This window comes from Chaetodon trifascialis, chromosome 1 (assembly GCF_039877785.1).
Source record: "Chaetodon trifascialis isolate fChaTrf1 chromosome 1, fChaTrf1.hap1, whole genome shotgun sequence".
Classification (NCBI taxonomy): Eukaryota; Metazoa; Chordata; class Actinopteri; order Chaetodontiformes; family Chaetodontidae; genus Chaetodon; species Chaetodon trifascialis.
Genome location: NC_092056.1, coordinates 30,920,455 through 30,981,402, shown reverse-complemented (window position 1 = coordinate 30,981,402; position 60,948 = coordinate 30,920,455). Strand labels below are relative to the sequence as shown.

The 60,948-nt window shown below is 40.6% G+C and overlaps 2 protein-coding genes across 3 annotated transcripts in view; both read right to left on the bottom strand.

Annotated features, from left to right (window-relative positions):
- Nucleotides 1-1,468: 1,468 nt before the first annotated feature.
- On the bottom strand, nucleotides 1,469-29,614 carry abhd17c (abhydrolase domain containing 17C, depalmitoylase). The gene is made up of 3 exons (XM_070968894.1): nucleotides 28,744-29,614; nucleotides 14,371-14,550; nucleotides 1,469-4,476 (listed from the first exon to the last, which is right to left on the bottom strand). Exons 1-3 carry the CDS (start codon nucleotides 29,226-29,228, stop codon nucleotides 4,257-4,259), a joined length of 885 nt encoding a protein of 294 aa, XP_070824995.1. The 5' UTR covers nucleotides 29,229-29,614; the 3' UTR covers nucleotides 1,469-4,256.
- Nucleotides 29,615-53,717: 24,103 nt separating this feature from the next.
- The window catches only part of arnt2 (aryl-hydrocarbon receptor nuclear translocator 2), a 66,336-nt gene continuing 59,105 nt past the window's right edge, over nucleotides 53,718-60,948 (bottom strand). For both annotated transcript variants that reach the window (XM_070970056.1, XM_070970064.1), the window contains 2 exons: nucleotides 56,621-56,766; nucleotides 53,718-56,406 (listed from right to left, as the gene is read on the bottom strand). In XM_070970056.1, the coding sequence (XP_070826157.1) occupies nucleotides 56,308-56,406; nucleotides 56,621-56,766 (245 nt within the window). In that variant the 3' untranslated portion in view covers nucleotides 53,718-56,307. The remainder of the gene's footprint in view (nucleotides 56,407-56,620; nucleotides 56,767-60,948) is intronic.

Below are 60,948 nucleotides of genomic sequence, written 5' to 3'. Positions count from 1 at the left end.
TCTCTTTATTATTATTCATTACGCTGCTGTTGATTTGCAGTCGAATAAAACTCATAATAATGCTCATGATAAGTTATTTCTAAAGTGAGTTCTTTGTAATAGCAGAGGAGATAAATAAATGTAATACGTAATAAAGGTCCAGTGTGTTGATTTAGGAGGATCAACTGGCAGAAATGGAATATAATATTCATGTTTTCATTAGCGTATAATCCCCTGAAACTAAGAATCATTGTGTTTTCGGTAGCTTGGAATGAGCTCTTCCTGTCTACATGGGGAGCGAGTCCTCTTTCACAGAGCCCAACAAGTTTCTACAGTAGTCCTGAACTGACAGTGCCTTTTGTGTTTTTACAATACCTGAAGGCCACCGTAGCATCTGGATCACACTCGGAAAGGGAGGGGGGAGCAGTTGGTTGCAGTGTTCAACCTTATCACGAGATGCCACCAAATCCTACACACTGGTTGGAATGTGCATTTGTCATTAGTCCATGATGATGACATCATCAAAACTGTCAATGACTGACCAGTCAGTCTGTATAAGCTCACGTTTACAGCTCTTGGTTTGTTGGTGAAAAGTCAGAGTTAACGTGAATCACATCAGAAATAAAAGGCAAACATGGGTCATTTTTTTCTTTGGTCTTGGCTGTGAAAGCAACCGAAGAAATCAACAGTGAGCTGGGAGGTTTCACAGTTATTGCTACAACTTGGTGGTTAGGTTTTATTTGTCTAAGGGTTTGTTTTCCCTATTAAAAACAGCTCAGCACATATTAGTGACCTTCATGGTTTATTCAACAACTCTCGAATTCACACTAACATACCTTAAAGTTCCAATTAAACGTAACAAAGACTTCAAGGTCAACAAAATGTGCAGTCATTTTGCTTCTGTTCTTAAACACCTGACAGAATGATGGCTCCCATCTCAGAGCACAACCACTCAATGATCTCACAGAATTTTTATGGAAAACATAAGGTAGCTTGGTATGGAGTACGAGGGGTCGGTCAGGGCTGTGTATCAAAGCTTTTTTCAGGTAGGGGGCGACGGCCATACACACCAAAATACGTTGGTATTGTACCGTGTTAAGTTTTCACAGCATTGTAAGCTGGCATCAAATGTCCGGACAGATTCTGGTTCTTCTCTACTTCTACGTGTCAGACAGTGTCTGATTTGGACCATTTTAGTTTGCATAAGTTCTTGTACAGCTGCTTGTGTTTCGACAATATTAACATCTGGGATCTTTTGCCTTTTCTTGTTTTTCTCTAAGTGAGCTGAATACTGCCTGGTATTGGTCCTGAAACGATCGTCAGCTGATTTAAACAAAATTCAAACAACATACACCACTGGTGGTATGTGGCCATCCCGATAGTCAGAAACCTCAACTAGGGTGACCTGACTGTAGCAGGAGTGATGTAAATGTTGTAACACAGGCCTTTCACCTCTCAAACAGAGAAAACATGAGTCCAGACACATACTTCCATGCATCCTTTATTACATTATAAGCATTAAAACATCCATTGTGCTGCTTTCTTGCAACAACCACCACATGTATATGACAATCTGTTTTACGGCATGTTTAAGGCTTTTTTCATCTGTTTTACACACTATTACCAAAACTGGATTCTACAAGCTTCATCTTCCTTTCATTTGCATATTGTGATTCCAGTGTTAAAATCAATGAGACTAGGTTGCCCTGTGTAAGGGCTAATATGTATAGAGAAGATACTGAAGTATACTATCACAGAGGATTATCGTACAAACCAGCTTCAGAGACAGTGTAAATCTATCAACATTTAGACTGGAAAACCTCGTAAAAATGTCAGTATCAAAACAATAATCAGGACTAAAGCAGGATCTTCATTTCCTTTAAAAAGAGGAGCTAGAGGAAATATACTAGTGATGATCCAGGGCTTGTTATCCAAAAACATTGGCCCAACATTAGATATAAGAAAACACTAATACCCAACTGACAAACCACTTCACAGCAATACACAGATCAATTAAATGATCATCACAAGTTGCTATGCAAATATCCTTCAATCTAATAGTGTTATACTTTCCCCCTCAATGTGATAAACTTCGATTTTTAGTGTTGAACTTCATCGTTTAGTGTTTTACTTGATTTTTTTTTTCTTCATTTGCTGTCGGATAAGAACTAATAATTCAAATACAGTTGATACAAGTTGAAATGTCCACAACTATAAGAGGTGATCTGCATGCGTTGCGTACTTCCACAACATTCCATTCCCCCTTCAGGGTTCTTTCAGATGTCTTTGGAGTTCGAGCTGGGACAGGAGCAGACTATCACAGAGCTCAGCAGACAACAGTGTTGGTAAAAGAGGACATCCCTGGCTCATTCCTCTGTGACTGCAAGCAGGAACACATGGCTGACAACAGGGGATGACAGCGGTCGAGGGGAATTTGGTTGTGGTACCTTGCTGTCATTTCAGTGCTCCCCAAACTGTCTGGCTTTCACAGTGATTGACTGATTGATTCCTCTGATGAATAGCAGCAGTTATCAGTCCCCCTGAAGACCACAAGAGCCCTGCTGTAGTCGACAGGACTGGGCGAAATGTCTAAGAACATAAGGCTTTATTTGTAGTGTGAAATGATAAACTAAGCACGCACAAACCCATCGACAGCATGTTCAACTGAACACCTTGAAATGGAGCAGAGTTCAAAGGTTCAGTGTCTTCTGTCTGCAGGTAAACCCAGCACCATGTTCCCTGGCTGGAGTTTACAGTACTTTGTCGAGTGTGCTTGTGTCAAATAGCTGTCAAGTCTTACAACATGATCTCCAGTAAACAAAAGCATAGGCCCAATACCTGCTGCTCTCTCTTCCACAGAGGTAAGCTTCTGTGTTCTCCAGTATCTGGGATACTCACTGTTGCATTGCTGAGTGACAAAGGTATGCACCTGCTGTGACACAATTTACAGATGCAATAAGTGACAACTTTGATGCATCTGCAAAATGATTATCGAGCAATATCAGTTTTCTGACAAAGAAAACCACCAGGTGCTGGGATGCCATGATGTGTGCAAATTCTGCAACACAAATAGATGAAATCAGTTTCCTGAATGACCTGTTGAGCCATTTCAGAAATCATTCAGGCCTCTGGTCAATTCAGCATTTAACTCTGCATATAGATGATGCACCTTTCACACTGTATTTCAGGAAAAACTTCAGGTTCGCGCTGCTCTTAACAGCCACCTTTGAGTGTGCATCATTTAAGCAGACAAGCAAACCAATTCTGAATGTTGGCATTTTATTGAACTATAATGAATTTACCAAAGTATTTGAGGACTTGAGCAATTTTCTCCCAGAACTGAATGTTTGCCACAGCAAGGCATATGGTAAACTAGAAAACTAGCTAGACTACTAAATGAAATTTGGTGTTATAGGTCCCTGTATGAGAGAGTAGCATGCATCAGGACAACTAAGATCACAGCTACAGAGTCCAGATGTGCAGGAGCGCACTCAGGGTAACAGTTTGTAAGCACACAACACTCACTGAACAAAAACTTCCACCTGCCATTAAGAAAAACATGGAATGGTGATAAAAGCAATCAACATATACATATCTAAAGACAGAAAAAATCATTACCTGAAAATATCTGCACACTAAAAGTGCAAGTGTTTAATCAACCCTGAATGGTAACTTAAAAATACAGCAAAAGTAAAAACAAAAAAAACTTCAGTTGCATCTTGAGGTGCAAAATTGATACTTCTTCATCTGGTATAAAAGAATACAAAAATCAAGCTTGAACATTGCAAAGACTCTCAGTGAAAAGAAAACAAAGGATCGTGGGAAAACTGGAGAAAAGGAGGAAATGTTACAGACTGGACTTCACAGTGGGAGACAGTGACACAGACAATGTGCAGGAGACAGAATGAGAAGAGGAAAGAGGCTGAGAGCTGGAGTGGGAAATGAATCCAAACTGAGCAGCAAGTGCAAACACCGTATAGTCCTGGGTTCATTGGCAAAAACTGTGTCCACATTTGAGGACAGGACATGTTAAGCCTAAGCTTCACGCCTGGCTGATAGCGGCCTCGCCCTCGGCTGCACCTCAACACTCTAAAACCACCTCCTCTTCCAGTCCACTACACATTCCCACCCTGGAATGGCTCCAAGGACAGGGCGAGAACAGTGTGATGAGCTTACTCCAGCCCTGCCTCTATGCTAAGAGAGAAAGTTGGGAGATGATAAGGAGGAGGCTTCTTGATTGTGTTGAGATGAACCCTGGTCTAAGCGATGAGCTCCCCTCAGGAGGTGGGGAGCTCGAAGGAGATGAACTGCTTGAGTCTCTCCAGGTACTGAGCGTACAGTTCAATGTCGTTGTGGCCGGCTCCCTCCACCCACAGGGGCTCCACAGCACGAGGGCAGCGCTCGTACATGGCCAAGCCGTGGGAGAAGTCGATCACCTCGTCCTCTGTTCCGTGGATCACCAGCACTGGAGACGTCACCTTGGACACCTTGTCAATACTATGGAGTGGAAAGAGACAGAAAGAGATTAACAATACAATTGTCGTCAACTACGTTACATTTTAACACAACATATACACCTGTTATCCTAACTACACTGTGTATTTCCAATATAACTAAATTCAACACCACACACCACACAGCCTCTGTTCGTCTTCATTTACAGATATCTATCAACAAATAAATTAATGGCAGGTTAGACAATCTGAGTAAACTCCATCTGCTGATGGAGACTGTGATATGGTCAGAAACTGGACTTTGGGCCTTCAGTTTGTTGTGTCAACTGTCAACATCTCAAAACTTCATTTGATGACACAATAAGAGCTGCAGCAGAAAACTCCCAACAACTGTGGGGTTGTTTCTTCTGTCATTGCTGCTGGTTGATGTAAAAGGCTGAGAAGAGCAGTGAGACAGAAGAATGTGTGGCTGCATTACTGTGGCGAGGACAGATGAATTAGTGAAAATGCCAACAGTGATGTCATCTCCAGGCATGTCAAACAGAAGTAAAAATCTTTATCCAATCATCTTATTTATCAAGCTGCTCTGTCATCATTCACTGTCATATGATGGCCTTTACAGAAGCATTCATGTCTGTCCTTGCTGGAGGTCGCCTACTTCCTATTCAGATGTTTTTCTAAAATTCAAAATGTGTAAAAAATTTGGTAAGTCGATGCATTGTGTATCATTCCAAAGACAGTAACATCGATGTGTACATAAATGATTGTGCAAAGCTCCAGTCCATGCCATGCATACAAATTTCTTATTAATCTTCCTCACCCATAACTAGGTGTAGCAGCTCAGCCTTCATGCTGCCCTGCTGTTCCGAAGAGAATAGGTGGAAGATTAATGCAGGGCAATCATTGTGAGCTAATTTAATTCCAGATGGAATAAAACTGTTATTGTTCCCTTCACAGCTGAGGTATACAGACTGAATAAGGGCGGTCTTACTAGCTATCCTGTGACAGGATTGAATTACCACTGTAACTCTAGCAAACAGTTGGTTTGCAGATTTAACTATCAAGGTTGGCTTGATAGCATTTTTATGAAATGAATCCAAAATCAAAACATCTTAGAAAAATCCAAATCCTGCAGAATCTCTTGGAGAATCATATTAAACATTTGCAAGTGCCTTACAGTTTTTGGTGTCAGTCCAACTAATGGTGACAACCTGTAACTACAGCAGCCTGTACATGAGCAGCAGTAAATATGAAATGTTGAATACATATGTATCTGACGCATTAGAATAACAGCTTTGGCCTTCTGACTTACAACACTTCAGCTGGTCTTGATTCAGAAAGTCACCTCACTAATCACCTAATATTGATAGGATATGTGTTTAAATGGTTTAACTGAAAAATACTGGGTCTTCAAACTGATTTGACTTCAGTCAAGATGAACCACCACTTTGTTGCTCTAATTGGACTGTAAAAACACACTTGCAATTGAACAGTGATGACATAGATTACTGTTTCTTTTTCTTCACAATCTTCAACCAAACACAGCATTCTGGCCAGTCATCAAGATATTTATGTCATTAAATATCACATTATTTAATATTCATGATGCCATATCATGTCATTCATGAAAATGCAGGTAGGAATCTTGACGTGATGAAAATCTGCCATATCATGATAACGATACCACGCCATGTTGACGTTATTACATCATGACTACATACAGCAGCAAAGTGTGGAGGAATGACTTCGAAAGTGTGGAAAAGGTTTGGTATAATTAAACGTAAAATTCAATTCAATTCAATTTAATTTATTTGTATAGCGCCAAATCACAGCAGAAGTTGTCTCAGGACACTTTCCATATAGAGCTGGTACAGACCAAGCTCTTTTATCTACAAAGAACCAACAATAACCAACAGTAAAAGGAGAAGAGCACCACATGAGGTGGTGTTACATCACATAACCACCATATCCTGTAAATTCCCATATTAAAGTAGGTATTCAAATAACAGCTGGGCAGCATGAATAGAGAAAGGCCAGTTGCTAGTACATACAGGCTAAAATCGAGGGTAATGGAAATACCTTCAGCCTATTACAACAGCTCACATGGTAAATTTAGTAGTATGTCCATTTTTTACAAGACTAATTCCATCAACAACAGTCATGTAACACTCTCAGCTACTGTCACCTGCACTAAACACTTCCCAAAGTTTTTCACATTAAAAAGCTGCCTATAAAAGGACGGCTACACAAGTGTTGTGTTTCATTCATGATACCCTACGATCACTCTGGACAAAGAAGCAAAGTGGAAGGCATTATATTAGAAACAATGTATGATGGTCAATTTTGTGGGGCAATTCTGCCTCTGGAGACCAGGCGTAAACATAGTACGAATGGGATTTATTACAAAGAAGACTGTCGTGAGTGAAAACAGCGACTGCAATGGCTGTTTGTTCAGCTGAAGACTGGGCTTAGCTAGGAGGTTTATGAGCTGATTTCACAACCACTACAAGCAAAACTGTCAGAAGGCAATTTTATTTCACCTTCTGTCAGTGAGCTTTGCATTTGCCCCCTTCTCAAGAGAAATAATTAGGCTCATGTGACATGCATTCCTTTCGACTACATCGTAAGTAACCTAAGTCCCTTTTAGCTATATGTTAACACCACTGTCTCATGAATCAGTCTCACACTCCAAAACAAAATCCAAAAGAAAACTGTTTAATTACATCGTGATTATGACAGTATAAGCCTGTCTAACATCATCTGAACATACACAAAATGGAACCCTCAGAGGCTTGTTAAGGTGGCATTTAGCTGAGGAGCTAAACTTAGGTTGTAATCATGGGCAATTAGGTAAAATGCTTAGTAGTTGAAAAGAATCTCACAAGTATCACTTGTGAGAAGTGTTAATCCAAACATATTTGTGTCAAAGGAGAAGACAAAGAAAGAAAGAAAGAAAGAAAGAAAGAAAGAAAGAAAGAAAGAAAGAAAGAAAGAAAGAACTCTGAAGAGCTGATGTGATATACAGAAAACAAAAAGTGGGCCAAACCCCAGCATCAGACTTGATTGGAGAACTCTTGGTATATGCTGACAGTGGTCTGTCCTGCTGGTTTCTACAGAGGTCCAGCTGGGAAGCTTTGACACCAGACATCTTATCTTCCTCCTCAGACACACAATTATAGTTCCAAACAAGGAAACTTTGAAAAAATAACTGCATTATGCAGAACAAAAGTGGCACCACCAACACCAGCTGAGGGCAATAAGTCAGGCCTGCAGTGTGGTCGTAATATGTCTTCAAACGGTTCAGAATATTGCAGCTTGACTCCGAACTAAAACTAAATCTGAACATATCACACAAATTTTAGCTTCCTTTCATTTGCTCCCTAACCATGGCTGATCAGACTTTAAGCTGGTTTTTCATGACTTACAGAATTACAAAAGTCCATTCATAACTCTGTGTTCTCCGTAAAGTATCTCCATCATGCCCCCTTCCACTGGAATAACCTTCCTGCGGACATCAGTCAGACTCAGTTGGGGACTTTAAATCCAAATTTAACTCATATTTTTTATTCTTCGACCATTGGCTGTCCTGAGACCTCTCTCTCTCTCTCCCCTGGCTGTCAGTGCTTCAGTCCACATGTTTGGATCTGGATCTTCATCCACCAGGAGATTCATACTCTCCTCTTCTTTCTTTCTCCCTCCCAAAGTGTTTGTTCTCTATTTTGTGAGTTTGTGCAGGGTGCCATTCATTCTGTTCATTAATTATTATTTCCTAGCTCTGCAGCCATAGTCCTATCAACAATGAACTGCTTAGGCCCCTCAGAAAACACGGCTTTCGATCATACACAGATACACACAAACAAGCATGTCCAACGTGGGTCTAATCTTATCACACTTCTCTAAAACCTACGCTTAATATTCCTCACCATGCTACACTGCAGACTACGAATCTGTAGAGACACAGCAAACTCATTAAATTTTAACATCATCTCACTGTTCATAATTTGGTCACACAAGCGGTAATCCCTTGTGCGATTAAATTATGAACCTACCGAGGTGGCACTTTGATAACATCACTATTAAGATGGCACTCCTTGGCTTTGACGTACCCTTAAGTCAGAACAACAGTGAGGATCAGAAGTGTTGAGTGTTTGCATACGATTGACTTCTCTGCAGTTGGTTTCCTACAGATTCCTTCCACAAGGTAACTTTCCACATAGATACAACATGAACACAAGCACTCACCACTGACGACTTGACTTTCCAGTTTGATTGCTTGACCTGCACTGACACATGGCTAGGATGAATAATTATGCTCGATAAGGCTTCAGTATTTCAACACTGAATTGCAGTAAAGTTATACAGCGTTTTATTAAGATATTACCAGATATTATCAGTTTGATGCTTGTGTGTTTCACCTGCCACATGTAATTTACTACCAATGCATTTATCAACCCAATAACATCTGTTTCTTAAAAACAGTGCTACCAGAGAAATATTACTAATTAGAGAAATGCTACATATACTGTTTTACTGTTCAACAGCTTTAAAACGGTAATTCATATTTTTGGAAATACATGTTTACGTGACAGAAAATGGATATCAATCATGTTTTCAGTTTGATTAATGTCTACCAAATTATGAGAGAATCATCACTGTAGGACAGCTGCATTTTTCCCCTATTACAAAAATGATCACACTGTAAGGACATTTGATTGTTGCTTCTCTTACAAACACATGTAGGTTCAAACCTTTGGAATACAAAGATGAGACATACCACTTGTATATTATTTCAGCATATACGTGTCTGTTGTTGAATTATTCGCTCGTATCAGCTTGACCAGCATGACATTTTCAGTCAATCAAAGAGACGTTGTGCACAGAGTTTCCAACTGGTGCAAGGCCACATGTCCAAAAAGATTTCAATGTCTCCAGTCACTTATTTTCTAATTATGGATACTATTCTTCCGTGTTTTTGTGTCCAAGTGACTAATGAAGACAACACTTTCAGTTTTCCCAGTATTTAGCAAAAGCTCTAAAGCTGGCAGCCACAAAACAGGCTGCAATGTAAAAAAAAAGCTCTCCAGCTGTAAAACACCTCAAATCATGGTGTTAAAACACAAACGCTTCCTAATTCACAGCACCATGAGCAACTGAACCATATAGATGTGTGCTAAATGCTGCTTTTCTCCAAAGAAAGTGGCATATGACACTGCTAAAACATGCTACATTAGGTTTCCTGACGTCTACAGTTTTATTATCAATAATTTTACTGATGTTTAACTGTTGTAACCGATTCCAATGATCAATCCACCAGAATATGCTACTTTGACAACACTTGATATGCAGTAACAGCGTGCTGTCTTTGCTGACTCCTATGCAGGAGCGATAAGACAGACCACCTGGAGCAAGATGAATTTAATTGAACAGCAGTTCCACTGAACCCTCTGCATACTAAAAGTCATTACTTTTTCATATGTGGGCTGTAAATTCAATAACTGCAAGTTACAAATTACTCTTTTAGTCATCAATGAAAAAAACAAACCATAAGCCTTTTGAACATGGTGCTGTCTATAAGAGCTATTTGACTTAACACTATCACAGAAGCCCATTTTCCTGTCACAATAAATCTTTCTCACACACTTATATGCAAGTCAGACATGCATATGAATAAAGTAACAATTCCAAAATAAGTAAAAAGCGGCACACTTGTGCCACTGTGCTGAGCCACAGCATGGTAGCATGGTGGCTTAGGAAGAATGTAAATAAATGACAAAATTGTTCAAAATCCATTAGACCCCTGTGCAACAAGAAAGGAGAAATTAATCATGCAAGCAAAAATAACCTCTTGCAAATTAAGAAAGAAAATTGAGAAACATGGGAATAACAGAACTAAGCTTTATGCTTTGCTATCAAATGATCCAAGCTGTTGTAACATCTATGTGAAGACGATCATGTGTTGGTCTGTATTCTTTGCACAGGTGCAATAATGATGACAGTGACTTGTCAGCTACAGGAGACTTCAGCTTCTGTTCAGTGATTCTGCATCAGTGCTACTGTCTTGTGGGCTATTTTGTGATGTTGACTGCTTGTCATTTGACTGAATGTATAGATCAGGGTTTCTCAACAGGGGCGGTATCGCTCCCCAGTGGGTGTTCAGAGAACATTGGGGGGCGCAACATAGCTGAGAGGGGGGCGTTTTGCTGCAAATGGGGGGCATTTCTACAACAGTAACATTCATTCACGACCACAGTATTCTTAATAGTCTTCCATGCCTTGTCTCACAATATCACACAGTGTTTACGAATTTACAGTAAGAGTAGGGCCGGAAACCTCCGGACGTGTCTGCAGCACGTGGGTTTTGCGGAACCTGACGGTTTTATTTTGGCACCCGTGTTAACAGGTTAGAGCTGCCACACTGCTCGCGTGAGCAGCGCAGCTCAGCAGCGTCTCATCTCGAGCTCAGGAGGCTCACCCATTTCTCCTGTGAGCTGCGTATTTAACAATTTAACAGGGTGGACAACAGAAGTAATCCTGACCAGTTATATGCCACAGAAAAGTGCATCACCCATTGATGCCGGCTGATTAATTGTCTATCGGCTTTCTCCTTCTCACCAACTGTTATATTGGCCTTTAAAAATCCACCATCGGTCAACTCGTAACAACTGTTATTTGACATTACCAGTTATTGATCTACAATCCTCTGAGCATTAGACAAGAACGGTCAATCAACCACGAAAAATATGCAGATACCACACTGACATTTATAAGAAGGCAAGCTAATGCAACTTTATCAAGTGCTGTGGAGGTAATGTTTACTTTCAGTCGGCTCTCTCTATGTGTTGCTATCACAACGAAAGAGTAGTTACAGAATTTGGATAAAACAGGTTTTAATTTTGAAAATAAAAAGTTACTTAAATTACAAAATCTGAAGGTATATCATTATAGACCAAGGTCTTGGCTGTTCAGCAATGTACTGGTGCAACCTCCTCATAATGTATTTTATTTATTGATTGATTTTTTTTTTCATAAAATAGGCGTTTTTTTTCAGTTAATACTTTGTCAACACTGTCAGACACAATAAAAAGCAAATTAATTTTTATTTATTTGTAAAATAAAAACATAATAAATTATATAATTAATTATAATTAAATAAATAATGATTTGTATTTAGAGTTTTTAAATCATAATCTGGGATTCTTAGTACACATATATGCTGTTAAATGTTGAATATTCACTTTTGTTCATTTTTTATACTGCTTCACATGTACTCCTTGAGTACATGTGAATGATTTAAAAGATCTAATGTCATAGAACATTTACTTTAAGCCTAAATAGAAAAGGTAATTTTTTTTATTTAACAAACATATTTTTTTTTATTAAAAGAGATTATCACTTTAATAACTCAACAGCACTGAAGAAACATGTTGTAAGTATATTCATTTAAAACAAATAAGACTCCCTCTGACGGTGGTGACTTTAGAACTGACGGTGGTGACAGTGGCCTCATTACAACATACGATTCCAAAATTTATACCACTCAAGTCAATGGGTTCTTGCTTAACAACTTCAGTTAACTATTTGGTCCAAAAAATAACAATCCTGAGCACTGTGATAACATTTTTCAAGGAATATAGGCCTAAGGTATAATTAAGCAATATCATTTTTAAAAGAACCCCATCCCCATATCATCACATGACTATGAAATTGGGGGGAATGTTGTGAATGTTGGATTTGGTTAAATGTTGTCATGCCATTTTCATTTGGCTTTAGTCATTGGAGATGCATAGCCTACAAGGAATATTGTATACTATGTGCTATACAGGCAGGGGCAGGGCTTGCAGACAGGCAAGCCAGGCAGTTGCTTGGAGCTCCCAGCCACTAGGGGGGCCCCAGCCACTTATTTACAACAACGATTATTGAAAGGCCTGGGCTTTCATTGACCTCTGTTGGTCCCTGGACCTCACTTTGACAACTACTAATCTATTTTTTCAGTATTCATCTCAAGTATCCCAGAAATTGTGCATTTATGTGCACAAAAACCAATTTTTTTGCAGTGTGCACGGGTTGGCTGGGGGCCCCAGGGATTTTTTGCTTGGAGCCCCAAGAGACCCTAGCAATGCCACTGTATATAGGTAGGTAGTAGGTGCACTATGTGCATCCCAAATGATGTAAGCCAAATGAACATGGCTTAATAGTGAATTGAGAGAGAGGGAAGGCACACCTCACTGGATGGATGATAATGGAAGAAATATACAGGGAATTAAATAAATAAAAATATAAAAGAGGTTAATGACACAGGTCATACTGGTATTTATTGTGATCAACAATTATATTCTAGGCTCCGTTGAGGACCATTTGGAGGTTTTTGTCACCACTGCCTGACTGTACGTCACCACCGTAAGACAGAAAACCTGATGGTGGTGACGTCTGACAGTGGTGACAAAAACCTACTCTTTCACATGATAGATAGCCATCTTGTTTCCCCTCTGTTGCTGGATACTTCAGACCTCAGACCATGAGTATACATTCATGTCATAATCTGTTCTAATATTTTTTTTTACAAAAGAAACAGTGTTGACATGGTTGTGACAGTAGCAGTGTCCAAAAATATGAACAAGTTTAAGAGAAAACAGCAAACTTACAGGAGCTTGAGGGATCTGGAAGCATGCAGTAGAGCTGAAGGTTTGAAAATATTATTCAATTCAATTCTTACTTTTTCTTTTTTTAATCAAGTTGAAATGATTATCTCCTATCCGAGGACAACTGATTTTGTAGGCAATGGGCCAGCATATAATCATTAAATTAATAAAAATTAAAAATAAGCCTATAAAAGAACCTTACATATGTGCAAGGGACCCCCTGATTATAACCTTACTTTTTTATGCATGAAAATGTTATTAATTTCCGACAGAATTAGCACTTAGTGGGACATGTTTTTGCCAAAGTTTCAAGAATTGGTGGATTAATATTGACAGTCAACAATCTTCCTCTATATGTTTGCTAAATAAATCATAACGATGTTTTAGCTGCTCCTATTAATCTAAAACCAGACAATGGACAGTATTCAATAGAGAGAGTGAATCCAGCTTCTGAATGATTAGCTGCTCTGCAGTGGACAGCACAGGCAGAGATGGCAATGCTAGCTGAGCATGAACAGCAGAATGACTGTTCTTCAAAATTAATACTCCAACATTGCTCCAGCATGTCAGTCTACAATAGATGCTACTAGCAACATTAGCCACACAACATGTTAAGTCCAGATTCAACAGGCTAACAAGCAAAACAAAAACAGTAAAGCAACATAAAAATGGCAAAACATAGAGGTTTTAAGTTTGAGGTCGGTATCAACCCTGCTTTGCATTGGCCCTTAAAGTGGAAGCCTTAAAGTAAATTGGCACACACATATAGCCGAAGGTCTTCCCTGTTGTTGCTTTGGGGACATTTCAATCAAGTTAATCCACTGAGCCTTCACTTCCTCAGATGCTTGGAGTAGATAAAGACTTTTGTGTTGGCTCTTGCAGTCAACAACAGAGAAATTGATGTGTGTTGCTGCATGTTATCACAGCCACAGTAAAGGCTATAATTTGTCACATGCTTAAGATTTTATCATCTATCAAACTAAAACGCCACCGAGGAAAAGCAGACTACAATGTCTATGACTGAAAAGTGATGAATGACTATAACTAACCAAAATCAAATCTCAAAAATTTGACTAAAATTGACGTGCATTTTTGTCAAAGGACTAACATACTTAAGACTAAAACGGGTGCCAAATTTAAGACATTCGGTCAGGTCTCATACTGAGAAAGGGATGCATTTCTGTCTGGTTGCAAACAGTAGCAAATTAATTATGAAATATGGTTGTTAGTTGCCCATGTAACCATTGCTGTGGTGTGTACATTAAAATGCTTTGTGTGTGTTTGTGTGTATAACTCACCTGGGGAAGGCATCAAAGCAGTAGGTCTTTCGTGTATCAGGGAAGGCCACTCTTAGCCCTGACATGAGTGGAGAGTGTAGGATGACAGCAGCACATTCATAACGAGCAGCCAGGTCAATGGTAGGCACAGTGCCGATGCTCTGACCGTAAAGGATGATGTTCTCAGGTGTTACACCATACCTGTACAATGCACACAGAGAGAGTCATGTTAAAGAGGTCATAGATCTCTAGTTTCTCTAGTTTCAGCTGACTCTGTGGGTAGTTTTTTTTATAGCCCCATTTAAGCCCAGCTTCAATTAAAGAGAGCAACTTGAATCAAGATGGTGTACAGCTGTATTTTTCTGTTTGAAACAGCTAAGGAAAAAATCTAAGAGCCGTAAAACAAAATAAATTATGTGAAGACAGGACAGGACGGGCCAGGGATAGCTGGCTAGCATGCTAACTTCAGTGGACATCTCTGCAGGACAGTGCATACACGTCTTTGACATACAATCAGAACTGTTACTTCTTCGCATTCTATTGATAATGTTCCTTTATTTCTTGAATGTTTTAAAACTAGAATTATGGCCATATTTTACACATTGCACCTTTAATCATCTTAATTAGGATCTCTGGGCCATTCAGAACTGAGCAGGAACACAGCTGTCAACAGGATATTTTAGATGCTATCCGCTATCTTCAGCTTAAAATTGTCAAACTGTAGTTTGTCAGTTCTCACAAATTATAATACCTGTTTTCAACATAATGGCCATTTCTGAGAATAATTTACCATGGTGATGTAGCTATTATCATCAAATGTGAGCTACAGTAAATTTCCTCTGGTTTTCTAAAGACGCACTTGATACAATGAATAAACAATTACAGTGATATACTATAACTACTACTGCATATGCTATTATTTTGTCAGTGACAGTCCTGGTGAAACAAACAGTTATAGCACTTTCTTACATACTTTCTTTCTTCATTGCCCAATTTTTCATCCATATGATTTTATACTTTGCTAAAAATTATTTTAGGGTAATCAACAACTGTCCTATGTGTAATACACTTTGCCTATTATCAGTTCTATCATTTGGATATTTTTTACCACTAAAGAGGTGTACAGTTTTCATTGTATTGTGATTCTGTGTACAACTGTTGCCAACTTTTAAAGGCTTATATTTCATCATTATATTGAGAATTTTTTCAATTCTTCTCTAACTGACCCATGCGCTTGACACTCATTTACTGGTGACTTTGGAAGGTGCACATCATCTAATACAGCAACCAGACCTTGGGAGAACCTAATAACAGAGCACAGCTAGCACAGAAAGTAGTGGGTGGGCTGCCCACTGAATTACGTAACAGAGCAAACAATACTACTGCGTACTTGTTTGGAATCTGATCTGAATGTTATATTATACTCAATTTGGGTTGAATCTTCACCTCACATAATTAATGCAATACTTTACTCAGTGAAGTGTTTTTATGATTATGATATTGGCACACAGTACGCATTGTTTAATTTATGTCTGTGATGTGGACAGCACTCACTGGCAGATATCGTATTTTTAATAAAAGGCCAATATCTGTCGATATTGATAGAGGCTATGTATGCCTGAGCACAGATGACATATCAAGAGCTCTATCACAGCATCTTTGGCTGTCTCCAGGTCTGTACTATAGCAAGCCGCAGAAATGTGGAAGGAAAGGGAAAGATTGGTGTGAAATGTTTAAGACAGCCATCACATAGACTCTCTCTCTAGACTTTTTTTTTTTTGGTCATTCATGTGATAGGATAAAACTGCACAATGGGGACACCGTGTGCAGTTTTGGTCAGTCTCGCTTCGACTGCTTTCATTGTGCCGCACACTTGCTACACAGAAAAGTGATGGGAAGTCAGCCTGACTATTTTTTGGGAAATTATATAAACTGTTGAACATGGAACACACACGATTAGACAATGAGACAAGCAACTCGTCCGAAGCAAGCCAAGGCCTTAGAGGCAAATTTTTCGTGATACCTCAAAGTAATGTGTTCGTCTCATCCAAGACAACAGAGAGGGAGAGTAGACAGAGGCCAGCTTGGTCAATAGGGTGAGCATGTACTCAAACTCGACCGATCCTTGGCAGACTTTAAAAAGCACTAACTGAGTGTATTGGGCTATAATGATTCATGTATTCATGCCTAATTGTCATGGTACAGAGGTCCCAGTCTGGTGCACCTAGCAGTATGCCGGCCACACAGTATGTAGATTGATGGATGTAATGCAGAATCAAAGTTCACAAGGGTTCCACCTGCAAAGATGCGCCAGAACAGAAGATCTATACAATCAGCAGTTTCAGGATGGACACCCAAGGGCGGTGTCACCAATTCAGTATGTGACCAAATGTGAACCAATGTGCCCTTCTGTTCCTGAGTTATGCCAGCACCATGCTGGCTAATGGTGAGAATGGCGGGAAAAGTGTTTCTGCAGAACATTTTGTCACAGTGAAGTTGACCTTTTGGATATAAAATGTCATCACTTCTTAATTTGGACCTTGATTAAGATTATTTTGTCAAAGACAACTGCACTATTTATGAATATAAAAGCTAATAAAACCATTACATGTTTAGTGTGCATTTATCAATCATATACATCCATTGCTCAGTAAAAACCACATGTTGACAAGGAAAGTTCTGTAGATTTCAACTGAACTGGTGTAGCAGTCCATGCTCTATTAGAAGACATGCCACTGACCATACTCATATTCTATCTGGATATTTGTAGATCTGTGGTGAGGGTTTAGCACCAACATACTGAATCAAATCGTGGAAGGAGACTACATCTGAATTCTTTTGAGAGCATGTCGAAAAATCTTATCGAGACCAAGGGGATGCCTGGTATCAGGTGTGCACTGGGTGGTGGACACTAGAGAACTGTTTGATATAAGACCGGATAGTGGGGGGGCTTTTACCAGCTACTCCTCTGAAATACTGCTGGGTGAAAGGCAGTGCTGACAGAAAACAGGCCTGTCAGGGAGAGATGGAGAACTGGGATGGCATGCTCCCTTGCCAGAACTTACAATGTGGGAAGGAAGCTATAAGCAAACCATCCCATCTCCTGACGGTGCTGGGAATGCAGAGAGAGAGGCCAAGCAGAAACATCCAGCAGCCCTCTGCCACAACACACATGCATGAGAGAATCGACCCTTGCTTACAGACAACCATGACAAAGGATTTGGACAAGAGGTTCTGGGCTGCATGCATCCTATGAAGTGATTCCATCATAAGAGCTCTTCAGATAACAGCTTGGGTGTGACTAATCTGTTGGCATAGACAAATTCTGCCACTGATAAGCAGCAACTGAACTAAGCAGTCTGATCACAGCTTATGACTCCAGACATGAATGGGCCAAGTACCTCCTTGCTTCCAAATGACTAACAAAACACTGGACTTTTATGCATCTTGCATTTACACATTTACAGCAAACTGTTAGGACTAGTGACTTACTACACAACTTTGTGGATGATTATAGCCATAACTGGGCATCAAAATCTGGCATCAATTAGATGGTGAGTCAGTGGCAGTTGTGGTATGAAAGACTTCATAGTCTTATGACACCACTACAATTATTACAAACATGTTATTTATATATGAGAATGTAGTAGTTAAGCCAGTAAGGGTGCACAATCGAAATCTTGATTCAGGCCTTTATCTCACATAACAACAACTGGTGATCGGGCAGTATCTGAGAATCTTATTATACAGTTGCAAGGGGGGAGAGGAGGGGCGTTCACTTTGGGGGACAGCTTTGTTAGAATGTCGTCTTGTGAAAAGCTGCTTTGTGGGTACCCAAACTCTGCTGAAAAGTGGGAACTTTATCTTAGCACATTTGTCCTTTCAACTGCATCCAGTTCAGCATGTTTTCAGAGCTGTAATGATGCTCAAGATTAGCCTTTTCCATCAGGTGCCATGATGCATTGACATGATATCAGACGCTACGTGTGCTGCATTCAGGGACCACTCCAAAGAATGTGTTAGTCTAGTATTTTATGTTATTTTCATTATCACTGAAAAAAAAAAAAAAAAAGGTATTGTTTTTATGTATTTAGAATACATAAAAGGTCCCCTAGGTCTGATCAAAGGATCCTTTAGGCCAGAGGTTCTTCTGAAAAGTTGAAGCCATTGTTATGCATGAATGGTTATGATTGAGTTAGCATTCACAAATTAAGAGACAAATTACTGTTGCAGACCATTTTTCTTGCATGAGGATTTAATGAAGGCACACCTGGAATTAATATTATACTATATATAAGTTGTAGGTGATAGTGTACTATTATGTGAAATTACAATAAATATACTATCATTATACAATTAATATAACTCGATAATATCATATATAACATGTTTTTTGAAGGAGGCTCAGGGCAAACACTATACAGATTAAGCTCATTTTGACCAGCTGAAGAGACTGAGCACCTTCAATTATTATTATTGGCCCTGAATGGACAGGGCTAAAACAATATTATGCAAAGCCAAGTGTCCGCTATTTATTCCAAAACAGAGAAAGTTGGTTGTGGTTAAGGTGCTCACAGGCTGATCCAGAGCCAGATTTAAACACTGTTCATGCAGATGTACAGCTGGCCTCGCTCACACATAAGGATTCTCTCTTGCCTCTCATAAGCCTGAGTGCAGCTGTTGTATTTGTGCTGAGCTGGTAATCTACATACTCAATTTGGCAGGTTTTTTTTCCCACATTATCACCATATACACAACAAAAGTGGTTCATTCCCAAAAATGGGGGAAAAAAAAAAATTTGTTATTTTTTCATTCAGTTTTTCTTACATAGTCAAGTGAAGTGATAACTATGGGCTTCTGTCTGCGTCCCATGCTATATACATCCAAAACAGAGTATACCTACATCAAACGTATAACTTGACAGGAGTAATCATCCTATGTGAAAAAATAAAAATATTGTAAACATTTTAAAACGACTTAAAAAATGTACCATAGAGAGGCCTGCACAGGTCAGGTTTCAGAAACCAAATGTCCTGCATCCACAATGCCCTGGAACCAAACCCTAACCCAAAACTCTGTTCCCAGCCTGAACTGTTGTTGGACTAATGATCTGACCAACAACCAAATCAAAATATTACACGTGTTTGAGAGAATGACACCTTTATTCGCAAATCTCCCAACTACACCTAATATTTGTTTGTTTTGTTTTGTGACGGATGATCCTGGACTTTTTCTGCAGTGAAGATGTTGATTTCCTATGTGGTGGCAAAACACATTTCACGAGCCGGGAGATTAAATGAGGCTAACTAAGCACTTTTACACATTTTACCAGCAGATTCAAAAACACCGCCTACTATTCAATAGAATATCTGATAGTAACAAAAAATATTCCGGCCAACACAGTCTTTTTAGAATGCCGTCTTGGTCATGCGACACCACATTTTTGCCTACATGTGCACATGTTCATATCCATAGATACTTTGAGAAAATATAATATCTATTAATATCTAATAGAGAAAAAAAAAAGACAAATCAGGTGTATGTCCAATTAGTAATAAATTAATGTATTACTACCTAATATCCATTGCTAGCGTAAAGTTGAACCTATTTCAACTTCCCTCGCAGTTCAAGGTTCATCTCACAATAAATGACAGTGTTTAAATTTGTATGTTTGAACAGGGTACACCTTCAGTTCATGGTTCAGTGTTTCCTCTACATTCATTTAGGAGTGGTGGGCCGCCATTCCTAAATCCTAGCCGCCGCACCTTCAAATTTCTTTTCTTTTTTTTTTTCTTATTGTCGCAAATACACCACCGCCGCATGACCACAGAATCCCACGTTATACTCGCGAGAGCGCGGCCTTGAAAGTGACAGGTCAGAGAGTCAGAGGGGTGTCATCTTGGAAAATAGGGCAGCGACTTAACGGAGAAAAGGTAGACTTGTTAGCTTAAGATAACTCATAATAGATTTAACAAGTTAAATAGACATTCGCAAACTACTGATGCCCAGCTTACGTTACGTAACATATCGATAGCTCAAGTTATTTGGTCCCGGTGCCAACTCAGTGTCGCTAACGTGAGTAAACTTATTGATAGCATTAAGCTAATATCTACACGCCATGATGTAACTACTGACTGCATTTTCAGATGAGCCACCACAGCTCCCCGGAGAGCCTGCCCCTGCTGCTAAAAAAAATCCTAGAGGAAACACTGTGGTCAGAATAACAGATATTTTATTATTGAATCAATTTAATACTGATGTTGTTCTTGTGCTTGTCTCAAACAAATGGCATGACACTACAGTCAGTCGTTCTGTGAGAGAGGAAGGCCAAATGACCTTGTGTAAAGCTTTAACAGGGCTGTAACTTCAAATTAGGAGCTAGAAGGATCCCCACTTCTTTTCAGCATAAAAACAGAATCTATGGAGCTGGTTAAACAGTCCAGGAAGCAAACCAGTTTGGCCTTTTTTTCTTTAGGGTAATGGCATAGCATCATTTGGAATTAAGTGAAAGAGAAAATTGGTAAAGTTTATTGTTTTCATTTTAGTGACTTGACAGTCCAAACAACTGAGACTGTGAATGGAAAGCTACTTCCAAAAAACAGACATACAGAGAAAAGACAGAAAGAGACAGAACAATATCTTCATATGCAAACTCAGGTCAGTATGAAATTGCCTGTTCAAACATACTGAGTTGAAATTCCATGGAAACCTCTGGCATGAAAACCTTGAAGTTAGTGCCAAGGTAAAATGAAAACAGCAGTACAGTATTAAGTTTTCTCATGTTCAAAATGCAGCTTACAGGTCACAGTGTGTTATTGGAATAGGTACGTACATGCACAGGAGATACAGTGCATTTGAAACTAAAGAGGTGGCAAGTCCTTAAGGCAATGGATCACATGCATTTTGTGGAATAATCCCCTCTGCCAAACAGTCCTGATGTTACAGACAGAAACGTTTCCTTTATCCTAAAAATGTTTGTTTTTGAGCCCTGTCTCAAAACAGGCAACTCTCACCAATCACGTTCCAAAAACAGAAACAAACAGGAGCTCAACTCTGAATGTTTTGGCAGGTCCTTTGTTTTTCAGTAAACAACATTTTGTTGAGATTGATAGAAAAAGCCCAAGTGTAGCTGAACAGGAACAGGGTGGTAGGCCTGTCTCTCCAGGAGGACACAGGAAACACAAGAGCCTTTTCAACAAAGATGAAATAAAGAGCCAAGTTATTTTAGGTGAGAACTCAGCAGACATAACGTCACTTGTTTTCTGATAAGCACTGATAAAAAAAAGAGCGGTGTTATGCAGCTTGGATCATGCTACTTCAACAAAGCCTCGTGGGGTGTTATATGAAAGGGCTTTAGAAGATAAGTGACAACCAGCAGTACAAATCACTTTTGATTAGGATGAGTAAATAGGCCTCTGTGGTGGGAAGGCCCACACCAACGCCTGGGGCATTCATGTGGATTGCCAGAGGTAACGTTATGAAGGATGAAAACAACATCCATACTCTGAGACGTGAAGCCCAGTGCAATTGATTTTTAACAACCCTGCCTGAAAATACAATTCCTAAAAAAAACACAGCCAACAGCTCATCATTGCTCCCAAATTAGAAGAAAGAACAAGCCTCACATACTGTGTCAAAGATGCTCTACGGGATGCTCGTCAAGAGCTGGAATTATTTGGATTCTCAGTATCATTCATGAAAACAAGGTAAATAGCAGCTGGAAATGCAATTTTGTTTGTTCTCATTTAACTTCTAGAAATGATTGCTCATCCATTAATCAATTGCCAAAAGACAGTTAGGAACGGAGTGTGTGGTCTGCAGCATATCTTGGTTCGGCAGAGATGTACAGTTGTGTGTCATCTGCATAACTATGGAAACATGCATTGTGCTCTCAAAAGATGTCTCCAAGTGGCAGCATGTCTAGTGAGAACAGTAATGGACTGAAGCAGATCATACTCAGGTAAGCCCCCACTATTGTTGGAAATGTACTTTTTCTACCATTCACTTCATATTTTTTACGAGCCACCATTTTGGATTCATACTTTGTGTATACATGTAACAGTAATTTCAAACCCTCACGTCTACTGTACTCCGCAATATAATACTAACAACCTGTTTTACATTTAATAAAAATCTTGAATTTTACATGGCATAAATGTTGACTCTGACACTGAAACTGGAAAGCCTGTGCTAACTGAGGGCAGGGGTGGGTCATATGACCTAAACTTTTGATCACAGGATTTCTGTTTTCTATGGTGGTAATATTGTATCATGGCATTTCAGCCTCCTTTCATTCTGTTGGCAATGTAAGGGAACATACCTTAAGAAACAAAAAAAGATTTAAAAAACAGATGTGTTTATAGGCTCCCAGAAGGAGTTGGCAGAGAACCCCAAGTACACTATATAATTACATCAGTCAGTGTACCATGTGACATATCTGTCCAGTACATTTAACATGCAGCAACAACAGCAACACATACCAACAAGGCAAGCAGCAGAGGGGGTTTTTGGGACCATTGCGGCCAAAATGTAGGGCACCCAAGACAAAACCAATGGAGCACTAACAAGTGATAACTATTTGCATGAAAAAAAAAAACAATATACGATGAACTATTAGCAGTTAGTGATTTGAAAAACAGAACTATTGTATGTAAATCAACTTCTGCAAGTCATTTTAAGATACACTCCCTTATTTCATGATTGCAACACAAATTCAAATTTCTTTCAGCCCTACGGTGAAATTCTGTGAACAGGTAAACAGTGGTCATGAAGAAATTGTAGAGGGTATGGGGGCACGACTGCACATTACAACACAAGGATGGATGGGGGAACAGATAGAGCCACAGCAGGGTCAGGATGACCTGGGGAAAAATATGGAATTAAACCAGGTGGAGTGAATATGATTTCTGTCAGGAAAATGAACAAAATTTTGCTCATCCTATTGTGCGAACCTTTATTTTACTAAAATTTGTTTTGGATTCAACATTATTAGTTGTTTCACCTAACACTGTTAATTATTGACATGAATGGTGGGGTTTGTGAACTTTTTCAGCCTCCGAAGGGTGGCTTGACAGAAAAGTTTGAGAACCAGTGCTTTGAAGCCTTAAGGGGGAAATGCAATTTCAAAGAGGAATAACAAGTACAATAAACTCATTTAGCAATTATCGAAATGTATGGCCAGCTGATCTTTGAGCAAACAAATCTTTATCTTCAAAGTCTTTCTAGCTGCTCCAGTTCAGTAGTGCCCCTGAAGGCTGAGCAATAGGACTATCACTATGAAACAAAATTGCTGTTTAAGGCCATAATCTTAATGATTTTCCACAAAATGTAATTAAAAAGATATTGAATAAACATAAACCTCCTCCTCAGGTGCTTAGCTCCCCCAAGGAGAGCCTAATGATCAACACTGTTTTGTGCTTGGGCAAGTTGCTCTGCACAGGGTCAAAGAACAACGAAGTGTTTCATTTTAATGCTAGGTGGGCAGAGACACTTCAGTTTCCTTTCAGTGGCATTTAGACTATCTGTCAAATGGAACATTAAGCTGAGGCACGTTCAGACTGACAAATCTAGCAGCCTGTTTAATTTCAAATTAAGTAATGATCAGTCTTTGGCCTAAAGTATAACATCAATGTGACAATAACAATAGGACAATAACACTGATGTCTCTCATTAAATCTGTTTTAACTTAAGAAGTATTCAATCAAAATAAACGCTATTCACCCAACAGCAATGTCTGAGAGAAGAGCAAACAGAGGTAACCCGAAAAGGCAGCATATTCTATTTTTGTTGCAGACTTTTAATACATTTGAAACAAATTTTCAGCAGTATGCAAACTACATAAATCCCCTACATTGTGGTCCTTTGAAAAAAAAAAAAACAAAAAAAACATTATCTTGCATTAAGCATAACAAAAAGTTAATTAAGAATCAACCATTTTAAGTCATTTATCAGTCTCTGGTCTGAGCTTTACTAACAAACAGAATTACTATTTTGTGTCATTGTAAACTGAAGATCTATGGGTTTTTGATTTGACAGGAAATTGTGATTGGTATTTGTCAATTTTTCTGACCTTTTATAATTCAATGCTTCCAATCCAATAAATTAGCAAGAGGTTAAATGATGACACGTCAGCCCAGCTACAGCCAGGAAGCCTGGTGTCATTTCCCTCTGTGTCTCATACAGATGCATAAAGGTACCCTTTAGCATTTGTATGACACACGCCAGGCTTTCAGCTTCTTTCATACTACGTCACCTGGGTCTGAGTGTCTTATATTGCTGCAGATGGTTTCACTTACTAAGGTTAAGTGAAAACCTGGTGCATCTGACACATGCGCTAAAGGGTACCATGTCCTACTGATGACTGTGTTCTTTGACCAGAACCCTGTAGTGGTCAATTTCTGAACAAACCAGTTTCAGAGATCCAATCTCAAACACGCTATTTAAATCATTTATGTGCACTCACTTCATTTCAGCTCAGAGTGAGATCCATTACGTGACTTACATTCACACTACTTTCACTCCTCTCTTTAGGAAGCTAGTCCTGGCCAGAGCACAGCTCTCCTGCAGCTGTTCACTACCAATCCATGTCCCAAAAGTTGTTAACCTAGGGAAAACACTGTAAACTGCTGGAGGGGTGTAAGATGTATCTTGCAAAGAAGGGATGCATTTACACCTTTTCAATGTTTAGAATGTGTGTCAAACCACCTCTGGGAATGTTTGGAGTGATAAGATTTCCATCTGCCTTAAAAGCTTCTTGGATGCATTTACAGTTAAAGTTTTTGAGATCAGATAGCTACCAATCTGGCTAAGAGGCATGAAGTGATTAAGTATAAATAGGGTCAGAATGTCAACAATGAGCATGAAATCCATAAAAAAAACACTGTAAAAAAACAGTATATGGACATGTACTCAGCAGAACTTAAGTCATTTCTTATATAAAACAATTGATGCATCATGGACTTTAATCCATGAACACTTTTACATCCATCATTAAAAAGGAACTCTACAATATTTTTTGTACTACAGCTACAACACAGGTCCCCACGCAGTAACTTTCTCTCAAAGGCTCCACCAGGCTTCCTGTCTTTAAAGCAGAGAAGCACTGACAGCCAGCTCTGCATTGCTGTCCACGCTACACTGAGAGGTGGTCAATCAGTCTCCTCTGTGTCCCCTGACAAGGACTGACCATCTGCGTGTCACACACTATGTAGTCACGACTGCCAACCTTGAGAAAATATTTTGAGTACAATGACAGTGTAGCGCTTGGTACACTTGCTTTCATATCACTTTGCTTTGCTCATGGTCATTCTCCCACTCACTGCCATATCATCATCAGTAAGTTATTCAATATATATTATACTGAAGAAAACTGTTTTGTACACTTGCTTAACATTATTTCTTGAATGAATTATATCTCATTATATGATATATGATTATGTGTGCTCACACAAGTGAATTACATTCAATTATTTAATTCATATGGAAATAATCTATTTTGTATATTGCAACATATGTTTTCATTTTCAAGTATTTACAGAAATGTATAATGAAATAATTGAAACCACTTATGCAGGCACACATTATACAGGCCCGTGTAAATGCAGCCAAAGTATCTGGGAATCTAAGCATTTGTAACTAGACATTATTACTTGTGGCTCCTTGGTGGCTGATGCCTGGTAAATAAGCAAGGTAGCTAGCAAATGAACTTTAAATACGTTCCCATGGTTGGCATGTCTGCGTTAACTCAACTCAATTCACAATTTCCACATCCCCCTGATCCATTTACCTTTGCAAAGGTAAAGAACTGTCCTCTCCTGAGGAACCAGCCAGCCAGAGTAGGAGAGTGGAAATAAGAGGGATAAAATCAATGTTGCAGTCTCTTGAAAGGACATGATGCATTTGCCAAGCATGATATTTGGGTGAAGGCAGCAGAATGACTCTGGTGCTATGATTGGTCTAATGCTTCCTCTTTGGGTTTTCAGAAGGCTAGGCATTTTGCATAGTTTAGAGTGACAAATCATGACAGCGTTCTTGATATCAAAATGCATACCTGTTAGGCAAAATGCTTCCAGGTTGGCAGGTCTGGAATAACCACTGACTTTGAATGAATAAACAAGACTGCATCACTCAGTGAGATACTCTGAGCTTTCGCCAACACGTTACACAGTTCCACAAACATCCAGATTCATTCACAGCTTTAAGTTCAACTTTGTACCAAAACAGTGAACAGTTGCTGCCTTGCTACCAGTATGTAAGGGCAAAGCAACTAAAACTGCCAATGGATAATGAAACACCAAATCAAATCATAATTTGACAAAGAAGGCTAAAGTTAGAAGCATGCACTGTGGGTGCTTTTTGTTATTGCAGACATGAATGACTCAGGCACAATGCTATTGGAGGGTGGAGGTGTGGGAGGGAGCAAGAGAGAGTGTGTATGAGGCAGAGGAACAGAACCAAAACAAGGTATTAAACAGGCCCCACAGGTAAATTATTAAAGACTGTAGTATTGATAAGCTCCCAATCAGCAACTCTATGTATTACGCAAGCACAGCTCAAACCCTAGCGAAAAAAAACAAAAGCTGTCTGGATGTAGTTTAACTGTTTAGCTTTGTTTGCCACATACCTTAAAATTTTGCTATTCCTTGTAAAATTAGCAACTGGCTGAGACAAACCAGGCCTTCCTCCCTCTGCCAGCAGTCCTGCAGGCAGTGACTCACATCAGCAGATGGAGGAGGACAGGATGAATGACTGATACTGACTGATGTCTGTGTTCTGTATTCCTCAAAACAGGGGATTCTGAACTGAGAGTTGATATCGAATATATGTACCAAATGTTTACAAAGAACTTGAGTTTTCAGTTCAAATAAGCAATTTTGTTAATGTCTTTACTTACTGAAGTGTCAATGAAGACTTAATGAAGGCTGTTTTAAGTCATATAAGTCATAAGTCATATATAAGCTTGAGCTTGGTGCCCCATGATGCCAGTGCTTAAAAATATCAGCATCTATCCCTGATGTTTCACAGTATCCAACACAAGAAGTCATCTCCTGTCAACACTAATGACTGTCAATCACACATCAAGGGTGACGCCCAGGTGGAGAAGCAGTCCCTATTGGATTCGTTTTTTCCTGTGACATAAGAGAGCAAAGCAAGCTTAAAACCCAGCCTCTGAACAAGAAAATTCAAATAAAATCTGGCCGTCACCACCTTGCCAGTGCCTCATTCCACCAAACTCCCAACTAATGCAAAAATGAGCCAGAGGTGGAGCATGAGTGGAGCTGAGGTGGGTCTCAATTTAGACATCTGCCTATAACAAGTACCATTCTGTCAGCAGTGTTTCATTGATAAGCTGTATGCTTCACTGCGTGGGAGAGATTGGAATCATGCTTTTACATGTAAGGCAACATCATTCACAACACTGAAATCAGGACATGTGGACCAGCATCCGCTGGAAACTCTGCTCACAACATCACTTTCACCAAGTGAAAATTAAATGGCATTATATGTCAGCCATCAGCTGCCCTGCTCTTGGCATATCAACATATAACTTTTCTTTACAAGGGTTAATGATTTTACACTCTTAATACTAAAACAGATGCTCTGCACCATGGGTTATTACCTTTATTCAAAATTACACTAGAATGGGCAAGGATGTCCAATTGGTGAATATAATTCCTCTGTCCCTGCACACTTCTCTCAGTGGCCTTCTCTATGTATTTAATTGAGAATCGTTCTGAATCAAAGATCATTTTTGAATTGAATCGTGACACCACAAATCAGAATCAGGTTGAATCATCAGAATCCCAAACATTGCCACCCCAACAACTGAGTGGACATGTGGTCAGATTTTCTTAAACGACGTGTTCTGACTTCGAAGGACGCAGGCCCCAAATTGGGATGGGGTAATTGTTGGTTCTACACTTTGTTTTATGGTTCAGCTTGTTCATATTAAAACATATTTGCAATATGCAAATAAAAATACATTTACTGAAATAATTTCACAAAAAGTAGGTCTGGCAGTACTACACAGAAACTATGCTCGCTGTGTGACCTCTGTTACTTCTCTGAAACAGTGCTTCTTGAAGTTCCTGTCACTGATACTGAATTGTCAACATTTTAAAACAATTTTTCACATTACCGCTGCCTTCATACAGGTGACAGCCTCTAAGTGCAGCCATGTATAATTCGTGATTTATGTTTGGAGGACTGAGGGGACCATGTATTTAGATGGTTTAATGGGCTCTGTCAGAGATTAAAAATGAGGAACAGACAGCTTTTTTCAGTTTTGGTGTACATCTCCATCAATATCTTTATGTATTAGAGCTATCTTACGACATGAACACCAAAGATCTGAGGACAATTTCGTGATCCACCACACTGACGGTTCATACTCACTTGTTCCTCAGGACCTGCCAGGCCGCCTCGATGTCCGCATACAAGTTCTTCTCAGAGGGCTTGCCAGTGCTGACTCCGTAGCCTGAGTAATCGTAGGAAAACACATTGCAGTTGATCCTGGAGCCGAGGCCGATGTAAAAACTACACATCTGTCCCAGGTCCACGGCGTTACCGTGGGAGAACAGCAGCGTGTACCGACTGTTCGGGGCACAACGCACAAACATGCATCCAACGCGGTTACCCCGACTGCTTCTGGTGCTGAAAACTTCCACCGCATCGAGCTCTCGCTGGGAATACTGCCAGTCTGCCCGTTCGGTTAAATGTAGGCTAGATACCCCGTTGGCATCGGTGTGCACCGAGTACGTGGGCTCCGGGGGGAGGAAAGCTAGTTTGGCCGCGATGCGACTGGGACAGGGCGGACAACAGAACAGCCAGCACAGTTCGCCAAGAGAAAAGCCATTCATCCTGGGACCTTGTTCGGGCATTTAGGCGCGGGACACCGGTTAATTAACTGCTACCAAACCAAAAATACAGGTCTCTTCTGTTTTGAGGTCCTATTTATTTCCCATTAGCAGACTTTAACGAGCAGTATTCAATGACAGGTGGCTCGCACTCTCGGCTCTGCAGCTAACACGCTAGCCGGCTGGCAGGTATCTTAGCTAACTACAAATCTCAGACCTCATGTAGATTAGAGATGAACTGAAACGTACTTTTAAATTCATATTATTTTGCAGCACAAAACAGTACGACGACTAGTCTTAGCGGGACATTTCCACCCTGCAATCACATTACTTGCTATGCATCAAGGTTTGTTGCTAGTCCAATGTAAGAGAGAGAACGGCCATTTCTTTAAAACGGAGAGAAGCCGGTCTTCCGGTAGAACCGGATATCCGGTTTGGCTTTTCGCTTTGTTTGTTTAGTGGTTGTTTTGGTTTTTGTTTGTTTGTTTTGTTTTTTCAATGTCAGCTTATTTAATTCATTGTTAATTTTGATAAATTGATTGCATTTTGGACCCTAGTTTTAGTTTTGTAATGTATTTACATGTTTTTTCCTTAATTCTGCAGATAGATAGATAGATAGATAGATAGATAGATAGATAGATAGATAGATAGATAGATAGATAGATAGATAGATAGATAGATAGATAGATAGATAGATAGATAGATATGCCATGGCTGGTATTGTTTTTCACCTTATTTATTTATTGGCATTTATTCCCATGCTCAATTTATAACCTATGTCAGTATTGATGTGTACAGTACAGTATGTGTGTTTTACTGAAAATAATACAGACAGGAGGCAGTTAGTGCTATGATAGGTCAATTCTTGCGTGAGCTGTAGCCTGGCTGTTCACAGCAGAAGCCATTTCTCTGTGCTGGTCAACAAGCGATTCTACTCCTCTGATGTTTGGTAATCACACAGAGGTGATCTTTACAACATGGTCTTTATGGTGATCTTTATGCTATTTCATAAACACCAATGTGAATAAATTTGCGTGGAATATTTTTTACTGTCAGTGATTAATGTTATCACTTCTGTGGCTTGCACTGAAATGTCCTGAATATGATGTCATAAGCTTTTGGAATTTTGTGGAACAGATCATTCCATATACAGTAGGTTGTGGATATTGCACTTTTATTTCCAACATTGATCCATTCCAACATTGCTTTGCTGCAGTATTGTGGATATAACGAATCATGCTGCTTCTTTAAGTTAGAAACAATATTATGCAAGCATTTTCTTGTCACTGTACTCTGTGCTGTACAAGGAAAAGAAGCAAAGCTATGAATGAGGAGCTAAGAACGACATTCTGTTCAACCTTGATTCAACTTCTGTTCAGTCGCATTATTTATCTGTACAAAGAGAAATATTAATTTAGCCACAATGACTGAGAAAAAAGATGATTCCAAAAATGAAATTGAGCCTTTCAATGAGAATTCAGAGGCAGCCAAACTCAGATGTGGAATGCAGTTCCAACATGTCAAGGTTGCATGTGCGCACAAACACTTGTTGCCGTTCTTATGGTGCCAGGAGATGTTAGTAAGCCAATTGCTGAATACAGGATGACTGTTCATTTGTTTGGAGCCACATCATCTTCTAGCTGCACAAGTTATGCTCTGACCAAGGACACTGAGGACAATTTGGATAATTATTCAGCTGAAGCAAGCAGTACTGTCGAAAAAAATTTTTATGTTGATGACTGTTTCAGATCTGTGTCCTCTGAGGAAGAAGTTAATTCACTGTGTAAGGAACTCCAAGATGTTTGTGCCCAAGGAAGGTTTTGATTGACTAAGAATTGACTAAGTGGATAAGTAATAGCAAAGCTGTGTTTATGTCAATACTGGAAGGTAAGAGAGACAGAGGTAAAAACCTTAGGACAACCTGCCAGTTGAGAGGGCACTGGGCATTGAGTGGAGTGTAGAGGAAGACACTTTCAAGTCTGAATTAAATTTAAAACCTCAGCCTCTGACTAAGAGTGGTATTCTGTCTGTCTTTTCAATGCAATCATTAACAATGCTTGCCTTATGCATATACTGCAAAAGTACATTGAGAGTAAATGCTTTACAGATATTCTCCATATAACAATTAGTGTTATGCTGATAAAAAGGAAAAACCCTTGTAATTCTGGCAGCATTAACGTATGTCACTGAGAAAACATTCATGTACATTAATACATGAGTTCAACTTTTAGGAAGCTTGCTTCACAACAACCACAATGCCTGACAGGCAGTACACTCACAACGCAGAACACAGGAAGGCATTAGTATATTTCAGTAACAGCAGAAGCTTGTTTCCGTAGATAGCTGATGCACGTCAAGGCCACCTGAGAGGGGGAAGAGGATTGACACCATACACACATTTCAGCACAGTCACTAATAACCATATGGAGACAGGAGTCGGCTGCATTTGTCATAGCCCGGAGGAGGAAAACCATTACTAGATGGTCTAATGTGTTCAAATATAACAGACTGCAAGAGATGGAGTCTGTGCCACACTTCCAATACAAATGCAGCAGAAAAAAGTACCATTTGCTCTCCACCATATGCCTGATATTTGGGACAGAGAGTAAAGTTATGTTTTTCCAAACATAAGTAGAAAATTGATGAGTCTGATACCTATCCTATGCCTCACGATTCCAAATGTTATCTAAACCAGAAAAGCTTTACACTTGACATGTTTCTGAGCCAGCCAGACATACAATATAATATAATATAATATAATATAATATAATATAATATAATATAATATAAGAAGAAAACAAGACAACATGGGATCATGAGCCTGCCAACATGAAAGTTCAGTCAAATTCACCTCATCACCCGAGCATTCATTTACATGTGGAACTGAACAGTTTTTTCAGTCTGCTAGAGTGGGTGAAACCAAAATGATTTGTAAAGATTACAGTAAAGGGTCAGTCCTTCCCTGTCATGATGAATACATGGCAAAAGTCAGCCCTGATCTTTCACGTCTTTGTTACGAGGTGAGAACTGGCACTGATATTTAAAAAGAAGCGTGAAAAATATTTCTAAAATATCTGCACATTCATTCATACTATTATCATCAGTATAACCAGTCCCAGTCTATGGTGTTCATCACAACTGTGGTTCCTCACAGTTAAAACCAAGTAGTGCTGCACTCCACACCAAAACATAAGAGAAAAGAAAAAAATAATTCATTAACTTGTTATTTTATTATTGTAATTATCCATCCATCCATTTTCTATGCCACTTATCCCTTTCGGGGTTGCAGGGGGGCCGGAGCCTATCTCGGCTGTCAACGGGCGAGAGGCGGGGTACACCCTGGACCGGTCGCCAGTCAATCGCAGGGCACATACACACAACCATTCACACTCACACTCACACCTACGGACAATTTAGAGTCACCAATCAACCTAATGAGCATGTTTTTGGTCTGTGGGAGGAAGCCGGAGTGCCCGGAGAGAGTCCACGCATGCATGGGAAGAACATGCAAACTTCACACAGAAAAGCCTGACCCGGGAATCGAACCTGCGACCTTCTTGCTGTGAGGCACACGCACTACCTGCTTTATATCTATAACGCCTTAAAACAAGGTTAGAAATTGCAAAATGGAATGGAATGCAAATAACATGTCATGGTCTCAGGTTTTGTTCTGGCACTTTAACTACCCAGAAAGCAAAAATCCATTGAATCAACATTGAGATATGGTCATGGCTTAAAATTGAATCAACATTGATGTCAGACATTGAAAGTAACATTGAAAGCGCTCGTTATGATCAACATTGAAATAATGTTGATTTTTCAATCAGTCTAAACATTGATTCAATATTTATTCAACTACATCATTTTCAACATTGAAACAATGTAGAATTGTCAATTAATCTGAACATAGAATCAATATTGATTCATTTATAAATGCATTGAAATTACATTGATTCTACATTGCAACAATGTTATTAATTAAAGGACCATTACAGCACTTTTCAGCCTTCATCTGTAGGTTTTAAATATGCTTCATGAAAGGCAAATTGCATGGGAACGTAGCGTTAGCCTGGCAGGGGGCAAGTAAAGCCTGGTGGCCCGCCAGGCTTATAATACACTGGGGGAAACCCTGAACCCTCAGCGTAGCCTCTGCACACGGACACACTAGCGTTAGCTAGCGTTATCTAGAATGCTAGTGCTAGCTAATGCTAATGACGTTAATAAGCTACAACCTCACGGTAATAATTCACAAAGTTGACATGCTGGTGAAAATACATTGTGTTCTCATTAGGACTTACCAGTTTGTCTTCTTTTGTCACTCGAAGATAATAAAAGCCACTAAAAGCTGCCAACCACTGCCAACTGTTGACTGGTTGGAACTGGTTTGGTCTCAGGAGAGAGCAAGTCTCGTGGGCGGGGGCACAGGTGCACAGCCACAGCATGCCATACATTGAAACCATGTCTATTTAATGTTGACATTTCAACATTGAAAACCCAGCATCTATACAATGCTGATTCAACAACATTTTTTCAAATGTTGAAATGGTAGCTCTAATTCAATATTGAATAAACATAGATTTTTCAACTTCAACCAAAAATAACCAATTTCACCAAAATTCAATGTTGAATCACTGTATTTTGCTATCTGGGTAATTTCTGCCTTCTTTCCTCTCTGCTTCAGCAGGCTCGGTGCGGAGAGGCGGGGCCGCCGGCTCGGGGGCGAGGCACACGAGTCACACCTGCAGCTCATCGGCAATTAGCCGGCTTCATATGCTCCAATCACACTCACTCCTGTGCCAGACTATTCCTCAGTCCAGCCGTGGTCCCTCGTGTCTCTCGCTCTCTAGCCTACTTCTAGCCAGCTTTATAGTGTGTGATTTGAACGTATTTGTGCCATCTGCCAGTTTTTTGTATAGGGCGTTTTCTGTTGCAAGCAACTGTAAGTCTTGTCTCTCCCTTTTGGGGTTTTTCTGTTTATTTGCATACGTTTCCAGTTGAAGTTCCGCCAGTTTTTGTATTGGGCGTGTTTTATTTTTGCAAGCGAGTCTAAGTCTTGCCTCTCCCTTGTGGAGATTTTTCTGTTTATTGTATTTTGAGTTTCCCGTTGTGGTGATTTTTGGTTGTACTTTGTATTCAAATAAATCCCTGATTTGAGACTGCATCCTTGGGTTCAGGCCTTGATTTATCGCACGTAACATAACAGTCAGACAAAAGAAATAACTGATGAAAAAATTTTAAAATAGAAAAAGTGAAACCAGGCAAATTATTAATATTACTTTAAAAAACACTTAAAAATCATGATAAACTGTTCTCGCTGTTCCTGTCTCTACAGGTAGGTGCATTCCAACGTCATGAAGCCCAGACAAGGCTGCCAATCACCTTTGTGAATAAATCTTAACCCTGCACCTCCACTAATGGCCAAATGAAATTGTTTAACATTAGGCAAATTCCTTTAAAAATGTTGCTTTTCTTCTTGCCTTGATTTATCTTCAGTTAGATTTTTATGCTACTGGTATTATAGTAATGATGAGGAAAACAATAATGTGGAAGGAACTTTATTAAAACCATCTTGCTGTAATGAGAAATTGAGTAGAATTTTTGTCCATAATCTCAAGAACTTCAAATTGCCTCGTCCACAGCGTTTCATAATTAATGGAGCTTTACAGAGACTTTATTTTCTCAGAGCATTAGAGATAATGGTTAAGATAATAATTTTCTCTGTCTCTGTTTATCTTGTGCTTCTTTAGTCTTTATGTTAATCTCCAGTTCAGACTGCTTTGTTGAAAGTGCAGTGGAAATGTTACCAGGTCTGACTGAAAAAGAATTTTGTCATGACTTTAATGTAAAAGTAGCCATTATCTTATCAAGACGTGAGACCAACACGTTAAATTGCCATCAGATTAAAGTAAAGGGGTGCATGTCTGAAAGGGGTTCGGTTTATCAATATAAGCTCAGGTCAAGAGCTCATTCTTTCATTTTCATTTTGAGTAGAATATATTTGGTTGTTGTTATTTGTAGTAGTTTATGCTAAAGTCAAGTTATTGCTGGTGGTTGCTGGTTTTATTCGCAGTATTGGTGATGAGAAAATGCTATTACGTATGTGATTATTATGTTATGATCCTGCCTTCCTGTCTCTCCCAGTGTGTCTCCTCTCCCTTTTTCCCTGTGTGTGTGTCTGTCTGTCTACCCCTGGAGTCGTGGCCGGGCAGCCCCTCACCTGCTGCCAGCTCCTCCCACAGCGACTCACCTGCATTCACTCTCCCTTCATCAGGGAGAGTATAAGAGACATGGACCTGCTTTCCTCGTTGCTGGATTATTCCTTATGCCATGGTCGATGTCTCGTTGTTTGGTCTGTAAGTACGAGTTTCTTTGTCTTCCTCTCCTTGTTAAGAAAAGTCTTTGTTTTTGGTCCATCGGTTTTTCCAGCCATTTATTGTGCTGTGTTTTCTTTCAGTGTCTGCCTGCCGCTTCCACACGTGCCTCGTGTCAAACCCGCTCCATCGGTGCTCCTTCTGTTCATCCACTCCTTTTGAGTGCGCTTTTTGTTTGTTAGTTATCCGCTCGTTGCGCGTTTTCTGTTATTTGTTTGTTAATAAATCGTTCTTGTTTTTACACAATTCCTGCCTCTGGTTCCTGCATCTCTGGGTCCTATTACCTGGCGGCTGCAAGCCTAACATATTATTGGTGAGAAAGCACATTTTCCATTCAAATACATACTATAGGATTGTCTCATGAAATGAATGCAAAGCCAGGGCCTCTGGGAAGGCAGACGACCTTAGCATGCTATCTTTTGGCTGGGAAAAGCAGACAAAAGCATTTAACACTGTTATTGTTTCCTGTAATCAGACTCAACTCTTCTGTGTGTTTCCATTGTTATTCTTACGGATGTTTTTTGTTCTCGGCTCTGTCTTGAACCACATATCATGATCTCAAGAAGGCTATTTGATGAAATAAAGGCTGAAATCAAGAGAAACATTCACCCTATCAAATATCTACCTAAGAAGTCATTTTGGAGCCACGTACTTATCCAACAATCAAACACAATATTTTCACATGGCAGCATTTGAATTCTGGTTCCTCGCTCACAGACATAGCAGTGGTAGTTGTGACTCTGGAGATTTAATCTGCAATTCAAACGAGCAGTATGAATCAAAATAAGCTTAATATACTGAACATAAGCAGAATATATTTACATTCCTCCATTAAACCCTTCTTCTCGATTCCAGTGGGGAAGTCTCAGCAGCCCTGAGCACTCATGTCACAGCTGACGGATTTTATTACAGTCACAGTGTTTCAGTTCTCCTCCATGACCAAATGCATTAAGGCCAACTTCAGTTGGAAAGTTATCTGAATGTAAACATGACTCAAGCAATGAAGCCACAACAATCATCAGACTAAAATCTGCCTTCAATTTGTCTTTTGTTTCAATGAAAAACAGAAGTCTGCAGAGAGCAGTGATACTTGTAAGAGCTGGAGAGTTAATTTGAGGCTTGCAATTAAAAAGATAATACAGTAGATGTTGAGACTGCCACATATTAACATAATGAGAGAAAACTTGATGAGCAAACAGTGCAAGTCATAATTCATTTTCCAACCACATACATATGGTTTCACTCTCTGATACATATCAGCATCAGATACACTAATTATATACACATATGCACACACGTTCTGTATAATTGTATGTGGGATGAGAATGTATGCATAATATGTATGATTACAATATACATGTATAAGAGACAGTATGTATGTAGCTGCGAAAAATGAATTTCTGTGTCAGCAGAAATGCTGTGATTGGTGGAGAAGCTGGAAGGGTTCTTGTCCAGGTACCACATAACAAGCCGGAGATGAAATACATGTACTACAACAAGGATTGTGAAATAGAAAAAAGTACTGAGGTCTACTTTGATGACTTGGCAAACTAAGGCAACGTGACAGAACTTTCAGGCCTGGTTCTCAAGCAGACAGTAAAAAATGAAAACATCCATACAAAAACTCCAGTGTTTTGACACTTCCCCTATTCTTGAATCTTCAACAAATTATGAGATTGACAGAAATCCAGATCAAACCCTACAGCCTCTCTCAAATAAAACAATCTTTAGTTTCTCCTTGCATGTGCTCAGTGCACATTAGGACACTATTAAAAATCACAGGAGATGAATGCTATTCCACAGCAGTGCACTTTAAAGGGGGCTACATCTAACCATACGCAGGACTCAAGATGCCAAGACACCTACCATCCACCCTAGTCACCTCTTTGGGACAAATTAGCATTTCATTCATTATTTCAAAGAAAAAAAAAATGGTCAGGACATAGTCCAGACAGTGATGACATATGCCATCACGGCTGCATGACTAACAAAAAAATGTGCTGTTTTATGTTTTATGGGTTTTTGAGGCAGATTATCTCTAAACCAGAAGCAGTGATTTCCTGGTCGTCACACGTTGCCAGGCATCCAGCAGGGACATCAGGAAGTGACTGTGCCTGTCCAAGTGATATTGCCTTATATAACCTGAGTAACAGCATTTCACAAAATTTAAAGGACTATACCTTTTGGATATTATAGTCCAGTCATTTTTAATTTCATGTAAATGATCAAATTAGTATATATAAAACCAATGGTTAATGCTTTGTATGCCTTGTGTGTGTGTGTGTGTATACACATATATATACGTGTGTGTGTGTGTGTGTGTGTGTGTGTGTGTGTGTGTATACACACATACAGTATATATACGTGTGTGTGTGTGTGTGTGTGTGTGTGTGTGTGTATACACACATACAGTATATATACGTGTGTGTGTGTGTGTGTGTGTGTGTGTGTGTGTGTGTGTGTGTGTGTGTGTGTGTGTGTGTGTGTGTGTATACACATATATATACGTGTGTGTGTGTGTGTGTGTGTGTGTGTGTGTATAAAATGGTCTGACGGCTAAAAGGTATGGTCCTGTAAGGTGGTCAGTGCTGCTTGTCTTCATCATCATATATATCATATATCATCATCATATCAGCAGCTGTGTGGCCAGACACACTGTTGTCTTTCAGCTCCACACTGACAGTCCCTTTCAAACCTGATGACTCTTTCCCCATCTCAGTCTACAAACCGGGAGGGTAAATCAGCTTTTATTGCTATAACCACAGCCTCCAGTATTAGCATAATAAGATAAAAGCCAAGTTAGCCAGATGCTGCAATAAAAGTAGCTCTGTATAAATGGCAGCTTGGCACTCAGCAGCTTACGGTCACAATAGAGCAAGGCTCACTGGCTGTTTTTGTTCATAACAGTCACACATACAACAGCGTTTCTTCGTCATCAGAGTGGGTTTCATCAACAGCGGGGGGAAGACAAATATACGTGACTCACTGTGCCAGGAAGACAAGCAGCTCAGTCGCTGCTCTGCATCAAATGCTGGCGATAAGACATTTGTAAAGCTGTTGTGAATCTAATTCTGCAAGCCACAACAACTGTCTGCTTGGCACCTGACAGAAACCAATGAGTGAGTGTTTTTCTGTTCTCAATGACTCCAATGGAGGAGTCCAACACCCCGCAAAGAAAGTCTTCGCCGAGCCACAAGTCTGCAGGCGTGTCTCAAGCCTGCTTATCTCTGTTCTGTCTGTATACATTCAAATTGTAGATAATAAACGTAAAGCATTTGAGGTTTGTCTTATGTGTCCATACATTTTTGTGAAGCTCTGGTAGCTCTGACTTAGTGGAGCTACTTCCACCACAGAAAAGAGTAGGCACAGTGGACAAAAACCACTCTAAACAACTTCACACCAGACACTGCATTTACTTGAGTCCTTAGCAACACACCCGCAATGTGTGAAGACGATTGGATGACCAGATGAAGGACAGAGTTGGTTGGTAATAGGACCTCCAGCCTGTGGTAGAGAATAACCCAGTACTTTATTTCAGTAAAGTTTTCCCATCAGCCAAAACAGTGACCAGTAATGCATTTTAATTTTTCAGGCTATAAATTTACCTCTTATGTCACCTGCTTAGTGAAAACAAGACACACCAAGCCACAAGTCTGCTATGAAAACAACATGACTGGATTCATTTCCATCCCAAGAACCATCAATGGTTCACCTGGATCTGCTGAGTGCGACCCCCTCACCTCACCATTTAAAACATACATACAACCACGGAGAGTCAACACAACTTCACTATGAAGTCCCATAACGAGCCCCCCCTCTCATCTCCAATCAGCATAAGATGCCAAACCAAACCAAAAGACTGTCCTCAGTAGTCAACCAGAACGAGATCCAGAAAGATTTTGTTCCATGACTTGTCTTTGATATGTCACCATGGTGTGGTGCTCTGTGTAGGAGGGTCCTCACCACTCATCATTTATGTTCTAAGAGGTACTTAGACTTCAGATTTCTACATATATTCACATTTATTAATACTTTGCTCAAATTCATTCATCTGATTGCTGTAGTTATTAGTACTTACATATGATTCATATTTTACACTAAGCATAAAATTGGCTCACTGGCTCCAAATCATCATCCAAACTCAAGGATGGATCAATACAATCATGTTTTATGTTGTTTTACTGTCTATGTTGTTGGATGAACTTGGACTATGCATATTACATGGCTAATGTGGCTACTCACAGTCTGTGGATATGTTGGACTATGTATGTACAAAACATGGACATCGTGTCTGTGATGTCACCTGTAGGCTTCTGAAGAGTCATTGTGAGGCTCAGTGACAGTGGCTCCGGCCTGACTCCACCAAACTCACAGCTAATCCAAACATGGGCAAAGAGGTGGAGCATGGATGAAGCTGAGGCAGGCCGAAAGAAGCCTGGTTGCTAAAACCTACCGGCTCAAAGTGACCATGCCCATAATTATGCATTGTAAGTTCTAATTGACAAGAAGACTCCTCACCGGTCAGTTAGAACTCAAGAAGCCTCTTGGATGAGAGGTGAAACGTCTTCTAGAACCTCAAGTAAGTCCAATTGCCTTTGTTAAGCACTTAAATGAAAATATAATATCATGATCTAGACAAATGAGAATCTTCACAGACGTATGTCATTTTTGGTGTTGAAAGCTGAGAATAGATGCTTTATATTTCCTCTGAACGAATCACGCATTACTCTCTCCTGAGCTGCCACAAAACTAGCAGCAGTAGTGGGGTTTAGAGATTTGATCCACTTCTTAAAAGTACATTTGCTCTGCTCTGTTTTCTACAGCATTTCTGAAATTGCTCTCTTCCTCTTATCCCCAGCTGGATACTTTTCAGCAAATGCAGTGTGCTTGTTCTGAAAATGTCTTTCAACATAACTTTTTTTTGTTGTTTGTTCACAGATTCCAGCATACCAGTAAGCCACCAGCATTGGCTGTTAAAGCAAACAAATCTGTCCATGCGCAATTAAACTCTTTATTTTCCTCTGAGACATTTCTGTATTTACATTTTAAATCAATAGCTAGCCTAGAGAGGGAGACTCAAGACCATCCACGGCTATTGAGGTTCAGCAAAATTCAGAGGAAAAAGCGCCATGCCACAGACAGTTAGGCTATGTTGCAAATTTTAGTTGATGAAATATTAAAACATTTCTTTTATTTGGTGCATGGGCTGCACATTTTTACAAATGGAAAGAGTAAGAATCATTTTTGGCCTACAACAATGATAAGTAAAAACTAAAATTAACAATCGTGGCTGCAGGGCTGCAGGTTGCTGACCGACGGTTTGGACCCATCAATGTTTTATGAGTCATTAGGAGTAGCATTTCCTTGAAACGACTGGTCTGAAAGTTTCCTGATTAATCTCTCAATGTGTTCAGTGTTCTATACTGTATCTATGTGTTTTAAACCACAGCTTTTCAGGTAGTTATAAAAAAAAATCAGGTTTTTAAATGGAGAAAACTGAACGTCGGCATCAAATTCACTGTGTCAGAGTCGATCAAATAAAGTATGTTCAGATAACACTGCTGTCATTGCTGTGTTAGGGGGTGAACACAGAACTGACTGTTACTGCCAAGTACTGCACCCCCCCATTATTTCAGCTTAGGTCATTATTAAATGTATGAAATTCACAGTTGAAACACTTTGAAATATGAGCAGTTAATGCCATTTGACTCCTAGGTCTCTAGAGACAAAGCACAGTGTGGATGCAGTATTCAGCAGGGGAGCATTTACCAGCAGAGAAAGACATCAGCAGGCTTCTGCCTGCCCCGGCCTTGATAACAGACACATAGACCTCGAAATGTTCATCAGCAGGGATGATGATACCTAACCCAGCCTGATAAATAACCTCACCCACCTGGTTCAAACAAAAACAATTGCAATTTGATGATAGCAGAACTCCAGTCAAGAGTTTGAACCTCCTATCAACATGTCCCATCTGGGTTCAAAAGCAGTTCCAAAATGAATGCCTGGCTGTTACCTGACCATCGGCTGGTCATCCTTCCTGGGCATACTCGCAATGTGGAAATATGATGTTACCATGAAGGGGCCTGTGAAGCTATTTTGCTAAAGTTTGTCTACAGTGTGCATTCAGCAGCTGCAGTGCGTCATCAAGTTGACTTTTGGTTTCACATGGGACATGAAGTGGGGACAATCCAACACAAGCGTTTCACAACCAAAGACATATCAATACAATGTTTTTTTGTTTAAAGATACATACATAAGCTTTGTTCATAGCAATAATATGAGCAATATTTCCCAGCTGGTTAGAGAGGGCCTGACTGGACCGTTTTTGGACATGAAAACAATGTCACCATCTGGCTGTCCCCCCTCATAACCACGTTGCAGTTATTGGTGTTCCATAGGAACTATTAATGGGCAGGGACACAGCATCACTGCCTGACCAGTGTTTGCTGGGTCGCTCTGTGTAATGACTGTCAGAATCATTTCATGGCAAGAAAAAATATCTTTTTCTTTGCTGTCTGGGCTCAGCCTGAGGGACAGAGGGGCTCAGACGTGCAGAAGGTATTTGGACTAGAATCGCTGCTCTTCTGTTACAAGGAACCAGTTGAGGTGGTTCAGCCATGTGATCAGGATAACTCCAGGATGCCTCCCTTTTGAGGAATTCCAGGCACATCCAAGTGGGAGGGGATGCCAGGACAGACCCAGAAGGAGAGTGGAAAGACGATATATTCCATCTGGTGTGTGTGTGTGTGTGTGTGTGTGTGTGTGTGTGTGTGTGTGTGTGTGTGTGTGTGTGTGTGTGTGTGTGTGTGTGTGTGTGTGTGTGTGTGTGTGTGTGTGTGATTTCATTTCCTGAGAAGGACTGTCACTGAGGCTGCTGGTAGAAATAGTTTCATGGTCCTCCTCCAAATTAGAGTTAAAAAGCAAACAGAGATAATTTTCTGAAAGAAAATGTCTGGGCTGGTGAGAAGAAGCTGCTCAGTGACATTATGTGTGGTCTTTGCAGTAAGTATGACACATTCGTTCTGCATTCACATGTAGAAAGCTGCAGTGTCATCACTGAAGACATGCAATGAGATGGTGCAACACAACAACAGGTCTGATAACAGCCAATAGTCTGGCAGTTGTGACTCATTACAACAAGATGAGCATCATTACCTTCAGACATCTTATTAAGCTGAGTGGTCTGTTCAGAAAATGGGATCACTTTTGCACTGTAAGTGTTAATTGAGTCCTAATTACAGCGAAAGCCCATTACCTTCATCACAGCCTGCACTTCCCTGCCCTGTCAGAGAAGAGTGCTGATGATGGGTGAAGGTTTCACAATGAGCAGGTGCCAAAGTGAGCTATCTTTGGACTTCAGAGCCTAAACTTTAGACACAGTGCAGACATACAGAATAAATATAGTGGGATGTGACTCATGAGTCATGATTAACACATGACCTGACAGACCATGCCGGCTCCACATGGTACCTCCAGAGCTGTAGCTGTAGTCCAGATGATGTGTAGTTGGCGCATGTCAGCTATGGTGTACCCTATGGTGTAACCTCTTTAATGGTACCATATTATGCTCATTTTCAGGTTCACGTTTTTATTTTGGATGTCTACTAGAAAATGCTGACATGCTTTAATGTTCAAAAAACACATTTGTCTCCCACATCCATTTCTGCAGCAGCTCTGTTCACCCTCACTCTGAAACACTTGGTCAATGCTCACAGGCTGAGCAGGCACCGCCTACTCTCTTTCTGCATCAGCTCTGCTTGTGTTTCTGCAGCCACGGCCATGCTGGGGGCGCGACTGAGGGCGCTGACTGTATAGGTGTGACATCACAACCATACAGAAGTCCTGATGGCTCCTTTACAGGCACAGTTTCTGAATGTGAGCTGTGTGCATTTCTCAGTGAATTCAGCATTTTGGTACTTTCACAGTAATCATATAAAATTAGATTTTCCTTCATCAATCCCACAGCAGAGAAAATCTCAATGTTAAATGAGGGTAATAGTAAGAAGCATCAGTAAAATGCAAGATATGATAAATAAGTAAACAATATAATGAGTAAAAAAGCTAGATCGGTCCTGGACTGCCCTCTGGACACCATCGAGAAGGCTGGTGATGGGAGGATGTTGGCCAGGCTGACATCGATCATGGACAACCCATCCCACCCCCTGCATGAGAAAGTAGGGGCTTAAGCAGCTCCTTCAGTAAAAGACTGCAGGTCCTTCATCCCAACAGCTGTCAGACTGTTTAACTCCAGCATCATGTAATGTAGCACTGTGTTGATGCTGTCTTTCCATTTCTACATCATAAGCGTACTTTTTTTTTTTACTGCACTGCTGTTATCCATGCTAATATATGCTCACTTTATCTTTCTTCATCCATTTTTAATTTGTTGTATATTTTTTCAACTGGCTGCACGGTGGCGCAGCAGGTACTGCGCGTGCCTCACAGCAAGAAGGTTGTCTGTTCGATCCCCGGGTCAGGCGGGGCCTCTCTGTGTGAAGTTTGCATGTTCTTCCCGTGCATGCGTGGGTTCTCTCCGGGCACTCCGGCTTCCTCCCACAGACCAAAAACATGCTCATTAGGTTGATTGGTGACTATAGATTGTCCGTAGGTGTGAGTGTGAGTGTGAATGGTTGTCTGTCCTTGCATGTGGCCCTGCAATCGGCTGGTGACCAGTCCATGGTTTCCCCCGCCTCTCGCCCATTGTAGCTGGGATAGGCTCCAGCCCCCCGCAACCCCGAAAGGGATAGGCGGTATACGTAGATAATGGATGGATGGATGGATTTTTTCAACTGTGCAATAACACTGTATTTATTACCCATATTGGCACGGGTGTACATATTGTACATATAGCTACACTTATGCAATTCAATGTTATAAGTACAATTTCAACATATGGCATTGGTAGTTTTTCCTCATAAGAATATTGGCAATAGTATTTTTATGGGCAGTAGTATTTTTTTTATGGAAATTAGTATTTTTAGAACCTGTACATAATGTTCATGTACATAGTGATTTGTTTTTGCTTGTTGCTTTTTTTAAATACTTGCTGTCTGTAATGACTTGATTTCCCTTTGTGTGAGATCAATAAAGTCTTATCTTATCTTATCTTATCTTATCTTATCTTATCTTATCTTATCTTATCTTATCTTATCCTGTTTTAGCCTTCGTTTAAAATACTAATCCCCTTTCAGGTCTTATATGATCCTTGACCATGAAACCCTTACTCCTAGTGTAAATTGAATGGGTCTGTAAATACATAGCACCAACATCCAAAAGATATATCTTTTAAAACTCAACACAGTAAAACTCAACAGAGAAGAAAAGCACTGAACATTAAACTGCAGTAAGATAACATACACAGCAAATACCTAATTTGATGACTGTCAAATATTGCTTTCATGTCCAACCACTGGAACATTCGAATGGTAAATGGTTACATTTACAACTGCACAGAGCAGAGACAGGACACTTAAGTCACATGGCCTGACTCGAGTGAGACTCAAGGTGCAAATTTCAGGACTTTAAACTTGCTTGACTAACACTGATAGAAGACTTCCCTTGACTTGGACTTCATGACATGAGACTAGACTTACACTAGAGTAATTATTGAGAAGTCAGTCAGTGCATACAAACCTGGCAACCTGACCAACACAGGTATCATGGAGAGGGCTAGTCCAAAAAATAATCAAATCTGGACTCAGGACTATGTTGTCAATAACTGTGGCAAGAAGAAAACAGAGTTCTGCAACTCACAAATCAGAAACATGACTACAACGTCCAACTTTATCAGTCACTACAAAACCCACAGAGAGGTGCATGAATGTGTCTTTTTACTTAAGTTATTGGCCGATCAAATATTAGCTAAAGCTAACTTTAAGTTATGTTAGACTTGGCTTCTAATTGAGGCAGTAAGCAGGCATTGCTCTAACCAGTACAGCAGCACATGTTATTGTTTACACCAAAATGTCATATATCACTAAGATTTATGTAGAAAGTGTAAGTAGACAGCAACCTTTGTGTTAATGTTGTAACTCAGCTTTTCATGACCACTGATTGAACTCATTTAAATGTGGGAGATCATCGGAATTTTATATGATTTGACTTGTGACTTGCTTGACCTGAGCTATTACAGGACTTGCTTAACTTATTGCTTAGACTCGACTTGACCTTGGACTCGACTTGACCTTGGACTCGACTTGACCTTGCTTGATTCTCAGCACAGTTGGACATGCTTGAGATTTGAAGGTTAAGTTTGAGGCTTGCTTGTAGCTTGCACATGTGTGATTTACTCCCACCTCTGGAATATAGTACTTTTATCCAAAGTGCTTTACAAGGTCTTGTTCACCCATTCATGCACAAACAAGAGCAATTTGGGGTTCAGTGTCTGGCCACAGGACACTTTGGCATGTGAACAGGAGGAGGTGGGGATCAAACTGCCAAACCAGTGATCAGTGGACAAGCTGCTCTACCTCCTGAGCCACAGCCCATATCTGGCACACATCCAGTGGACTCAACTCCCTTTGGTTGTGCCAGCTCACCCACCTGTTCCCAGGCAGCCTGATTGGCCTGGACGGAGCCAGAACACACACACACACACACACACACACACACACACACACACACACACACACACACACACACACACACACACACACACACACACAGCACTGTGTACCAGGCCACATGGCAGGTCTACTCTGTATCCAGCTGGTGTCTTAGGCAATGCATCATCCATGGAAACTGATGAGCCAGAACCACTGCTTGACCACATGTGACAGTGGCCAGCTTCATGTGGGGCAGAAGCTAAGAACAAAAGATTTTCTTGTGGCAGTCCACAGTTCATGATTCTCACTATAATGGAACTGATGATGGGAGTCAGTAACGCCCTGTGTTACTGGCGGGACGAGGCTGCTGCACAAAAAAGTTTCAGAGCTATAAAGCAGGTGTTAGAACAAGGGGAGTGAGGCCAAGCTTCTCTCCTCAGAAACCATCAGTTCTCTGACAGGACGGCTGTTAATCACAGCCAATTAGCTCTTAAATCAGAGAGAGAAATAAGCCACTGATACTGTTTTCTGACAGCTTCAGTCCACAGGCTGACGGCTTCTGCACTGCATTAGCTGTATTTTGCAATAGTAATAATCAGCCAATCAAGGCCTGTCCAACCCTGCAAGTGCAGTGACAGAGAGCCCAACTCTTTTCATTTTTAAGCAGCTTTCACTGCTGCTGAAGGTAGAAAATGTGTCAGGGTCTGTGGATTATTCAGTAACCAAAGTTTTTCGAATGCTAATTTTTTTAATCTAAGAGGTGTCGGTGGCAGGACCTCAAAATCTCAACGATAACACACAGCGAATCCTACAATCACCACGAGGCAACATCTTGAGTTTAAATATTAGAGCAACAAAGACTGAGTTAACTAGGCCCTACATTAACTGACTATACTTAGCACACTTAGTACAGTGTATGTATTGCTTGAAGGATATGAACACATCACTTGCACATTATGCTTCAGTTGTGATTCAGAGAGAGGCTCCTGGCAAGAGGGACAATTAGTAGGAGAGGGTGAAAAATTAGATGGAGAGACAGTATAAATACAATCATTGGTGGAGGATTCTTCGCCTCTTGGGCCCATTTATGCTTAGATTTGTTTTGCTGGCTCATGTCACCTTTCCCGTCATGTGATGTTTTACAAAAAGCCTGACTTTGACCAACCTATGGGTTAGCCCCCGCCCATTTGGTAAGATATTTGCACAAACTTTCAGTCTTTTTGGGAACCCCTCCATCCCTCTCACATTCATCCATCTTCTTCCCCGTCTTCTTCTTCTTCTTCTTGTTTTATTGGCAGGTGTTGTTTGAGTAAGTCACTCCGTTTCATGAAATGTTACCTAACTGTCTACATACTGCCACCTGCTGTAGCAGAGGGGAATGTAGCAAACACATCAAATAGGCAGTTATACCTCCGATCAATGGTACTGCCAGTCTTTTTTCTTTGTGGAGAAAAAAAGGGTAAAATTCTCGAGAATCCCAAGAAAAAAACAGGAGGGTTGGCAGATCAGGTGTAAATGTATTCTGTGCTTTCTCAGATCTGTACTGATGTTTGCTGCTCAATCAGTGAGACGGTCAAACAACCCTGTTCATAAGGACACAGTTCAACTGGTGTAAATCATAAGCAGTGACAGGAAGAAGGAAAAAGGCAGCTTTATAAGGTGCAATGGCATCTCTTTGACAGTATTTTGAGCTGCTTTCTGAAGATTTTTGATCCAGCAGATTTGATCATGATCACACACAGCAGCCTGTGAAAGTGTTTGTTTGATCCATCCATCCATCCATCCATCCATCCATCCATCCATCCATCCATCCATCCATCCATCCATCCATCCATCCATCCATCCATCCATCTTCAGACTATCTACCTCTTTATTCTACATCACCTGACATCATCCTTTGCTCCCATCATAATTACTTCAGTGGCTAACAGTAAACAGAAATATGTGTCATTATAACCTGCTTGCACAGTGAACATATACAGTCGTCTTTCTGGTGAGGACGGGCTCATGCTGTTGTGTGAAACAGAAACAGATCAATCCTGCATCAGTTTTGTTTGGCTCACTTGAAACAGCCTTTGTATAATATGCTCTGCTTTTTGCTTTTTTTCATTAAACACCAGTTTATTGTTGGACATAGTTATTTGTCCAATAATCTCCAAAGAGGAAACAGGCTGTAACAATTACTGACAATGAGTAGTAGAAGTTTGGCCGTGTCACACTATCTGGATTGGCCAATGGTGTTATGGTAGAAACGGTAGAAAAAGCTTGAAGGCATTTTGGATGTGAGAGAATAATATGTTAATGTTCTGAAATAAATTGAGTGTTCTTTTCAATCTGTGGCAGTCTGAGGGGACCTGGGGCCTCACGTATAAAAGACTGCACAGCTTTCACGCCGAAAGGTGGCATTCCCACAAAATTTATGTCTCCACGTACAAAACTGTGTGCATGCCAGGTCTTGTGCACCTGTCCTTTATATATCCCAAACAAATTGAAATTCAAGCCACTTACCCCGTCTTAACTCCTTCCATAAATGAATATGACAATAAATACACCCTTCACCTGTTCCAGATAACATTGACCAATCCTTTTGCAAAACACACAAAAAAGGAAAACTTGCTCACCGAATGTGAGATTGAGGTTTGAGGTGGAGGCCAGAAAAAGTGACACAGTGGCTGTACAATGGCCAAACTAAAGAAAAACAAAAAGGTGTGACATCAAAATGAAAGTCACATTACACATCATCCACGGATCACCTATGCACCACACACTCCAAGTGCACTTGCCCACCGGACACCCTGTTGTCTTCCCTGGGGAAGTGGATCTGTGCAACCTCGCCTCCTTTACATCATGGATGTTTGTGCACTTTGGCAACTGTACAGTCCCTCACATGCGTTAACATGTTCGAGTCACATGAGCAGAGACAACTATCTAGTTTAGTGTTGATCTTGGTTTTGGCGTGGTGAGTAAGGCGTGTCATCTGTGAAAATCTGTTTCAGTGGGTTTTCATAGTGCTCTATAAGCCAGACCTGCTTGAAGAGAGATGGAGGGCGCCCAAACTATTGCCGCCAAGATTTAGACAGACAATTTAGAAAGGCGTGACTCTATTTATTTCCTAAGTGGCGTTTTTCATTCATTTGACATTCTTATATTTATGACAAGTTAAGTAGGGTGGGAAAATTTGTGTTTTCCAAATAAATGATCAAACAATTATGGCGTACCTACAGATATCACTTTTCATAAACTACTTCAGAGACAGAGCACAGTAACTGGAGCGGAAAGAGTTTCAGCTCTTTGTAGCTTAGCGTCATCTGACAAAGCCAGATAAGAGTTCGTGGGATGGGCTGCAAATTTTCAGGGCTGGTCAATAGCTTGTGGCATGTTCCACACATCCTCAGGTCTCCTTCGTTTTCACACATCCTGTGTGAGCATAAAAACAAATGCACTCAACCTTTTACCATTTATACATGAGACTCCAGGTCTCCAGAGGCCCTGCGGTCAGACAGATTACACTCTAGCTCACAGCTAGCTTTCATGTCCAGTCCCATATGTACACTGTGAACATGAAGCGCTGCTTGTACAGGATGGGAATCTGAGGTCAGGATGGAGCTGGGAAATAATAAAGTTGTGTTGTGTGTGTAACTACAGGTAAACAGGCAGCAGGCTTGATGGGAACAGTGGGCTGTTTTTACTCTCTATGGTTTGAATGCTGTTGTCAGTGTGTTTGGAAGAGATTCACGGCAGCATGATTTAAGATAGACCTGTCAGCATGAAGACACACTGACTCCAGACAAGCATGCAGCTATGCTCTGCCAACCACAATGCACACACACATACACACACACAGCATAACATCTCAGTGGCTTATGCAAATTGAACACTATCTCATACACACACACACACACACACTCCGACACACACAGCACAGTGGAGCGTCTCGGTGATGGTTTCGGGGCCTGAGGCGAGGCGCTGTAAAGAGACCAGATGCCATTCGAATGCTATTTACAACACTTGAGTTGGGACTTTTCAAATAAACACCATCTCGGCAGTTATCAGCTAATGACAATCAGGCAGGAGATGTGGAGTGGAGCCAGACGGCAGCAGCATGTAGATGCAGAATGAAGACATCCTGAGAATGAAATGTTCCCTTCTCCCGTCGCTGCCAGTCCATCACAAATGCTGCAGAGCTTAGCAAATGTCAGAGGGGAATTTAAGAGGCTAATCGGAGTGCATGTCATGTCAGGAAGGAATGTGGGAAACTATTTCTTTTCACCTACCAGTTTGTTCAAGAGCTGAGACCGAAGAAAGGTGTTAAATTGCCAAGCAGGAGAGATGCCAAGAGCTGCCAGTTTGTGTTTATGAGAAAAACAGATTTGAGCTTTGGCATTCCACACATACTTGACAGGCTTCAGAAAAGTTTTCATGGCTTATGTGGAGCTGATATAGGCTGAGTGGGAAGATGAAATGCTACGGCACATTTAAAGTAGATCTATATAAGCTATGGTTTCAGAACATCGCTGATGCTGTTCAGGTGAAAAGTTAACATCCAAGACCTGGTCAGACAGAGTTCTGCCTTTCTGTTATCTTCACTGTTCCGTGCGTTTTAGGACTCTGAACTCTGAACACGTGTGTTTTCCATGAAGAATTTATTCCATCCTCATGCATTCTTGCACTGTACTTGTATAGCAAAGCCAACCAGACCATGTACAGTTGTATGTATAATGCTGTATGTACAGTTACCACAATAACTATGTACATATAGTCATGGGTGGATTAGCAGGGCCGGATGATTTCTGTGATGCAGACCTTTGAACTTGATAATAAAAATGGAATCAACCGTAAAATGCTGACTATTGTGGAAATTCCCACAATGTGGATGCAACGTCTAAAGATCAGGGATTTCCCTACCATTGGCCTTAAAGTGTGTATTTCACAGCGCCTAGGCTCAACGGACAGAAAAAAAACTGTGCTGCTATTTTGGTGTCTCACACACACACACACACACACACACACACACACACACACACACACACACACACACACACACACACACACACACACACACACACACACACACACACACACACACAGCGAGAGAGAGAGAGGCAGCACGTTCACAAGAGCTCATCACTTCAACCAACTCTCAGAAGTGCCACCACATGTGCAGAAGCAAGATACAAGTTGAGAACTCTGTGGCTGTATGCACACAGTCAGATTTTCTGTTGGAAAAAATGAAAAAGCGAGCCATGTTTCTGGTCAAGCATTGGAAACAAGGAGGAGAGCTGTCTGAATGTGAGAGTAGCCTCCATGAGACACACTCATGCTGCATATGGAGGCTGAAAATCTGTTTGATAAAAAAAGTAGTGCAATGTTGTGTTACATGAGATTCATTCAGCAGCTTGATTAGACTCTTTCTGATGACAACACTTTAAATCATAAAACACAGAATTTAGAAAAATTTTAATGAAAAACACAATTTTGGAAAGCATCAAATGGAATCTGGAAAAAAACAGATTTCATAGGGCCCTAATTGAGAAACATCAGCTCTGGGCACATACCGTCGCTGATCCCATTACTATAGATGGATTTGTGAGTGAAGTTAAACACAAAAGCCAAGATTGTGTGTTTAGGGATCAGAAAATTGTGTCAGCTTTACTGATCAATGCCTTAAGGATTCTTAGAGACAAGCCATGAATGATGAACTCCAGTGAAACAGAGCTTACATGCCATTAAGCAGAAAAAGACATGCCACAGGTCTACGGTGATAAGTGTAGAAAAGTGCAGCAGCCACTTCATTGTACTGTAAATAGTTACACATGGATGACATGAAAAAATGCTGCGCATCACAGACATGTCTGCATACACAATCATGCAAATTTAAAGGGGTCTTCACTAGAAGTGCATTCTGAGGGAATTTCTCAGTAAAAGTTACATTTGACTTGACTTGAACAGACATGATTTGAGAAGCTGGATGCAGCAGGAGAGTTGACATGGACTTAGCTTACCAGAACAGTTTTCTTCTGTAACTGTTCTACTACTTGTGATTACTCAGCGCTGTTTGTCCATATGTTTGTGTTTCGTATGTTTGCTCTAACAACATGAACACATGTATCCATGGATGCTGTTGAGAATATTTTGAATGTTTTTTCACTGTGTCCACACACAATGACAAGTGCCGGCGACAGATAGGGGGATTCTTAAATTAGTGCATTCTGGCCATGATTTGTATCAGTGACTATGGCATCCGCATGCTGTTGGTGGCTCTGACTTCATCAAAATTCACCATAGAATGGACAGGTGAATATTCGCCAAGGTGAGTTCCACACATGTGGACTGTGACCTATTAGCTGCTTCAATGAGGACAGAATTGTCCTCCACCATGCCTTCGGTGCCTGCTGCTTGAGGAAAGGGGCCTTTCTGTGTGGAGTTTGCATGTTCTCCCCTACTAAAAACATGCAAGAAGATCACCACCTGACCAATGGTGACAGGAAGGAACTGGGTCTCCGGGCACTGCTGTCGGCTGGCAGCCCACCGCTCCTGGTCTGCCGTGGAGGAAGGACTTGACGGGATGGGTTAAAAGTGGAGAATTTCACATAAGCATGGCGTGTGCAGTTTCGGACTCTGTAACTCTACATGTTGTGTTGATTGTGACTGACAAAGGGATGTCTTTCTTTCTTTCTTTCTTTCTTTCTTTCTTTCTTTCTTTCTTTCTTTCTGAATTCTTTGAAGAAATTGTATTCATGTAATTTGAAACAATTACATGTAACATCTTTTTTCTTGCATCAGCAGTAAAAATTAATGGACAATAACAGAACACAATAATTCATGTTTGATGGAAATCCGTCTGTAGATGGAGCTCCTACAACCCTGTTATCCTGCTGACTGAACTATTCAGGGTCTGACTGGCAGAAGTTATGAGGATAAGTTCAGCACAGCAGAAGACGGATGAAAACTTCCTGAACAAAACAAACTGGAACAGGAAGCCGTTAGGCCATTCTGTCTAAATTACAGCTCAATTATTCATCTTGGATAGATGAACTCTTGAATATTTCACTGTGACAGCAGCTCAGTCTCTTCCTCAAATCCATCTAACTTCCTATCAATAAAAAAGGACATGCTTATGCTCTGGTACATCAATTGGCCCTGTGGGGTCCTGGACTTTCTAATAAACCCTAAGCAAAATGAGAAAGTAATGTGCAGTTATTAATGTTGTCAATAGATGGATTTTTATCCTCAAACTTTGGTACAAAAGGTTGAGTGCTCACATGGCCCATTGGAGAACAGTGAAAAAAACATTCTGTAAATTCTCCCTCAGTAAGACGCCAGTGAAATTCTTGCTTTCTCATAGCCTCGTGTTTGGCTGCAAAAGGCAGCTGTTTTCTGTGAAAAACCCAACGTACACTACCTGCTCAGCACTGAACAAGCTGGAGACCTGAAGAGCTGATATTTCCCTCAGGAGTTGGTAGAGATTAAAACAGAACTAAAAGAAATACTGGACTTGCATTCCCCAGGCAGTCAGACACACGACTCCAAATGAATGTTCTGAATGTGAAGCATACCTGAATAATGGAAGACTAAAACTTTGAATGGAAGCCACGTAACCAATAAGAATTTATTGTCACAAGCACAATTTGTTACACAAAAATAATGGGTCACATTTACACAATTTATACAGATCTAGAACTCAATGTACAATTAACAGACTAACTAAATACCAATAGTTAAATATGTACTCACATTGCACACAATATCATTAAAACCTACACAAAAAACATGTACTGTGTGAAAGTAACACGAGTCGACATAAAAATCACATTATTTACAAAAAAACATCAATTTGAGATCTTTAGCAAAAGGACTCCGATGTCTGTTCAAGGTTCTCCCATCCGTCTGTCTGAGACATTATACAATCTGTCATGTAAAAGCTCCCCCGCTAGAAAGTATTATTCAGTCATTTAATAGTTGAAAAGATTAGAAAGTAATAAAGTCAAGTAGCCAGAGCTGAAGAACACCAAATACACTAGTAAATACTGCGCTTTGCTTGAACGGTATGGCGGTTTTTCCCTTTTAAAGCAGGCTGGTGAGATTAGCAGTTAGCTTCATGAAGTGCACTTTAAGCCTTAGCTTAGCAACTGTCTGCAATGAATTTTTTTTTCATGTATACACAGAATCCTTCTATACTCGCATCAGTTCGTCACTACATCTAGGTTACACAATAAAGTTGATGGAGAGAGTGAGGACAGCAGCAGGTGGAGATGAGCAGCTTCTCCTCTCCTGCTGCTGCGTGGCAGAGTCAGCGGTGGAGTGCAAAAGGCTGCATCAGGCAGATGGAGGCGTACATCCTCAACACTCACATAAGTCTCACTGCGTGGGTGTAGCTACATGTAGTGTTGCAGCTTCCTGGCATGTACATCTATAGTGTTGTTGACTGATGCTCTCCACAGTCACTGCAGGTGTTACCAGAGGAGGTGATTGGTTGACTGCTGCTTTATTGGTCCGATTGGTCGTCCTGTGCGCACTGATACAATTACTCATGAATGGATGTCAACATGACTGTGCTGAATGTTGGCTGAATATAAACCAGAGTGGTTCTTATTTTGGCACGAATAACATCCCCTAATAGCACTAAAGCAGCCTCTGTGTCACATAAGTTAGTGATGCATGTGGGCTGTGACAGTCTACTGATTGATGACACAGGCAGGGGTCAGTGTGTGTCATGACCACACTGAACTGGGTGACTGTACATTAACCTGTGTGCTCACACTACAATATAGTCACGCTGAGAAGTAAAGGGCCCGCAGGTGAAGGTGGAGCCTGTAATGAGACATCCAGCAGCATGTCATGAATTGTGCAGTCTCTCTTCTATAGACCCAGTATGAACTGTGCAGAGGTCTATTATCTCAACATCTTAAAAAAAGCCAGTTGATGTTTTGCAATAATTTTCTCCTCAGTCACAATCACAGTTAAGCAAGAACTCAGACAGCTTTGGGCAAATTTTTCTGGAGCAGTACAGGCCAAAACTCCTCAGCAGATAGTAATGATTAATTACCATTTCATTTAAAAGAAATGTGTGGATACTGTCCAGTAGAAGTCAGCATCAGATTTATACCAACACCATCACTAAGCCTGAAATGTTACAACATATTTCCTATTAAGTCGATAAATTAATCTTTAAGTCAAAATTACTGCAGTAATTTACTTCAGTTTCAGCTGTCCAGAAATATTAGCTGAATTAATCACATTAAAACGAGCGGATAAAACAGCTTATAAAGAAGCAGACAGGGTGCTGGCAGAGACAATCCTGGCTTTAACTCAAAACACTACTTTGTGTCATTCGTGCTGAGGGGCTAATACTACAAATGTCATCGCAGACATGAGCGGCACTATGAACTGCTGTCGGAAAGTTAATGTTTTGCCGCAGCTGAGGAGCAATCGTTCTGTATCTCACTAAAAGACAGAGCTTTGTTGTTGAAAACAGGATTATTTAAAAGTAAATGTTTTACTGAGATATTATTACTCCATCCAGAAAACAAGTCCTGACATACTCTGAAACAGATGTGGACACAGACACGTTTGCAGTTCTGCACATCGAGTGCAGCATATGTGCAGCTGGCACAGTCATGAATTTGGTCGTCTGTGGGTGGCTGTCAAAAGTCACATCATGACAACACAGATTTTTGGTGAAAACTAAGTTTTGCTGTATGAAATTTGAAAGGGAGGAAGTGTAAAAGTTTGCATACTTGTCTCTGACAAGTGGAGCTGTCATCCCCTGACTGACCTCCTCTGATCATGCTGATGCTGACTGCAGAGAGATTGATAGTTTCAGTGGCGTGAATGTCACAGACTCCACCATTTGTTCAAAGAGCTTGAGACAACGTCCATCACAGTGACGACAGACAGCTCATACACGTCGATTGATGTTCCTTCCATCTGACAGCAGGGTTCCTCTTTGCAGCAATGAGGTATGTGTATGTTCTCAGATACATACTGCAGGCTTTGGAGCCTAGACATTAGTGGACTGTGTGTTTGTACTGTATGTGTGCCAATGACGAGTGCATCCAGACATTCACCGTGCTGCACATCAGCTGTGTGTTGGTGATCCACCAGTATAGAAAAATTAGACAACATAAGAGATGAACGCAAACATCAGTCCAGTTCTGAGAGGGAGAGTGATGGAGAGGGGGGTCATTACTCAGAGAAGGGTGGGAACATGCCGAGGTCAGCGAAGTCTTCGATGTTGTAGTTGGCTGTTCCTTGGGTGGGATCTCCTGCCATGGGTAACATGTCCTGCAGAGACACAGGTATGGGACATATTACATATCTGTGTACACTGGTCAGCAGCCAGCGCCTGGAAGACGCTCGGACACACCACAGGAGTGAGTCTCAGAGTGTGTGTGTGTGTGTGTGTGTGTGTGTGTGTGTGTGTGTGTGTGTGTGTGTGTGTGTGTGTGTGTGTGTGTGTGTGTGTGTGTGTGTGTGTGTGTGTGTGTGTGTGTATTACCTGGAAGACTTCTGTCTGACTGGGGTTGGGGTGTGTGTGCTGTTCCCCGGCCTGCTGGGAGTGATGCTGGTTCTGCCACTGGGACCAGACCTCACTGGGACGACCCTGGAACTGGGCTCCACTCTGACTGCTCTCCCCCGACACATCTGGAGACACACAGAGGTTCAGTTAGTGTACTCAGTGAAAGCAGCACAGTTTGACTCATCACATCTGATGGACAGGAAAATTCTGCAAACTCTTTGGATTGTTAACATCACCGATCAGTACAAAACTCCTGGGCTCAGGAACACTTCAAAAACCGTTGGTGGTAAACACAGTTTATTTGGAAATGATCACTCTCTGTTTTTGATTATGTTTTACACACCGTCCCACCTTTTTTGGAGTCAGGGTTTCACATTGAGGAAATACTGCTTTTGCATCCTCAGCAAGTTAAAGAGGAGCAGATCAGAAAACAGCGATGCTTCTCGCTAAAATATAATCAATTATTCTCGATAAAAACAGAGAAAATTAGGAATGAAAGCCTGTCTCTAATGTAAGCCTGTGTCAAGTAAAGGCTCTACAGTTAAAGTAAATAAATACCTGATCATTCTTTAATCGGGTTAGACGGTGTGTACTGTGTGACTGAAGAAGTGTGTGCGCTGGTAGAGATTTGGCTATACTGTTTCCACTGCAGGAGTTATCCCTCAGTGTCCTGTGTTATATATATTCAGACAAATCAAAGATGGATTCTCTCATGGTCTTGCGAATTCAGTTGTCTCGCAAGCTCATGTGATTTGGGCAGCAGGACTGCTTACCATGTTCTGTCGAAGAGGACAGTGACAAGAAAACATGAAGGAGAGTGAAATTATAACTATAGAGCAGGAGGGCGGCACCAACCAACCCAAGATGGTTTGGATTTAGAAAGTCTCACACTGTATGGTTATTTAAACCATTTCTTACTTGTATTTACAGAACACTTATGATATACAGTATATCATGATATATACCGTCACTGTGATATAAAATTACATATACCAAGACAACCATATTGCCCACCCCTATCTTTGAGAGTTTATGGCAGTTGAAATTTACAAAAGGCTTTTTTTTTGTAGTCTATATCAACCAATTAGATAACAGTAGCAATGTGAGCTTCTTGTAACTCACTATCACTCGCAACTGCATTCCCTGACTGACACTGCTACACACTTCCACACAAAATATGTACATACAGATAAGCACACACATACACACTCTCTCCCTGTGAGGAGGTTTTCAGAGTCTACTGAGCAACATTACAGCAAAGTAGATTGATAAGCGGTGTGCCTGGAAGCTGGAACATTCTGGCTGTTTCATAGTAATAAACATAATGCTCATCTCGTCTCCACACAGATACAAACAGGAGCCTGGGCCGCTGATGGGAGGAACGAGAGCACATGTAAAAAGTAATTAACCAAACATATAGCATGCTGGTTGTGTATTGAAGTGGAAAGCAGATAGGGAAAAACAAGAGCTTATCATAAGCAATAGTGGAAAACAAATGCAACAGCGGAGCAAATAGCTGGCACTGGCTGCAACTGACACCATCCTTCAAACGGTCTGACAGGCCGAGGGAGAAAGAGCGAGAGAACGAGTAAAAATGAATGTAGTGCAAAAATCAAACCCGGCAAATCAGCCCGGGAACAAAAGAGAAGAAATAAAGAATTAGTGAGGCAGTAGAGAGAGAGACAATCCATTTGGCTAATGTCTGTGTCCATTAAAATACCATCAAGTAGCAGTGCATGCTGGACATGCTTCATTCCTACAGCCATGTGGACAACAAACAGCAGGAGTCCAGAGCAGCTGGCTGATGAGCCATCACTGACTGAACACCCGCTAAAGCATTCGCAACCTTTTGTACTCTGTGATTCTATCTTTCGCTGTGCTCGCAGTGCGGCTCCAGGAAAATGAGATGACGGTCAGCTGCTTTGTCCACCACTTTGGTTCAGAGTGAAATGTCTCAACTAGGACTGTAACTCTTGCTGTCAATAACAACTGGACAAATTAGTTTCATTACTGATTTATCTGCTGATTATTTTCTCAAATAATGCTGTAATAGTTCCCTAAATCCAAGGCGATGTCTTGAAGGACGTGTGAGAATTTGAGAGAACTGAAAATGTGAATAGCTGAACTACATGCACACCTGCTGCAGTTTACAAAACTACCATGAGAGAGAGAGAGAGAGAGAGAGAGAGAGAGAGAGAGAGAGAGAGAGAGAGAGAGAGAGAGAAGAGTCACTGATCTATGCTTTTGGATTACTGTTGGTTGTTTTTCTGCACTGTGAGTTGCACAAATTCATCTACAAAAAGCAAACTCTCAAATCACACTAAAATGACTTTGGTATCTTTCAGGAGAAGGTTTTTTTATAGCTTGTACCAGCAATGAGCAAGCTCAACTTCTAGGGGATTAAAAGCTAATGCCTGCGAGAGTAATGTGTATTAAGACGGCAGAGTGGCAGCAAGTGTTGGAGTGTGTGTAGGAGGTTGTATGTTTAAACTAATGTGTTCTCTGGGGATAAAGCAGATATTGAGTCGGAAAGGTCAACCTGGACCATTAAAAGCCACACACCACGCTGTGATATACAGCCAGACACATTTACACTCCTTGGAAAAGATTTGTTTTGTAGATGCGTGTGTAACACATTTCTATGAAGTAAAGTCAAAACTGCCTTTCTGTTGAACCTGCCTCGCCTGATAAACGACTACGTCTCTAAGCCTCTTTCTGTTGCAAGATTGTTGTCTCTAATCCCAGACTGAGATAGAAAAAGTGATTTCACTCTAACTGTCAATATGCATATTCCAACAGGGCTTTAACTAAATGTAAAAGTAACACACACACACACACACACACACACACACACACACACACACACACACACACACACACACACACACACACACACACACACACACACACGTCTGTTTGTGAACTTGACTTGCAGCTAACTCCGAAGTGTGCGATATCAGAATCTCCCAGCAGCACATGAATCCTCATTCACACGCTCACAGCCTGAAGTCGACCACAAAAATATATTCTCAAATCCTGCTGCTGGATTTCGAAGCAGGCAGGGCTTGAATTGGAATTTAATGATGCTGATGCTGTTGTGTGAGAATACTCCAGCATGCAGACTACTCAGTGTGGGCAATCTCACATAACTTTTTGTGCCAGTCCATTAGTGGAAAATGGCTTTTTATTAAGTAGTGTTTAGAAGCACTCAAATGCAACCTTGCTGTGTTATTCATGACACTCATAAAAAGGCTGTTAACACAGTGTGAAGTGAGAGAAAAGCTTTGAAGGCCACACAGAATGATGTATACTGATGGTGTTAATGAGTGACTTTAGCTCTGTCTGCTTTGCTTTCCCATCCATGTAATTACCTCTGCACAGGACAAAAATAAGGCAGTGAGTCTTGAAAGCAGGAAAATGGCTCTCCTAATTGATTTGAATACATGGAAACTGTAACCTGGTCTCAGCTGACTCCTTAAGATTCCAACAATCTTTCCTTTCTTCTCCCTTTGGAAAGTCGTGATGGTTGTTCGTGCTGTAATAGCTAACGTTCAGGGATCTTTCTGAGCTCAGCAGCACACTGAGGTGTTGATGCAGGGGGTCTGTGTGTGGTGCATGTTTGCTATGTGACGCCCATTTCACAAGAAAGCACCTGAGTGCTGCTACATATCCAGCTTCCTGAAGGAGCATTAATGGTGCATAATGGTGCTTTGTTGATGTATAATGGTAAGGTAGCATGTAGTGCTGTTTTTTTCTCAGTTAAGCTTAACAAAATCTTGTGTGGTGATTAACCCAAGCATTTCTGCTTTCAGTGTAAATGAAAATACCCTCAGTTTCACTGTGCCAGTAATGGCTGAGTTCTCCTGTAACAGTATTTGTTGTTAGACAAGGCTGGGTGACTCGCTGCCCTGTCTAATGACAAACACACACCAGACATGTGTTCATTGCAAAATAAGGGTCATGTATGTGAGAAGAAGAAAGTTTACCATTTGCAAGTGTAGAGAAGAAGTACAGCAACTTCTTTATCGTGTTTTACTCCTTCCGTGGCTCTACCTTTTAAAGGCTTCTGCAACAATATTCACCTCTGTCTCTAAACAATGTCATGTCTTTATCTTTTGGTTTCTTTACTTCCTTGGTTATATGTTGCAGTTACTTCAACCATTCAACTCATTTGGCCCACTGGAGAAGGTGACAGCATTGGGAGAGTGACATATTTCAGCTGTATTGTTCAGTCTCTTTGTATACAATTTCCAAAAGAGAAGCAGTCACACATACCCTGCCCAAGGTTTTCCAACTGATAAACAAAT

What these genes read in the sequence shown, in the direction of transcription:
- abhd17c (XM_070968894.1), bottom strand. Translation starts at nt 29,228, where the DNA reads ATGCCCGAACAAGGTCCCAGGATGAATGGCTTTTCTCTTGGCGAACTG. An exon ending in TGGCAGGTCCTGAGGAACAA is followed by an intron (nt 14,551 to 28,743) that starts GTGAGTATGAAC and finishes TGCATTGTACAG; the next exon opens with GTATGGTGTAACACCTGAGA. An exon ending in TGCTTTGATGCCTTCCCCAG is followed by an intron (nt 4,477 to 14,370) that starts GTGAGTTATACA and finishes TCCACTCCATAG; the next exon opens with TATTGACAAGGTGTCCAAGG.